General features: G+C 34.8%; 1 long non-coding RNA gene across 2 annotated transcripts; it reads right to left on the bottom strand.

The window, feature by feature from the left end:
- Positions 1-12,964: 12,964 nt before the first annotated feature.
- On the bottom strand, positions 12,965-50,043 carry LOC128237008 (uncharacterized). Of its 2 annotated transcripts, none has more exons than XR_008261474.1 (4): positions 49,979-50,043; positions 26,355-26,558; positions 17,647-17,696; positions 12,965-16,073 (listed from the first exon to the last, which is right to left on the bottom strand). It is a non-coding gene; the product is annotated as an uncharacterized LOC128237008 (long non-coding RNA). The 2 variants fall into 2 exon arrangements; XR_008261475.1 differs by lacking the exon at positions 49,979-50,043 and adding an exon at positions 49,789-49,954.
- Positions 50,044-72,089: the final 22,046 nt, after the last annotated feature.

Here is a 72,089-nt window from a genome sequence, read left to right as displayed (position 1 = left end):
AGGCTTAAATGTATAAGGTATTTGTACGACAATGCACTCGTCATCGGTAAGATACGAAGGAACAGTTTCTTGACGGATATAATTAAATACTCGAAGGTACCTCCTGACAGATATCTCGAAACGATAACACTAGTTTGACTTCCCACATTTAGCGATATTTCATTCATTCCAACTCAAAAAGAGGTGAATTATGAAATCGCCGAAACATGTAGAAAACGTTTTGACTGTATGACTGGGACATAATTTGTTCGACATTTAAAAACACGAAAAGATTCTCGAACAAAGATTATATGCTTTTATTTACGTTGAACGTTTTTCTTTCTTGATTTTTAGAATGACACAAAAAATTCTCATAAAGCCTCGTTACATGAAAGTTTCGAGCAGGATTAGAAAAACGTTGATCAAAGACCATTGCCAAATAATTTGTTTTCGAAGGTGAAACTTTTAGAAAAAATAAACACAGCACACAACAGTGCAGTAAGAATTAATGACATCATTTATTGGTAAAGCTATTTTGATGAATGTGAGGTCTTTTCTTGTGTCGGGTTCTGTATCTATGTTTTTTATGTTTGTGCCTCTAGTGAATTGTCGTTTGGACCCTTGCCTCGTGTTGAACTGTTGGAGACTCGTGTTGAACTGTTGGAGCCTTGTTTTGAACTGTTGGAGCCTCGTGTTGAACTGTTGGAGCCTCGTGTTGAACTGTTATTTTTCATTTTTCGACTACTATGCTTGTCCCTGTTTTGCATTGTATTATGTTAATTTGATCTAGGAAAATATTTTTAAAGGTATAGAAACACCCATTTATATGAGTGTTGTTTTCTTTAGATACATTGACAATTTAAAGAATATCGCTGAATGTCTTTCATTCCTTTATTGATAAAACAGCTTTATGACTTTTTCGATCAATTCAACTCATATTGTTATCACCGATGAAAGTCAACAAACATGGGACATATTGATAGTTTTTGTAATAAAGTAAACATATTGCTTTTTCTAAAGAATTGATAATTTTGGTTTAAAGCTTTGCAGAATCGATAACTCCTCTGCCTGCAACGGAGTTATTTAGAAGACAACACTTTTACTGAACAAAGCAAATCATGCTTGAGACAATTTTCCGAAAGCCACAATAAACAGCTTTATGACGCCAGCCGTCCATATAACATGATGTAGGCGGTCCATATTAATTTTTTGCGAGGTCGAGACCGACCGCTGACGTTATAAAACTGGATTTTCATTAAAATACAGTGGTATACAGACCGATCGACTTTATATTTACAAAGAAGGGACAATTTTATGTAAATTTTATGATTACTTTTGTCCTTTTCTAATAACTGAAACCGCAGACGAACAAGGCATAGGTTTAGTGAGTTTAAAATTTCGAACATCAATAAGAGAAAAAAAAACAATTAAATAATAACATGTTGGATTATTGCAATCAAACGCAGAGAATAATACTTTTCAAGCACATATTATTATAATGCAGTTTGATGATCGGTCTTTTTTAAGAAATGGTCTACACAGTTCATCTTGTCCCTCCGGGGTTTGTCCATGTAGCTAGATTGTGCATTCAATCTTATTCAGAACAAATCTTTCAAGCAACTCGTGTGATTTATTATGACTTTACTTAAAATATTTATTCACATGCCGTTATAATTGAGTTTTATCTGTTTCATAAGTACTTAAACTTTGTTTTCTAAAATGTGTTAGAGATTAACCTAAGGCATCAAAAATCGTTTTATCAGTATTGCATGAAAATTACAATGATACTAAATGCTATACAAGCGACATGTTTGGCAGAATCAATTTAATAAAGAACAGATATGTCAAAATTCACATTTATTAATCATTCAAATATAAAAATGTTAAAACATTCAAAATAATACACCAACACTTAATCAGAACATGATTGGAAATCATACAGGGAAACTTAATCAGAATATGTTCGGAATGGTATGTAATACGAATAATTGTCATTCAGCTTTCTACCAACACAACTCCAATTGCAATAGATATAATTACATTAAAAATTACAAACTGTAGGCAAGCGATATTGATGTCTCGAAACATTGATCATGCATGCAGTTAGTTATTATAATATTCAGGGTAAATACCACAAATATTCAACACTTGACGATCATACATTTCACTCTCAACCATCATACCTACCAAATATTAAGATCATTCATATAAGTGACAGTTAACCCTTTACCGATAAACATTAACCCTTATAACGATAAACATTAACCAATATAATGATAAACATTAACCAATATAATGATAAACATTAGCCACTATAATGATAAACATTAACCAATATAATGATAAACATTAACCACTATAATGATAAACATGAATGATCATACCTACAAGCTTGAACCCTCGTAAATGCAAAATTTACCAGCATACCTAAAAACCCAACCCTTTATACCGATAAACATTAACCACCATATTGATAAAGATAACTATCAAACCTACAAAATTTAACCATCATACCTACCAATCTCAAACATTATAAATGTAAACATTAACCCCTAGACTGATAAACAAAAACCATTATGCTTGCAAAGTTAACCCTCACAAATACGAACCATCATTCTTACAAACCCTTAATCCTACAAAACTGACAATTATTCCCCAAAACATGAAAAATGAAACAATACGAAATATCTACACAAGATAAGAAGACCTTTCACAAAATCGGAAAATATTACAAAAAATAATCACAGTTACGTTATACAATTAATTTTTTCATTTAGTATAAGCCAAAAACAGATATCGTCATCATTATGATATCAGGTTTATATGGGGAATCAACAAGTTGCACAATCTATATGAAATATCTTATATTATAGGAGCTAGAAAAGAAACAATTTACGATCACACAAAACACTAATTATATGCTGACTAATCTTCGACATTTAAAAGCGAATCAGCGCTGTAAAAGACTACTTAAACCTTCAAGTAAAAAACATCAGACCATTTCAGCTCAAATATTGAATCAATACAAAACACTTGTTATTGATACAAATATCAGTTATATATAACAAAAGGCATATGAAGATAAATTGATAAATTTTTGCTCTTTTGTGAAGTTGTGTATTTCTCGTACAGAGTCGTTGTGTCCAATCAGCATTGTGGCTCTTTAAATGTTTCGCCTTGTCTCTTACCATAGTATAATCGTGATTGACGTTTAAATGATCTTAATGCTAGATATAATTGGCTAAAATTCAACATAACTAATATCTGCCGAACTATGCACTGATATATTTAAGAACATCATAATGATTGTATCTAAATAAACTAAAGTCTAACAAGCATATCCAAATATTGAAAATATAAGTATGTGGTATTACTAAGGATCACCTACTTTCACATTTAGCGATTTCTCTGATATATAATTATGTGGCATTACTAAGGATCACCTACTTTCACATTTAGCGATTTCTCTGATAAAGTTGACAGGAGGAAACATTCATCACCTGATATAAGAGTATTTCAAAATTAAAACGCCTCTTTAAAGTCCGTCCATTTTTTAATGTACACGTGAACATTTTTATCCACGCTTATGAATGTCTTTGAAAGTATGTTTGTCCTCCACTAAAGCACTTCCAGACAATGCAACACAGCACCATGAACGAAAAACCAACCAACTCCAGCAAGTCCTATGAACATAGAGAATTGAAGAAAGGGCTGAAAGAAAAACAGTCTAATTAGAACTTTTAATAAGAATGTGCTTTGCTTTATAAAATAAGTAAAATAATATATGTAAAAATTGTCATATATATCACTTTGTTATCCTTTTCCTTTTGCTCCAAACAATACAATTAGTCGACATCTTATTCTATTTTCTCATTCGTTAAATTTGAGGAGCACGCAATTTTTTGCGAGATTGCAAGCATATTTTTTTGCCCTTTGTTCGTGACATACATAAATAAATTAAGACCATGAACACAGAACTTATGCAATACAATACCAACACACTTAAGGCTTGAGGGTGTCTATACAAAATATTAAACACCTGTGTGTGACTCCTTAAGCTATCCTATTATTTGGATTTTTCACATATCTTTGTTTGTATGGAATTGATTACCATAATGAACCTTAATAACGAACAAAGAGATTAAAACGGACTCAATAATTTATTTCTGCAACATTTACGACAATCGGGCTCTGTTTTTTCAGTTAAAGTCAGGATTCTATCAGTGAAAAACGCGGAAAAGGTCAGCGAATTTCAACTATAATTTAAAAAAAACGATGCATTTTTACCATGTCTTAATTAACAACATACATATAGGAGCAATTTTTAAGCCAATTTTTTCATTGGAACCTTAAATTATATTTACTAATAAAACTATTCGCCATAATATGTATGTTTTGTCAAATATCTATAATTGTGCTTATAATTGGACTATGATAACCAAGAGAAGATCTTAAGGACCAAGACACTGAGGAAGTTTTATCAAAGATATGATTAGATCAACATTTCTTTGTTAAGGTCACTTATACCATTATTATGTTATTTGCAAATACATGATGGCTGTGACTAACGTGACCAATACAACAATTTGTCTAAATTATACAATATTTTGCGAAGTTCTAAAAAAATCAACTTATGAAATGATTTTTCTTAAATTATCAAATCATCTGAAACTACAGGACGGTTCTATTGGTGTATACCTGTTCGAAGGTCTAGCTTCAAGGTACATATTACATTAAAAGGGACAACAGAAACAATCAAAACAACAACAAAGACTTTAACGAAAAATGATGAACTCAATATTAAAGTAACGGCTATTTTTTAAAGCCTAAAACAAGAACAATAAAAAACTAATAATGAAAATAAAAAATCAATATATTGAAGAAACATGTAATGAATAACCTGTACAAAATAACATTATAATTAAATTTGGTAAGCATTCATTGGTTTGACCCAAAAAAAGAAACATAGCAGTCTGATTTAATTGATTTAACACTAAAAAAGGTGACATGTGAATGCACCATCTATAATTAACGCATTACGTTATAAGCGAATTAGCGCCGTTTTTGCAAGTTAGATTCCCAGGTGTGAACCGTTTATTCTTTGACAACTCAATATCATTTTTTTTGTGTTTTGTGGCATTTTTTAGGCTACTCTGTCGGGAAGTTAAACATGACGCCAAACAAACAAAGGATTTGATATGGCACTGTATTTGAATTGCATTGAAAACATGCAATAACGCACTCAGTAGAAGATGATGTGATGCAGAACCAGGAATGTTATGAAGTAGTTTAATTGTAACGTAAACGCTTATAAACAGCGAAGTGCATTGTACACGAAACGGGGCATATGGAATTCTCTTCGGTGGCCTTATGCTAATATTTTATTTTTTTATGTTGATTACACTTCACAGCATGTTTCCAATGGTTTTAAGCTTAGACATATCCTGACAATCTAATCCGAGTAAATAGTCAACGCTGATTAATTTATGTCAATATTTGTGCTCGGGATTATAAAGTAGTCATTATATGTTGCATTTCTGACTAATCTTGGGACAATCAATTGGACTTTTTACTTTTCTTTTCCATTGGACATGTTGTTTGCATGTACACATCACCATGAATACTTTAAAACTTCAAAAAAAAATCTTTTAAATAATGGATTGTTATTTGTGTACACCAGATTTGCATCGGAGTTTAAAAAAACTTATAAGAAAACCAAGTATTCTGGGTTCAAGAATCATTTCTTTTTTCGTCAGAATATAGCCATAATGCTCATATTTCTCATAAAATAAACTGCCTTTGTCATTTATAATTCAGGATGTATCGTCGCCCTAGTCTCAGTTAGAAGAAGATATGATGCAGAATTTGGAATCTAATGAAAAAGGGATAAGGTTTAAAATAAAGTTGACACTAGTTAGCAGCGAAGTGCATAATAGACATAAACATGTCATATCGAAAAATCCTTTCAGTGGTCTTTTGCTGTTATTTTCATCATGTTTTATGTTGGGTACACTAAACATAATGTTTGGAATGGTTTCAAGCTAAGACATTTATGGCAATCTAATCCGAGCAAAGTGTCAACAATGATTTATTTCTGTCAAGATTTGTGATCAGGATTATTAAGTTGTCACTGTATCTGGAAAATTCTTTCACGGGGAGGTGCAAATTGGACATGCTGCTTTTCTGAGGACTTGCTTTTGGACATCTTGTTTGCATGTACACTTCACCCGAAATACTAAAAATTAAGCTTTATTTTCTAAAACATAATTTTTGAATAGTGGATTCTTATATTTGTATCAGACTTTATGAAAACTTCACGAGATAGCCAAGTTTTTCATATTTCTTATAAAACCATTTTTGTCATTTATAATTCAGGATGCAACGTCGCCTTTAAGTTAGTAATATCATCTGTGATAGTTCTAGCGTGTACGCCCATTGTTCCTGGAAAGGTTTTGCCTTACTTCTTTTATTTCACTCAGATTGTCTTATCAATATTTTATGTAGACGACGTCGTATCTGTTTTAGGTCCTGTTTTGTTGAGAATAACGTCGCAATTCTAGGTGTTTCACATAATGTTGAACCAAGGCTCAGAAGTTGATAAAATATTGTTTACAATCAAATTGGATAACATCTCGATTTTAATTATAAAATCGTTTTGGGTGTTTTATAATAGCTCGAAACTCTATATTGATTAAAAACTTACAAATGTAGGGCAGATTGCACCTAATCAGAAGTGTTTACTTAGTGTGAGATGTCTTTATCTCGTTTAAGACATGCAAATGAATCAAAGCATGGTTATACCTTCTGAAACCAAAGGGTACTTTCCGTAGTTATTGTTTTTGAAGCTGAATGGTTTATTTCTTAAAAAAATACTGAACATTCTTGATCTGCTTGTCATTTATTTCAAGTGCTAATGTTATATTCAAGAAGAGTTCAACAGTATCTAATCATTTTGTCAAACATTCACAGAAACCTACCTTATTAGTTATGGTAAGTTTATTGATCGTTATTTGTTTCATGTTCTATTACACCTTCTGAAATTATATGGATTTGCAACAATCCACACGGACAATATGAAACACATTTGTATTAGCGACGACCTGTTTATCTTATTTGTTATGAAACACTCCTCGATAAATATTGATTAAGGGCATTTTCTACTGATCTATTTCCGTATTTAATATGGGCTAAGTGCAAAAGTCTTTCTGCTTAAGAATATTTATGTTTCACGGTTCAACCCTGTTGAAACTATGTCCCTGTTTTCAGGCAACTCTGGTGCCTTTTGATAATATTAACGTTTGGTAAATACGTTTTGCCCGATGAAATAATATTAAATTATTCTTAATTTTGTATTTAAATAAATGCACATAGTAGAACATAAGTTTTTAATTAGAAAAGAAAACATTACACTGAGAGCTGGACAAAACATCCCATTGACAAAACCTTCTAGTATGTCATTTCCAACTATGTGGACGAAACCTCCAATATCATTTTGACAAGGTTGGCAAAATATTCAAGATCATTTGAACATGGTAGATAAACATTCATGGGAGGATTCTTTTTCATTCATTCCACTGCAACCAAGCATATTGGCCTACACAAAAATGCAAACGCCAAGGCCATGCTTCCCTTTATAAATGACACTAGTTGAACAAGTAAGCCTTGGTGGATAAATGGACTGGCTGCAATATACCCAATGAAACTCTTTTTGGTTTATTCGTCAGAAATGTTCTACGTAAACATTTCTGGACAGAAAATATGAGATATCCTCAATGTTGACATTGGTCCACAAGAAAAATGCAATCATCATGATTAAGTGATACTGTGCTGATACTGTGCATTGGTTTGATAATATCTTTGAAATTACTGGGGGAAAACTTACTGGCAGAACATCAGCAAATGGTCTTTTTAAAAGCAGAGATGAAATTATAATTGAAATGGTTTTTGCAGCAAGTGGTATTCCTGCTTTTCCTGAAATGTTTGTATATTGTTAAATGTGTAGAAGCGTTTTGGTAAAAGCTTCTTACTAACTTTATAATTCTGATTCCGTTGTTTGACATTATTTGGTCTAAGTTTGATTGTGATCGTGTTGATAACCAGTTCCATATGCACAGTAGTGGTTCAAACCAGTTCTACTTATGACGTTGGTGTAGCAAGTTGCTCAGAAGTTACAGTATGAATACAGACTATTAAAATGTATCTTCAGGTGTACTTTTATGGTTGTAGTTATAATTATAAGCTATTTTGTATTTCAAAGAATAGCTTCATTTAAAAAATATCAGATTACACTTACCTTTAGTGTCAAACTACATAACTGTATATGTACAACAAATTGTTTATTTGCTGTAATATATGATTGTTGTTGATTTTTTTAATATATACAGCTATAGCATAAGACTGTAACTTCTTTTATTAATATATAGTGCTGTAAAATGTTTTTATTAAAGTTTACAGCTGTAATTTGACTGTTGTTGATTTTTTTATTATGATCCACAGCTGTAATATATGACTGTTGTTTTTTGAGATAATATCAGCTGGGATATATGACTGTTGTTGCTTTTTATTAATATCTTCAGCTGTCATATATGACTCTTGTTAATTTCTTCAGCTGAAAATCATGGTTGTAGTTATTGATATAAAGCAGCAGCTATTCAGTGGTTGTTATGAATGTACAGCTGTAGACAAAATTTTGAAAATCATGTGCAGGACTTGGCTCTAAGATCCTAGGCGAAGCTACGCCACTGATTAGATGCGGAATATTTATATGTCGGATATAATCAGGGCATGCAAGAAGTGTCTGTTCGTTGTTGTAATGAATGACACGATGCGATATGCAGACACAATAATAATTTACGACTACGATGACATTTCAGTTGGCTACATTTATGTACCTTGATGGTAGGTCCTGATAAACGATTTGTACATACTAATGTCTTATTTCCTTGTGCAGCTTAAAAAAATGGTGTAAATTGATTATTTAAAACCATGCAATTCGAGACTGTTTATGGAAACAGAGTTTTCATATTACTACATTTCCGATTAATGAACCAATTTGAAATCAATATGAATTTTAGGTAAAGATTATTTTGTCTCTTTTACTTGTCAAACGGCTGATATATATATAATATTGAACATCAATTTTGTTAAGGGCCCGTATTCACTAACGTCCTCAAGCTGCGTTTGAGGGTCAGACTTATAAAAGCTTCATTCGAAATGTGCAATCAGGCAGTGAAGACAGTTAGAGCAAACCTATCGAGACTGCTTGTTGTTCGTGCTTAAGACGTATTTAGTTTTTACGCTCATATCTCTTTCATGGGATTGCCCAGCGGATTCTGATTTAAACATTCAAAACTCTTTTGGTGATAATCATCGTTAAAGTTCCATTGTTAATTATGTTGATTTATTATGTCGTTTAAGTGAGACACTGTGCCTCAACACTAAGAAAGTTTATTGTTTATTTTACTTTTACTAAACGATAAAATTGGCACGATCCAGGCTGTTGGTTCTGTAAAATAATCTAATGTGAATGTTTCAATAATGAAAATCTACAACATAACATAAAATGTCAATGTTCTGGACAGGTCCGGAAACCTGGAAGTTTCCTAACAAATGTAAGCCACTCCTGGATGAAAATATCTCTTACCAAATTGTTTTCATTGATGAATCAATCATTTAGTAATAATGTTACAGCTTAAATTTTCTGTAACAGTCCTTTTTGATCGACGTCTTGAACCAAATGCAAATATAATTCCTTTCCGTGACACATTCAATGGTGAAAAGAGTAGAAATAGGTCATTGCAGTGTTCACGACAAGGCGAGGTACGTATGTCGAAGGCGCTCATATTTGGAAACATTGGAAGCGCCTTGGCATAATCATGGTGTAAATTGTTTTGTTACTTGCAAGATTTAATGTAAAATGATGTTTTTAATCCTTTTTTAATGGCACTAATTAAACTACTGCATACTGTTTAGACGGCAAAACATTAGAACATGTTGCTATTTTAAATAAGCTTTAAAATCTTACGTTTTCAAAAAAAAGACTTCAAAACCGACTTTGTTATACTTGGAAAGGATGGACACATGTACAAAATAAAGATGGTAAGAGAAAAAAATATATAGGTTGATTTCAGCCTTCAATCTAAATAATAATTTTTTTTTTTTTCAAGTGTTAAACGTCAAATGCGCTAAAGGTTCACGATAATTGATATAATTTGCAAAGTTCATTGACAATACATGTAAAAGCAAATTTGAAATAGTGCAATAACAATAGTGATTTATTTTAGGGCTATCAATATTTAATATTGGCTATGCGGAAAGCCTGTCCTGCTTAATAATATTTATGTATTTTCCTCTTGACTTGTTGGCTCTGTTTCACGAATCAACCCTGTTTAATCACTTATTATCCTGTTTTTTTCGTTACTATTTTACAATGGTTAAATTTATATGTTGATGTTTTTTTATAACTGTTTCAAACTTAATTATTCTGAATTGTGTGTTTTTCATTACATGTTCGTAGTTTAGTTCTGATCGTGTTTATTACCGATTCTTTATGTACCCATAGCGGTTATAAACAGTTCTACCTATGACGTAAGCGTACCAAGATGCTCAAACGTTACAGTGTGACAACAGTGACAATTACATTTAGTTAAATATGAACATCTATAGCCATAGTTGTAATTTATAGCTTTTTTAAGTATAGAATACAGATGAATATTATTAATTAAAGGTTTTTTCTATGTTCATATATGATCTGTAGTGAAAATGTGAACTTCAAAACGATATTTAAGTATGACTTTACCTCATGGTACAGAACATACATGTTCCCTTTATCCGTTAAGTTGCTAAACTCATTTGAAGAATATTCGAATTAGTTTGACAAACATTCACATTAGCATACTTTATTAAGTCATGGTCAGCTAATTGTTCATTATTTGTTTCATGCTCTATTACACATCATGATTTGTATGTGTAACAACCCATATGTGTTTAAAGGACAATTTGCAACATGTTTGTATCAGAGACGACCTACCTGTTTATCTTATTTCTTATGAGAACTCATCATAAAATATTGATTGAAACGTCTAGCCTACGACTTGTTGGCTTTGTTACACTGCTCAAGACTCAGTCTGTTAAAACTATTTCCCTATTTACAGGCGTCTCGGGTGTCTATTAACTATCGTTTGATCTATGCGTTTCGCTCGGTGAAAGAAAGTGTAGGGATATCATTGTTTATTCCATTAAATGCACACGATGAGATGTCGTAGTGCATATGCAATCATTCTGTGTGCAAGTTCTCGAAATAAGTCAGATCTAGTCTGCCGTGTATCTTCCTTTGACCATTGACTCGGCTATTGCTTTTTGTTACGAGAATATGGGACAAAGGCTTAAATGTATGTGATTTCTGTACGTTAATGCTCTCTGGATTGGCTAGATAGGTTAGAACCAGGCACCCCTGACAAATTTAAAAAAAACAACAACACATTTTTGACTTCAAACACCATCTAGCGACACCTCATTCATTTCAACACAACAAGAGGTGAGTTATGAACTCGCCGAAACATTTAGCTAACGGTTTTACTGTGTGACAGTGACATAACTTGTTTGAGATTCAAATTGAAATCACGTTGAGCGTTTTCTTTCCTCCAGCATTTTAAAATGCACAAATATTCCCTTAAAACTATCACATTAAATGAGGTAGAAATTTATCAAAGAACATTGACAATAGCATTTAGTCTTTGAAGGTGACATTTGAGAAAAATGTAATAGGAAAAAACACACAACACACAAAAGTGCAGTCAGAATTATCATCATCATTTATTGGTATAGCTATATTGATGAATGTGTTTGGTGTTTGTTTTTGTATGTGGTGTTTATATGTTTTTGTCTCTAGTTCATTGTTGTTTGGACCCTTGCATCCTGCCTTTAAACAGGTTTTGTTGGACTACTGGGCTTGTCCCTGTATTTTGTTTATTGTATTATGGTAATTCGATCTAGGAATTCTTTTTGTAGAAATACTTTAGCATTGGGTGCTATACATTGAGCGATCCATTTTATTATGAGTGTTCATTTCTTTTATATATAAATTACAAATCTAAGAATATCGATGACTGCACTCCTTTATTGGTTAAAGGTTTTTTTACTTGTTCGATCAATTCCACCTCCCATTGATATCAACGACGAAAGTCAATAAACATGGGGCAGATAAAGTTTTTGTAATAAAGTAAACATATTGTTTTCTCTGAAGAATTGTTAATTTGGTTTAAGCTTTCAAGAATCGATAAATCATTTGCCTGCAACGGAGTTGTTTGAAAGTATGGACACTGTCTGTCTCACGATTGTGTAATACAACATACAGTTTTTAATTGTAGCATGTTTGTGAGTAATTATCATTGATCAAAATCAATGATTAATTTTGTCCTCTCCTCTTGACTGAAATCGCAGACGAACAAGGCAAAGGGTTGGTAAGTTTTAAATTTCGAACATCAATAGTAAAAAAACACACAATTAAACGAAAGAATGGTGATGTATTTTATTCATATACAGAGAATAAGTTTTTCAAACACGTATTATTACTTTGCTGTTTGCTGATTGGTCTTTTTATGAGAATATTTTTAGAAAGGAATGTTTTGCACATTTCATCGTGTCACTACGGGGTTTGACAATGAAGCTAGATTGTTAATTTAATCTTATTCAATCTTATTCAGATAAAATATTTCAAGTAACCCGTGTGATTTATTAACATTATACCTAGTTATTTTCAAAATATCTACTCACAGGCCATCATATTTGAATTTGATCTGATTCGTATTTTACTTAAACCGTTTCAGTAATTGATTCTGGACAACTAATATTTTCTTTCGTCCTTTACTAGTGCTACTCATGTATTAAAAACTGGTTTTATTAGAAATGCAATCAAATAACCCTGGTACTAACTGATATCCAGGTAACACGTTTGGCAGTATCACCTTGACAAAGAACAGATATGTCAAAATTCACATTTTTATTAATCAGTTAGATATATCAATATTTAAAACATTCAAAATAATACAAGAACACTTTATCAGAAAATGATTGGAAATAATACAGGAAAACTGTCAGAATATGTTTGGAATGGTACGTTATACTAATAATTGTCATTCAGCTTTCTACTAAAACAACTCAATTATCAAACATATACATGTTACATTAAAATCACAAACTGCAGGCAAGCGCAATTGATGTCTCGAAACATTGATCATGCATGCAGTTAGTTATTATAATATTCAGGGTAAATATCACAACTATTCAACACTTGACGATCATACAATTCACTCTCAACCATCATACCCATCAAATATTTAGATCATTCATCTAAGTTACAATTGACCCTTAACCGATAAACATTAACCCTAAAAATGATAAACATTCACCTTTATAATGATAAACATTAACCAATATAATGATAAACATTAACCAATATAAGGATAAACATTTACCAATATGATGACAAACATTAACCAATATAAGGATACACATTAACCGTAATACCTACAAACATAACCCCTTTTACCGATAAACATTGACCACCATACTGATTAACATTCACCATCAAACCTAGAAAATTAACCCTCATACACTCCAAACTCAAACATCAAAAATATAAACATTAACCCCTATACCGATAAACATTAACCATCATGCTTACAAACGTTAACTCTCAGAAATACGAAGTTAATCACCGTTCTAACAAATATTAACTCTTATACGACCTACAAAACATACATTTATTCAAAAAACATGAAAAATGAAACATGATTGAACAAAAAGCACCCGAAGAAATATGTACACAAGAGTAGAATACCTTTCACAAAATTGGATAATTAACAAAATACATAGTTACGTGATACTATTCATTAATTTAACATCTTATGTATAAGTCAATACAGAAATCTTCATCTCTATGATTTCAAGTTTGTATTGGGAATCAACAAATTGCACGATCTATATGAAATATTTTATATTTTGGGTGCTAGAAAAGAAACAATTTACGATCACACTAGAAACTGATTATATGCTGACTATTCTACGACATTTGAAAGCGAACCAGCGCTGTAAAAGACTACCTAAATCTTCGAATAAAAACATGGTAGGCAGATTTGTTTATAACATAATGTATAAAAAATGACCACTCAAAATACCTTTAGAGGAAATTTGATTTACAATTGCATACGTCTTAACATGACTGAAACAAAATCAAACCATCTTAGCTCAAATATTAAATCAAACCAAATATTAAGGATACCATTATCAGTTTTATAAAACAAAAGGAATAATATTATGAAGATGTGCAAATGTAGTGTCATGTGTCTTTGTTACCCTGTGATGCTGTGTATGTGTCGGTTAGTGTCTGATAAGCCTTGTAGCTTGATAAATATATGCCTGTCGCCGGTACTTAGCTTAAATAATCTTAAAGCTAGATCTTATTGGCTGTTATTCATTATAAATAATATGAATGTCTGCTATACTTTACACTGATATGTTAACGTATATCATAATTATTGTATATAAATAAAAACGTCTCTCATGCTATATTAATCATTTCAATTTTGTCGTCACCCCCTTGCTTTCGATCATTTAACACCGTTTTCATCGAGAAGTCATGTCCGTTGCACAGTTAAAACGACGATGTTAAAACGAGGTGCTGACCAAATTTGTAAATGTTGAAAATCTGTTGTTTTGAGAAAAAAAACACAAGAATGCACTTGTATTTATATCTTAGGACGGTATCTTTATGTTTTGTTTATAACTGTCAATGAATCGGTTTACGCATAATTTGTTTTTCCGTTGATTTGCGTGTTTTTGGTTTTATATAAGACAAGGTTTTGAAGTATTGAGTTAAAGCTGAAGCATGAAACCGTGTTGCTTCATTTTCATAATACGTAAACAAACTAGCATGTTCTTCCGCAACAAATTGTCCACCATTCAAAAATATAATTAATACTCTTATTCTGCCACCAAATTTGAAAAACAAAACAATACACCACTCATGATTTCCTTTTACATCACTATCCTACAAATTCCATCCGTGTTTCTTTCGATGAATTCCATTGACTCAATGAACTTCATATTGACATGATAAGAATTTTCCATGCGGACAAATTTCCCTTAAGAATATTACGTTTAGTAATTCAAACACATTAAAAAGGTTTTGTTTATACTTAATATATACATGGTTGTTCAAATAGAGCACGCCGATATATAATAGTTTACCTTCATTTTTTAAACCCGATCAAAATGTGCGTGCACTGTTCGAATGACTTTCCATGTCTAACTCCAAACTACCTCCATGAGAAACATTGACAAGAGTCTTCAGGGATTTTTACAATACAAGAGTGTATCCACATTTGTAAGATGTTTCTCAAATATCGTCTTTACACCACCAAAAGCACGTTCAAGCAAAAGCTACGCCGTCTGAAGCACAATCAAATGTAGACATCTTTCCACGTTCACAAATGTCTTATAAATTCCGCCTGGCGTCTGCAAAAAAAAGGGACGGCCTTTTGAGGTTATTATAAAATGGATTTTTCCGAGCTTATATACATATTTGGAATTCCTCCTGGCTTCTGCGTTTAATACATTTAAAATAATCCTTTCGAATATCCTTGTTATTCAAACTGGTGCCTGAAAAAAAGCATATCCAAATATCGAAAAAATACTACTCGGTGACAAAACTAAGGATCACTGAAATGTCTTTTAAATCATGTTTAGCGTCCAACAAATCACTTTTTAGGAAATTTCATCTTCGTATCCGCCAAAGAACTTCTTTGCCCCTATGGCATCCGTCAACATACGTTCACATCTAGCGATTTCTCGGGTAAAACTGACATATGGAAATATCTATCCCTTATATAAGGGTATTTGAAAGTAAAACATCCTCATCAAAGTCACTTCTAAAAATGTACAAGTGAAGTTTTTATCTACGCCTACGAATGTCTTTGAAAGTCTGTTTCTCCTCCACAAAAGCACTTCCAAACAATGCAACACAGCACCATGAAGGCGAGAAATCCACCAACTCCAGCAGCAAGTCCTATGAACATAGATGATTGAAGAAAGGGCTGAAAGAAAATTGTTTCGATTAGAAAATTCTAATTAGTATTTATTTTGCTTTAGATAAGTAATAACAAATATTATCGTAATCGGTAAAAGTCAAAATTAAGCTTTTTTTGGCTAGTAGCAGGAAATTTGACGGCAGTATTACCAGTAAGGGCAGAAATCACGGGAAAAGGGTTTGGTGTTACCGTGATTCCCGTCCTTAGGCCGCTTTCACTTATTGAATGAGGCGAGCGGGGATCTATGTCATTTTGACAGAAAATGTCTGGCTAGTGCCTGTGTTAATTCGCATTTTGAAGCATGTTCGTCGTTGACCGTTTCTCTCGACAGGGATACCGGTCTAAACGTGTACAGTTCAAGCATCTGCATTTATGAGCCATTCGTTTTGTATTTTTTTTTTCAACTTTGTTTCCAATTACGCCGTGCGAACATTCTTCACTTGGTTCGTATTACAGTATAGGGTATTTTTATTTTAGCCAAATTTATTATATGTTTAAGGCAATGTATTTTATTGATGAAATACATGTTCAAGAATGCGTAAAATAGTTCTTTGGCTAGAAAGCACTTTGCCAAGCATTGACAACGGCGCAAATATTGTAAGAGTACACGTAATGTGCAAACAATATGGTAAAGGTAAACAACTTAAGCAAATACAAAACTAAGATCAAATATAATTTCAAAATGTTCTATATAAGGAAATGTCGTATATGTTACTTCGTAAACATTTTTTCTTTCCTCCTGACAATCAAATTAATTTATTTCTTATTCTTATGTCTCGATTATTTTGAAGTGCACGCATCTTTCTGCAAAATCGCATACAGATTTATTGTTTTTCTCTTTGTTCTTGGTATACATAAATGATTCAAGGACATGAACACAGAACTTATGCGATACAATACCATCATACCTAAGCCTGGAGGGAGTCCATGTGAATTATTAAAATTCTGTTGGTGACTCCTCTAACGATCCTAGTGAATGGATTCTTTCAGATATGTTTGTTTGTATAGTAAAGGTAACCGTTGTCGCCTATATAAATAACAGAGATATTAAAGGACTCAATAATTTATTTCTGCTACGTCTCAAGCATTTGCGTTTGTTGACAGAATTTCAATTATAGGCTGAATCCTAGTCAAGACTGGGACAACACGACACATTGACAATACCGGAGGGAACAACCGTCATTATAAGAATCAAATTAAGATTGTCTTCATTCTGGTTGTCATTTGATGGATAATCAGGGAGTTTTTAAAAAAACAATCGGTTTGAAATGAAAATTAATAGGAGTAACTCATAATTATTTTGATATATTGCTTATTCAATAAATTAAATTTGTTTTAAGTTCAAAGTAATTTAATTTATTTAAGCCAACATCAGCAGATTATAAATATAGAAAATATCTTAGTACGTAGATGCTGGATATAATAACGAACATTGTTGCCATTTAAGTAGTACTAATAAAATGTCAAGCTATTAAGGCGGTGTTTTGTCAGTATGTTTTTATATTTTCATATTTTCCATGACTATGAAGTATAAACTATATAAACTTAAGTAAGTGAGTAAGTAATGAGCAAGCTGTACCTGATCCGTTTCAGTTTTAGGTTTTTGAGTTGTGGTACCGGAGCCATCAGCTGGAAAAGAAAGTACTTGTATTAAAAAATAGAATAGCCCTTACGAATTGGTTGTTTACAGAGACGACCCAACCAACATGCTAATACATTTTGCTTTATACCAATGGAATAGCCAATAATTAAAGTGAGTTGGTCTTTTGTTTTAAGGCCTTGTTTAGTTTATGTCTGACTTGTCCACGGCCCGAACAGTTCGATCCCCGGCCTCTGCTTCAATTAAAATAAACGCATTGGAAAGAGGGGTATTCAACACAGGTCCCGTGTGACGTTGCTGGTGAGGGCTCCTCTGGCTATTTAACATATAACGAGCATGTTAAATAACCAGAGTAGTTCTACATAGAGTTACAACCTGTCTGTGCACTATGACACACAACCTATTAAGACCTATTATTTATTTCTCCCTGTTTGGCTCGTGTATAGCCAGTTATGCAACACCTATTGATTGCACTGCTGACACAGAAGGGCCCTTATTGCCAATTGGAGTTGTGTTCAAAGAAAAAGGTCGCAGCGTCTGTTCTTTGATATAATATTAATGTTGTGTGTTATGCCATTTTGTTTGAAGCTCATCAGTCTGGAAGTGGAACATGACGCCAAACAAACAGAGGATTTGATTTTGCATTGTATTTGAATTGTATTGAATACAAAAGAAGGCACTCTTTAGAAAAGTGGTATAATGCAGAATTAGGAATGTCATGAAGTAGAGATAACGTTTTAAATGTAAAGTAAACGCTAGTAAACAGCGAAGTGCATTGTAGACCAACCAGATCATATCGAAACATTTTCTTCGGGGGCCTTTTGCTAATATTTGCATCCTGTTTTTATGTTGACTACACTTCACATCATGTTTCCAATGGTTTTAGGCTAAGACATTTCCTGACGATCTAATCCGAACAATGACTTATTTCTGTCAAGATTTGTGCTCGGGATTATTAAGTAGTCAATTGATCTAGAATATTCTGACATGTTACTTTTCTGAGGACTTGCCATAGGACATGTTGTTTGCATGTACTATTCATCAGGAACACTTTAAAATTAGGCTTCATTTTCTAAAACATAACTTTTAAATAATGGTTTCTCAGAAACGCATCGGAATATGATAACTTAAAATCTAAAATGAAAACGTACTGTTCCAGGTTCTAAAAACTATTCTTTCCTCTTGTGATATAGCTAAGTTTCTCATATTTCTCATAAATCTTTGGAAACTACCTTTGTCATTTATAATTCAGGATGTAACGTCGCCTTAGTCATATCAGTTGTGGTAGTTCTAGCCTGGAAGCAAATTTGCACTTTTCCTGGAAAAGTTTCACCTAATGACTTCTTTATGACCAGCTTTCAGTTACTCATTTCACTCTGATTTTCCCAGCAATATTTTATCTTGACGACGTCGTATCTGTTCAAAGGTCCTGGTCCGTCGAAAATCCCCTCGCAATTCTAGGTGATTCACATAGTATTGAACCAAGGTCCAGTAGTTGAAAAAATATTGTTTACATTCAAATTGACGTATATCTCGATTCATATGGTAAAATTGTTTTTGGTTAAATGTAAAGGTTTAAAGAAAAACTCGAAACAATATTATGATTGGAACTTTACAAACTTATGGCATATTACACCAACTCATAAGTGACTACTCAGTGTGAGACATCTTTTTCTTGTTTCGCACATGCAAATGAATCAAAGCTCAAACCGTAGGGTTATTTCCATATAAATACTTTTCAAGTTGAATTGTTTGTTATTTGAAAAAAATACTGAACATATTTGATCTGCTTGACCTACTTTTATTTACAATTGCAACACATTGTTTGTATTCCTACGCGGGATAAGGTCACTTAAAGGGATACATAGTGGTAACTTTCAACCAATTTTATTTTTCTGATAAGAAAGGTATTTTCTTTTATAACGTTGTTCAATGTTAGGAACACTAGTTGAACTTTCTTCCCATATATGGTGATAGGGGTCGTGTTATCAGGGTCATATCACCTGCAAATTGGTAAAAAAACCCATATAATATATAGGTATTTTATATAATGGTCTGTATCTTTAAGTGTCAAACCGGGGGGACCTGAAAGTACCAAATTATATGTAATGTACAATTTGGCATTCTTACATTACCATTGTGACATTTAAAACCGTTTAGAACGTTTGAATATAAACAAATCGTGGATTTTAAATTTTCGGTAAACAATCTTGAAACACTTCTGTAGTTAAGTAGTAAAATTATTTTAAGACATAAAAATAAAAATGATTTGAGTGAAAATATGTATAAAATAGAGATTTTTCACAATTCGCAAAACTTTTATTTTAACTATTTGGGGCTACTTTTTTCGCCTAAACACTAAGATTTTGTTTATTTTACTTTTAATAAACGATAACATTGGCATGATCCAGGCTCAATGTTCTCTGAACGGATTTATTTTTAATGTAAATGGTTTGAAAATGTTCTGGACAAGCCCGGAAACTTAAATGCCTCAACTCATGTAAGCCACTCCTTGATGAAAATACCTCTTACTAAGTAGTTTTCATTTAATAATCAACCATTCAGTAGTCAGGTTACAGTTTGAATTTCCTGTAACAGCCCTATTTGATCGACCTCTTGAACCAAATGCAAATATAATTCCTTTCTGTGACATATTCAATGATGGAAAGAGTAGGTCATTGCGTGTTCACTACAAGGTACGTCGAAGGGGTTCATGTTTTAAAAAATTGGAAGCGACTTGGGATAATCATTCAATAAAGTAATATTATTTAAACTCAAAAGAGTCCTTCAATCAATTTTACAAATTTCAATGTTTTGCTTTCCCTAAATGATGTGGGAAATTTTGTCAATGGAATGTTTTGTGCTTCGTTCTTTTAACTGCAACTATGTATATCGGCCCACATAGAAATGCAAACCCCAGGTTGTTGCTATTGTTTATTACTGACACTAGTTTACCAAGTAAGCCTTGGTTGAAAGACTGACTGAAATATAATTAACGTAGATCATTTCTGACGAATGTTTCAAAAGTACTATTAATAAATTAATAAAATTAATTACTATTAATAATATTAATGAAACAGAAAATATAAAAAAAATACTTGATTGTCATTGGCCAGCACAAAATTGCAAACAGCAATCAAAAGTAATAGTACTATTATCATAATAATGTTTTACTGTGTTGGAAGTGTACATTGATCTGATAGTATCATGAAAACAAATGGGCTTTTTAACAGCAGTGATGTAGTTTATAATAAAAATGATTCTCAATTTCTTCTTATTTTTAAGTTATAAAAAATATGTGTACATTGAGTCTTTACAAGGGAGGAATGTCCAAGTGCAGATCAGTCTTCCAAATTCCAGGTAGTTTTGAGGGCACCTTATTTTCATTTAGAGGCGGTTCCATACCTGGGTGGTCTCAAAGCGGAAAGAGTTATTCCCGTATATAGCTGTGCTTAAGGAACATCATATCAGAGATTGAAATTACATATCTGAAAAGCTACAAGGGTTTGAACATATTCTGGTGAGCTACTGTACAGACATTTGTAAGTTTCAATAGCGATGCATCTTATCCTGCTCTGATGTAATGTTGTCAATTGAATTCTATGAAGAAGATTTTCGAAAGTTGAGGTGTAATCTTTTAATTTTAAAAACTCTTGCTACAAAAATGCCAAACAAAAGGACAGTAGTTTAAATTGGATCTGATGAAAGATATTAAGATAATAAGCTTAGTATTGATTGTCAAAAATTGCTTAGGCTTTGAAGTATATTCAGTTGCTTAGCTGTTTTTTGCACATTTTAGAACAAAAACTATCTACCTCATCGCCTAAAATTTCAACTTACTCTCCACAAACAATATTGTGATTAGGTGTATTGAACTGTTTTGTTGCTTTAACAATCCTTGTGCCAACTGAAATTGCTTGAAATTTGACAGGGTAAGCCTGTTGTTTTATTGTCAGTAAAACTCTCAAATACAGTGGTAGCTATGAATGTACAGATGTAGCTACATTTTTGAAACTCATGTGCAGGACGTTCGGGCCCTATCGTACCTAGTTTAAGCTACGCCAGTAATTGAACGTGGAATATTTATATGTTTGATTTAATCAGGACATGCATGGAGTGTCTGTTCATTGTCGTAATGAATAACAAGAAGCGATATGCAGATACAGTGGTAATTTACGACCACGATGACATTTCAGTTGGTTACTTTTATGCTTCTCAGCGGTAGGTCCTGATAAACGACCTGGACAAACTAATGTCTTATTTTCTTGTGCAACTTAGGAAAGTGCTGTAAATTGATTATTGAAATACCGTGCAATTCGAGACGGTTTATGCAAATAGAGTTTTCACACAACTGCATTTCCGATTAATAGAACAATGTAAAATCAATATGAAGTTTAGATAAATATTACTTTGTATCTTTTACCTGTTAAACGGTTGATTAATAAATAATTGAATATTTATTTTATCCAGGGCTCGTATTCACTAATTTACTGAGTCTCAGTTTGAGGAAGTTTCTTCAAAGGGGTTCTCACATTGGTTACCATGGACCAATGTAAACAAACAAGAAAGTGACATTAATTTCTTAATAACTTTTTTGACAGTAAAGATATAAAAACATTCCTTAGCTTATAAGAGACTATGATATTTTCTACTTCTTAACGTGTGAAATATTTTAGATTTGCTTGTATTTAAATGATGCAGTCCTTGGAAATATTTTAATTTGACGAAATTTTGCCAACGATGCAACGCTTAAAGTTAAGCCAATGATTGCAAAATGTTTTGGACAAGCCCGGAGTTTTTTTTTAAATTTCTCTACTCTTGTAAGGCACTCCTGGATGAATATATACATCTTACCAAGTTGTTTTCATTGAATAATCAATCATTTAGTAATAATGTTACAGCAAGAATTTCCTGTAATCGATCCGTATTTAATTTCCGTTTTTTGATCGACGTCTTGGATCAAATTTCTGTGTCACATGCAATGATGGAGGCGAGGCACGTATGTCGAATAGATTCATGTAAGTAAAGTAAATATGTTTGTGACCATTCGTGATGTTCGCAACTGTGTTGCGAATTGTAGGGATAAGTGTTGAGCGTTGCTGGTACATGTAGGGATAAGTGTTGAGCGCTGTTGACACATGTAGGGATAAATGTTGAGCACTGTTGACACATGTAGAATTAAGTGTTGAGCATTGTTGACACATGTAGGGATAAATGTTGAGCACTGTTGAAGCATGTAGGGATAAGTGTTGAGCACTGTTCGCACAAGTAGGGATAAGTGTTGAGCGTTGTTCACTCAAATAGGGATATGTGTTGAGCTCGGTTGACACATTTAGGGATAAATGTTGAGAACTGTTGACACAAGTAGGGATAAGTTTTGAGCGTTGTTCACTCAAGTAAGGAAAAGTGTTGAGCGTTGTTGACACATTTAGGGATAAATGTTGAGCACTGTTGAAGCATGTAGGGATAAGTGTTGAGCACTGTCCGCACAAGTAGGGATAAGTGTTGAGCGTTGTACACTCAAGTAGGGATAAGTGTTGAGACCTGTTGACACAAGTAGGGATAAATGTTGAGCTCTGTTGACACAAGTAGGGATAAATGTTGAGCACTGTTGACACAAGTAGGGATAAGTGTTGAGCGTTGTACACACAAGTAGGGATAAGTGTTGAGCACTGTTGACACAAGTAGGGATAAATGTTGAGCTCTGTTGACACAAGTAGGGATAAATGTTGAGCACTGTTGACACAAGTAGGGATAAGTGTTGAGCGTTGTTCACTCAAGTAGGGATAAGTGTTGAGCGTTGTACACTCAAGTAGGGATAAATGTTGAGCTCTGTTGACACAAGTAGGGATAAGTGTTGAGCGTTGTTGACACATGTAGGGATAGGTTTTGAGCGTTTTTCACTTAAGTAAGGATAAGTTTTGGGCGTTGTTGACACATGTAGGGATAAGTGCTGAGCACCTTTGACACATGAAGGGATAAGTGTTTAACGCTGTTGACACATCTAGGGATAAGTCTTGAATGATGTTGACTCGTATAGGGATAAGTGTTGAGCGCTCTATTGACACGTGTTAGGATAGGTGTTGAGCACTATTGACTCATGTAGGGATAAGTGTTGAGTGCTATTTACTCATGTAGGGATAAGTGTTGAGCACTATTGACTCATGTAGGGATAAGTGTTGAGTGCTATTTACTCATGTAGGGATAGGTGTTGAGTGCTATTTACTCATGTAGGGATAAGTGTTGAGTGTTATTTACTCATGTAGGTATAAGTGTTGAGCGCTATTGATTCATGTAGGGATTAGTGTTGAGCGCTATTGACACATGTAGGGATAAGTGTTGAGCGCAGTTGACATATGCAGGGATAAGTGTTGAACGCTATTGACTCATGTAGGGATAAGTGTTGAGCGCAGTTGACTCATGTAGGGATACGTGTTGAGCACTATTGACACATGTAGGGATAAGTGTTGAGCGCAGTTGACACATACAGGGATAAGTGTTGAAGGCCGTTGACTATTATAGGGATAAGTGTTGAGCGCTGTTGACACATGTAGGGATAAGTGTCGAGTGATGTTGACATATATATCGATAAGTGTTGAGCACTGTTGACTCGTGTAGGGATAAGAGTTGGGCGCTGTTGACACTTGTAGGGATAAATGTCGAGTAATGTTCACATATATAGCGATAAGTGTTGAGCGCTGTTGACTCGTGTAGGGATAAGAGTTGGGCGCTGTTGACACTTGTAGGGATAAATGTCGAGTGATGTTCACATATATAGCGATAAGTGTTGAGCGCTGTTGACTCGTGTAGGGATAAGTGTTGAGCGTTATTGACACATGAAGGGATAAGTGTTGAGCGCTGTTGACACCTGTAAGGATAAGTGTCGAGCACTGTTGACACATGTAGGGATAAGTGTTGTGCGCTGTTGACACATGTAAGGATAAGTGTCGAGCACTGTTGACACATGTAGGGATAAGTGTTGAGCACTGTTTACACATGTAGGGATAAGTGTTGAGCGCTATTTACACATGTAGGGATAATTGTCGAGCGTTGTTGACACATGCAGGGATAAGTGTTGAGCGCTGTTGACTCGTGTAGGGATAAGTGTCGAGCGATGTTGACACATGTAGGGATAAATGTCGAGCGCTGTTGACACATGTAGAGATTAGTGTTGAGCGCTTTAGACACATGTAGGGATAAGTGTTGAGCGTTATTGGCACATTAAGGGATAAGTGTTGAGGGCTGTAGACACATGTAGGGATAAGTGTTGAGCGCTGTTGACACATGTAGGGATAAATGTTGAGTGCTGTAGACACATGTAGGGATAAGTGTTGAGCGCTATTGACACATGTAGGGATAGGTGTCGAGTGATGTTGTTACATGTAAGGATAAGTGTTGAGCGCTGTTGACTCGTGTTGGGATAAGTGTTGAGCGCTGTAGACACATGTAGGGATAAGTGTTGAGCGTTATTGGCACATTAAGGGATAAGTGTTGAGGGCTGTAGACACATGTAGGGATAAGTGTTGAGCGCTATTGACACATGTAAGGATAAGTGTTGAGCGCTGTTGACTCGTGTAGGGATAAGTGTTGAGCGTTGTTGACACATGTAAGGATATGTGCTGAGCGCTGTAGACACATGTAGGGATAAGTGTTGAATGCTGTAGACACATGTAGGTATAAGTGTTGAACGCTGTAGACACATGTAGGGATAGGTGTTGAGCGCTATTGACACATGTAGGGATAAGTGTTGAGCGCTGTTGACACATGTAGGGATAAGTGTTGAGCGCTGTTTGCACATGTAAGGATAAGTGTTGAGTGCTGTTGACTCGTGTAGGGATAAGTGTTGAGCGCAGTTGACTCACGTAGGAATAAGTGTTGGGCGCTGTTGACTCATGTAGGGATAAGTGTTAAGCGCTGTTGACTTATGTAGGGATACGTGTTGAGTGCTGTTGACTCGTGTTGGGATAAGTGTCTGTTTGGTTTGTACGTTGTTCAGCCCTCTTTTAGTGTCTGTTTTAGTCGTAGCATTGTTGGCTTCTGGGTAAGTCATTTTTTTTCCATTGTATTATTGTCCTCTTCGTCGAATACCACCTATACACACGTTTTGTACAATGGGCGATTTGGCTGGGAAAGTCTCGAAATCATAAATTATCAATGAGGTAGTTTCATTGGTACAAGCTCATTTTACGGTTTTGAACCAGTTTCCGCCGTTTCAGTACAAAAAAATATGCAGAAAACCTTTCAGCCATGGAGGCTTCTGACATGCCAGAGCTTTTGAAGAATATTTTATTGTAACATGTGAATTAATTGCAAAATGTTGTCTCCCCTGCCTCATGCATATTCATTTAAACGAGATTGTGTCAGTCAATTGTCCCATGGTATTTATGAAGAGTAACGGAATTAAGTACCGTGACTGCCGACGATGTATTGTCTTGTTTGATTCCCTCTGCTAGTTTGGCCATTTTCCTTTTTAACTGTGGCTTGTTTTTTCCATAGAACGTACTACTGAAACGAGCTGTTCGTAGATACGTTCCAACTGTTCCTTCCTACGCCCTGTTTCTCATGTACAAAACCATCTGTATCCGATCCGATTCATCTTAGATACAAAAATCATTCCATATAACGTAATTATAAATTTTTGATAATATATTCATTTTAATATATAGCATTAATTAAATCATAATTACCTGTGCATGGAATGGCTAGGCTTATCACAGATATGAACAATAACGTCATCGTTGACGTCAGCAGACAGCAGGACGGAAGTTTCATCATGACGCGTATGACGTCATTGACGAATAACGTCAAATTTGGAGACATTTTGTATCACTTTTAGATCGTTTTCCACACTTGGTAATATGGTATTTTGTTATGCATCTGCATTCTTCAGTCTGAAAAGAAACAAAAAACATTCTTTATTGCAAACAGGTGTAAAATTCGTTAATAGCAAACATGTTTGTTAAAGCTGCACTCTCACAGATTGAACGTTTTGACAACTTTTTTTTATTCTTTTTTGTCTTGAAACGAGCAAATTTTTGCGAAGACACATGGAAACCAGTTATACAATACTGCTGACAAAAAATTAAATCGCAGATTTAAATATTTAAGTTAAAAAATGATGTTTTATGCATTCTTCTTAAACCGTTGGTAACGGATTAAGCCATAAAATATAAATTTTCGAACGGAAATATAGAAATCTGCGATCTGATTTTTTTGTCAGCAATCTTTTATCATTGGTTTGCAGATATTTACGCAAAAATTTGGTCTTTCCAAGACAAAAAATACAATAGTTGTAAAAATGGTATATCTCGGAGAGAGAAGCTTTAATGTTTGTTAATAATTGATAAATATCTAGACCTATGTCAGCGACGGCACCACGGTACTTAATTCCGTTATACTTCATAACGTAGTCGTTTTACGTGGTATCCGACGATATGCCTATGTAGACAATTGTCTAAAGTCTAATTACAATACTCAACCTTTAATACATCTACTTCAGTGTGTGTATACCACGTGATAAATTGCGTCATAAATGCTACGTCGGAAGGCAATATTTTGATATGAAAAAAGACTTTAAACAAAGATAACTTCACTATATCTTCACCATTTTAAATGAAACATAGCGCAGTCTACGCCGCTTACGGAGCCCAACCTTCGGTCTTTTACCAAAATTTGATTGCGAGTTTAGTTTCTTAAAACACTTCGATAAACCTTTTCACGATACCGCCGTCTGACGGAGCACTGTCAAACATTATTTTGGAAACAGGTTTGTTGAAGTGTTTAGTGAAACTAATGACCTCATCAAATTTCGGAAATAAATCAAATGCGGGGCTCTTTAAGCGGCATAGACTGCCCTTTGTTTCATTTAAAATGGTGTTGTGTATGAAAAGTTATTTTTGATTTAAGTCTTCATTTTAAGCAAATTTTTGCCTTCCGACGTAGCATATATGACGTAATTTATCACGTGGTATACACACACTGTACTTTGCAAATGAAATTTTTCTGATAATGAACATTGAGTCATTATTAAGCTTTAAATATAAATGCAGAAAGTATATTATGTTTTGATTTAAGTTAGAAATATGTGTTCATGTTGGTTAAATTGATCAAATTATGACACATTTAATATAATTTGTGAGCGAACATACTGCTTCCCTCTTTTGTATGAAATGGCGTTTGTGCTAATTATGGACTGATTGTTCAGAAATTTGTTAAATTTATCAACGTTGTTACGTCACCATTGAGACTTTGACCTGTCAGAACATTGTTAAAGTGAGCATCGTTATAAACGTCATCGTTGTTAACTTTTAAATCTTTACAACTCTAGAAGAATACAAATTGAAACACAAGTATTTCTAACAAGATTTCAGGCAAGTGTTTATTTGTACTTGTTAAGATTTAGAGATTTTAGCACATTATCGAATATTTCACGTTTAAAATTTAACAACGATGTCATTTATCAAAGTTAAAAAAAATCTAAAAAAATCGGACCATTGTTTACTTTTAAAGCTTTACTGCTCTGGAAGTTAAATGGATGCACTGGGTTCTGCACTACTTCAAACACTATTTGGGTCACCCTTTTCTTTTTAAATATATGAGCACACCATAGATTACGTTTTTAAGTTAACAGCGACGCCGTTATCACCGTTGTAAACTTTAACAATGTTCTGAGCAATCGTCCCTGTAAGTGTTTGTTTATGAACACATAACAGTTTTTCGTGTTAAGATAAAACTCTGATACTGACTTGTTCGCTCGTCCGTATAATTGTTTACAGACATTACACCAGTCAGATTGAAATGAAAAGCTTTTAGTAGAGAACATCCACTTACATTAAAAGTTTTAACACAGATTCTCAATCAGATCCATATAATGATCCGTTTAAAAGACACACAATTATTGCGAGAGATTTCTTTCATAATGAGCTTTTAACGCTCTGGCAAATTGAATCAGCAGCTATAGTGCCACAAATGCACTATCAAACGGAACTCCTCTGCCATTTTCCATCGATAACAACCAGAGTTGCATTCGGAACTCCTCAGCCATTTTTTCATCGAAAACAACTTCGGATGTGTGCCGATGCGTAACTAAAAGTAGTTCGTAAAATTAATATTAATACGTTTTATTAATTGTATCGTTTCAAGGTGTTAATTGTATTACAAAGTTCAAATTAATTCCCAGTAAGGTGTTTTATTACAAAATAAATTAATATTTCTTAGAGTAATATCATTACGCTTAACAGTGGAAAATACGATCTACTTGCAGCGTAGGTAAATGTAAATAATTCTGACATTGTAAACCGTCCATATACCTGCAAGGTTATTTTCGAAAGTAAAGAGCCGAAGTGTTCCGATTGATGGACTATATTGTACTTCACTGGGAACAGCATTTCGCTTATTGCAAGATTCTGGTCAATACAGGTTTTCCGCTATGTAAATATCAATCATAGATTTTATTAGAAATTGGAATTCACACGGAAACCTCCCTCCCCCATGTGATTTTCAAGCACTAAGATCAATTAACTCTGTGTCATGCTTATAGCATTAGCTGTTGCAGAGGGATATTATACTCTTACCCGTTTGAATAAGATATTTTCAATACAAACTATAAGATAATTCACCAAAACACAATGAATCTAAACAAAGTAGAGGAAACCATAGGGACAGGCCTAGTAGCTAAACATTTAACAAGGCTCATGTTTGGGGGCAAAATTTTAATTTAAAGCTGCACTCTCACGGATTGACCGTTGTGACAACTTTTTTGTCTGGGAATGAGTCCATGTATGCGTTAAAGCTGCACTCTCACAGATATACCATTTTTACAACTATTTTATTTTTTGTCTTGGAAAGAGCAAAGTTTTGCGTAAATATCGCAAACCAATGATATATGATTGCTGAGAAAAATCAGATCGTAGATTTTCATATTTCCGTTTGAAAATTAATGTTTTATGGCTCAAACCGTTACTAACGGTGTAAGAAAAATGCATAAAACATCAACTTTTGAACTTTAAAATAAAAATCTGCGATCTCATTTTTAGTCAGCAGTCTTATATAACTGGTTCCATGGGTCTTCGCAAAAATTGGCTCGTTCCAAGACAAAAATAAAAAAGTTGTCAAGTCGCTCAATCTGTGAGAGTGCAGCTTTAATGTCTGGAAAAAGTGATATAATACAGCTGACAAGAGATCAGATTGCAGTTTTTTCCTATATACGTTCGAAAATTGATGTATTATGGAGAGACGAACGCTTTTAGAAAAAATGAGGTTTTTTCGGCATTTTTCCTTGTAGTTTTCACTTCAATTGAGATCTGGGGGAGTGATTGCGAACAGTCTCAAGTCTGAGTTCCGACTCAAGACTCAATAGGGCAAAACTCCATTTCATTGTGATTTTCCTTCTATTAAAGCATTAATGGTGAAATTTGCTGAAATATATTATTTTGTAATGTTTTACTGTTATTTACCAAAATAAATGGAATAAATATATAAAAAAAATTCTTGAATGAAAAAGCTTTTCTGAGTCTGAGTATAGACTTGGACTTGAGACTGTTCGTAATCATGGCGCCTGTTCTTTACTGAGTTATCTTACATGACTAAATTGATGGCATTGCTGATTCTTAGAAAGAAAAAAATAAGATAAGAGTCAAAACTGTCACTCAGTGAGAGTGCAGCTTAAACGAACGACAGATACAGTACAAGAGACACACAATGCCACAAATCAACAAAGACATAATATTACAAGTTACGGGGTTAGTAGGGGACCCTGTAACGTATATATCACGTCGACAACCTGTTTACATCTTTCATGTTTTCATAGAAATCGGAAAATAGACGCCATTTTGGTACGATATAAATTTGGTGACCCAATATGGAAAAATATGTTCCAGTTCTTGACCAATGACATTGCGCCATTCATGTTGGAGGCGTGATATATTATGTAACATAACATGTTGGCCTTACCCAATGGCACCGGATTTTCAAACTCATTTTTTTTTAATCTTATAGTTCCACACCAAAAAGTACGATGCCAAAAATGTGAAAAAAATAATTATTTTTTTCTTCATAAATACGCACTTTGCATAGTTGAAAAAAATGATACTTATTCACATTTTTTAATTAAAGCTGCACTCTCACAGATTGACCATTTTAACAACTTTTTTTTTTACTTTGTAAAGAGCAAATTTTTGCGTAAATATCTGCAAACCAATATTGGTGACAAAAATCCTATCGTGGATTTCCAAATTTCCGTTCAAAATTTATGTTTTATGGCTTAAACCGTTACTAACGTATTGTTTCTAACGATTTAAGAAAAATGCATAAAACATCATTTTTTTGAACGTAAATATAAAATCTGCGATCTGATTTTTTTGTCAGCAGTCTTATATAACTGGTTTCCATGGATTTTCGCTAAAATTGGCTTGTTCCAAAACATAAATAAAAAAAAGTTGTCAAAACGTTCAATCTGTGAGAGTGCAGCTTTAAAATTTAAACACAAATCTGTTATGCGTCAACCTACGTTGTGCGACTTTAACATGTTGGTTGCTGTGCGTGTTGCTGTGCGTGTTGTCGTCTCATTTCCAATTTAGTGGTCAATCAAACAAAGACTTGTCTAATCTCGATCATCTAGACGCTTGCATCTGATCCGGGTCCTTACCGTTCAATGCTCTGTATTGAGGTCAAAGACAACTAAATAAATTTCCTATATAGTCTATAGTCAATTGACCAATTTGCATGCAAGATTACACTGATTTCTAGTGCTTCGCGACCCACAACACCATATTATATATGGGGAGAAAGCTCCACTTGTGTACTAAACATTAAACAACAGTTAGAAAGAAGTTTCTCCTAAGAACAATCAAATTGGTTGAACGCATAAAGTGTGTGTAAGGTAAAATGACAATATCCGGTGTACGAGTACAAAAAATGCGGTGAAAATGTAGACAATAAAACGTAATCAAGTAGTTCCAGCATATTCAGCCTGCTTTTTTTTTTAAAAAACAACACAAACCTTTCAGCTTCAAACCCTATACAGACAGGTAACCAATGGTCTGAGATGGTTTAGCCATGCTTTGATTTATTGCCATGTGTCAACTTAAAGAAATAATAAATGCAACAATGAGTAGGCACTTCCGAATTGGGGTGCTTTGCCCTTGACATCATTGACATTGATCAATGCGCCTGAATGATTGAAACGAAGACCTTTTGGACGGATCGCTCTTCTAGAATGTATTTGATAAACTACGTCAATCGGAACACCTCGGCCATTTTCGGTCGAGAAAAACCTCGGATGTATATGGACGTTTTACCATGACAGGATTATTTAAATTTAATTACGGTGCGAGTAGATCGCGTAGTGATTTCAATATAGCAGTTAACGTAAGGACTCCACTCTTGGGAAGTTTACTTATTTATGCAATAATACACTTCACTGACGATCAATTTAAACTAAGTAAAACAAAATGTATGTTAAACATTAAAATATTTTCTTATCTAAAATTTTACGAACGACTTCTTGTGATGTACCGGCATACATACGAGGTTGTTTTCGATGGGAAATGACCGAGATGTTCCGAATGCTAGCATGTATTTGATATACTACGTAGATAACAAAAGAGGCCCAGTCTGCGGACTATCGTTTAAATAATTAAGCATTTCGTCTTGAATGACCTTACAGAATATACAGCATAATTATTGCATAGTAAATATGAAAATGTGAACAATCAGATCAACAAAGGCACCGACTTGAAATAGACGACATTTCAAAGCGGTTAATTTATTAAAAAGTGGGTTTACTTTTGTTCTCAAAGACAAATAGGTGACGTAATAACTTAGTTCGCCTGTTTGTTTATAAATTGATCAATGCTCAGTTCCAACGAACTCAATGCTACTATTAGTTTAAACATATTTATTTTACAACGATTGTGACACAAGTTATTACAACATTATATTAATCACTCTCGTTGGCACGATTTTACACGAGAGTGTGGTCTTGTGTTGTGGGGAAAACCGGAGAACCCGGAGAAACCCACTTGTCCGGCTTGGTGACCACAAACCAAACTCACATGCGCCCAAGCCGGGAATCGAACCCGGGTCGCCTAGGTGAGAAGCGAGTGCGCTAACCACTGCGCTAACCGGACAACCAATGCTACTATTGTATTTGCACACGATGCAGACCCATTTCTTTTCCATTTATTTCTGTATTTATGTATTGATGTGATTATTTAAATAAACTAAATATATTGTTGAATATTACAACTGACTCTTCATAAACCGGTCAAAGTGGCGTTTCAGTGTTTACATTTAATGAAACAGAGAAACCTTTTCATACTTTGGATGTAATGTGTGCTTTCGAGCAATCTTCTTTATAGTCCGATTCGATAATTGCTCACATTAATTAAATGAAAGAGCTTTTCAAAGTGATTCAATTAATTAGGGCAACCACTAGCGGATCCAGGGGGGGGGGGGCACACCCGGCGCACGCCCCCTAAAATTCCCGGAGCTTACATGTTCTTTGGTATGGAAACAATAAAATATACTATATTTTCCTATTTTTTCTTCGCTCGCTTCGCTCGCGTATCTTTATACAACATTGCCTTTTGAGATGTACTCGTACACAACACAGAGTGCACGCAATTTAAACGTTCCCGCCTTCCCTTACTGTAATAATTCGGCACTAATAGTAAAAGTATCTGAACATGGGTTCACAATTATACATGTATCTTCCCTCGTTTTTCCCGCTTAACGAAAATATACAAATTATATAAGCCACTTAGTCGTCCTAATAGAAACCTCGTTATGATATTAGAACTATAGGTATGCCCCTTGATCTGCTAGTGCAACCTTTAGAGTGATTAAAAGTTACGCCCCCCCCTAACCCAAAATCCTGGATTCGCCCCTGGCAACAATTAGTTTGCATAATACGATCGATCCGTAGCTCCAAATCCAAGAAATCTGCCACGAAATAGTTTTCTTCTTTATAAACTAGTCACTAACACCTCGAATCTGCAGTGCTTAAATGGTTAAAGCTGCACTCTCACAGAATGACAGTTTTGCCATCAATTAAGTATCTTTCTCCGAATCAGCTGATTTTGGTATCAGTGCCTTCATTTCAGTCATATAAGTTAACTCACAATAGTCTAAGACCATAACTCAATTCCTTTGAAAACTGCTGAAATTTTCCTCTTTTTTTCTTAAAGCGTTTGTTACGCTTCTAGCCATAAAACATTTTTGAACGTAAATATATAAACTGCGATTTGATCTTGTGTCAGCAGCCTTATATCACTGGTTTCCAGACATTTAAACAAAAAATGGGATAATTTCAAGTAAAAAAAAAAAGAAGTTGTCAAAAATGTCAAATTGTGAGAGTGCGGCTTTCAAGTGTGCAATTATTTGCATCAATAAATAAAATAAGTTTTTATTTTGGTAAATGCGTTCGAATTACCCTTTAACTTATTGTCGAGAGTTTCGTCTATTTACCCAGCCTGTGTTTAAATCTACCGATTCACCTCATAAATTAATTCGGTCTGACTGCTGATTTATAATAAAAAACTGTACAGCAGATTAAAAAAAAATTGCCATCCCTTTGGACAAAATATTATTTCAAACACTAAGCCTAAAATTACCCAACTAGCTTAAATAAAAAAAAATCTTAAAATATCGTGATTGAATTTCCCTCCGAACTTTAAAGAACAAGCTTTTTCGATACTCCAAAAAGCCAGCTTCATTCCAAATCCATTTAGAAGAAATATCAAGCAGTTCCAAACCAAAACTGGAAATGCCCATGATAAACCCTTTAATGACTAACTGTATAACAATCTAAAAGCACATACATGTAAAACGTTTTAGGAAATAACTCGTGTCATAACTCGTGTCCATAGGAAATAACTTATGTTCATAGGGAATAACTCGTGTTCATAGGTAAAAACTCGTGTTCATAGGGAATAAATCATGTAAATAGAGAAAAACACATGTTCATTGGGAATAAATCATGTCTATGGGAAATCACTCATGTTCATAGGGAATCACTCATGTGCATGGGGAATAACTCATGTTCATAGGGAATAACTCATGTGCATGGGGAATAACTCATGTTCATAGGGAATAACTCATGTGCACAGGGAATAACTCATGTTCATAGGAAATAAATCATGTATATAGGGAATTACTCATGATCATAGGGAATCACTCATGTGCATAGGGAATCACTCATGTGCATAGGGAATGACTCATGTTCATAGGGAATCACTCATGTTCATAGGGAATAACTCATGATCATAGGGAATCACTCATGTTCATAGGGAATCACTCATGTTCATAGGGAATAACTCATGTGCATAGGGAATAACTCATGTGCATAGGAAATCACTCATGTTCATAGGGAATCACTCATGTGCATAGGGAATTACTCATGTGCATAGGGAATGACTCATGTTCGTAGGGAATCACTCATGTTCATAGGGAATAACTCATGTTCATAGGGAATCACTCATGTTCATAGGGAATAACTCATGATCATAGGGAATCGCTCATGTTCATAGGGAATCACTCATGTTCATAGGGAATCACTCATGTGCATAGGGAATAACGCATGTGCATAGGGAATTACTCATGACCATAGGGAATCACTCATGTGCATAGGGAATTACTCATGTGCATAGGGAATGACTCATGTTCATAGGGAATCACTCATGTTCATAGGGAATAACTCATGATCATAGGGAATCACTCATGTTCATAGGGAATCACTCATGTGCATAGGGAATAACTCATGTGCATAGGGAATCACTCATGTTCATAGGGAATGACTCATGATCATAGGAAATAACTCATGTGCATAGGGAATGGCTCATGTTCATAGGGAATTACTCATGATCATAGGGAATCACTCATGTTCATAGGGAATCACTCATGTTCATAGGGAATAACTCATGTGCATAGGGAATCACTCATGTTCATAGGGAATGACTTATGATCATAGGAAATAACTCATGTGCATAGGGAATCAGTCATGATCATAGGGAATCACTCATGTTCATAGGGAATAACTCATGTTTATAGGGAATAACTCATGTTCATAGGAAATAACTCATGATCTCTATGATATCCGTATACTCTATTTACATTTCATGGATATTCGTTCACTTTTATTCTTGAACATGACCTTAGTGCACTAAGCTTCAACTTTTAGAACCGATAAAAAGTCATTTAGAATGTGACAACTTAAGGCGATAATCCGTAACAAATGTTTCACCTTTAAATAGAAAATCGAATTGAAGGACAAATCAGCACATAAGAAAGTATGCTCAACACTGACGTCAAGTTCTTAAATTGAATCATCGATCAAGCTCTCCGTTGGATTAGCCAAGAAAAGACCTCAAACCGCACGTAATTGTACTTTTTTGGACGCAGCATCGGCGCTTTTAATTTAAGTTACTTAAACGAGTAATATACAGCTCAATACGGTTTCCTCAACCTTATTATTAATCACAAACCTAATTAGAAAATATAGATTAGAGTTATATGAGAAGTTGAGTGAAAGCCGTTGGTGAACTTTAAGGGCGTCACAAGGTGTAACAAGAAAGACCATTGATGCAAAACATCAGAGGGCGCCTCGAATTAGTTTACAAAGTTAACAAATTCGTTGGAAATTAATGAAAAACGAATTAGGATAGGATGAAATATGATGCATTATGCACTATAGAAATTCATTAACTTCTGCTTAAAATCTAGCCTTTATCAATAACTCGGCCTCCAAGGTCAACCAGGAAAAAAGGCGTTTCATAAAGGTCGTTCCCTCCAGGGGGCTCCAATAAAAAACGTCATATGGTGTTGTTAAAAATACGTTCAAGCCGTGGCTACCTTATGGTGGAACGCAACTATGAACGAATTTTCGAGTTAGGGACTGTTTTCACTTTTTCAATATTCGGAACAGTTTTGGATCTACGAGTGTTCAAATTATGCAACTGCCGTCAATTTTGAGACGTCTGTCATATTTTTGCGTTCCAGCTACAATCACCGATATTTTCATCAATTCTTTGTTTACCGCTATGAAATTTCAACCTCAAGTGCGTTTTGTGAAAACGCTCACGCACATATATTTTTCTTTCTTTTTTTACGTTATTTATTTAAAATCCGTCTATAACGTCATTTTTCGCGGAAAAAAACGGCGTCGTGTTTCGGTGAAAAAGGTGCGCTTTTCTTTAATTCTTGAAAAAACTGCTCGTTTAATTTTTGATTTTTTAAAATACATGTATCCAATGTTTTATTACAAATCGCCTGATATCAAGAAAAGGGTATACCAATATTTAGACAGTAACTCGAAAATTCGTTCATAGTCGCGTTCCATCTTAAATAACGTTGCAGGGTGTTATGAAAAGTTATGTTCCAGGTTTGGTTTACAATATAGGGCTTCGCATGGTGTTTTGTTCTTGTGATCGTCTGCACTTGATACTATATGCAAGCTTCTAAACTTATGTCTAAAAATACTATTTGCAAGTTTCTAAACTTATAACGTACCAAAGGGGTTAACTGGTGCAAAATGACCACAGTGACCCATTAATTATAGCTACAGCTGTTTAATTATGTAAATAAAAAATCAATACTTGGAAATAACAGCTGTAGTTTAAAATAAATCACAAGAACAGCTATACAATACACCTGCCGCTTTACCTTCGATTCAAATACACCAAGTATCTACCACTTATTAAGCTACAGTATTACTGAACAGAACAGAACAGAACAGAACATAAATTTTATTCGACTTAAGCATAAACGCTCATCGTCACAACAATATGTATAGAAATAATGCATGGCATGTGTCAATTATAACATAAGTTCTATTAATAAATCAATCCTAAGTTTGATATAAATATTGTAAAAGTGTGTATAACAATAACAAGAATGTCATCGGTATTAAGGTATAATATGAAAAGGTAATGACAGTATTACTGTAGTTCACTTTTAAGACAATTAAATGTACAGAGACAGGCCCAAAAGCCAAACAATAAACGATGCAATCGGAACGCCTCGGTTATTTTCCGACGGAAAGGTCAGACACCACTTTATAAATTTCATTTTATATCATAAAGTCAATTGACCAATTTCATGCAATATAACACTGATTTATAGTGATAAACGACCCCCAACACGACCCACGTGTACTTAACATTAAACAACGTTAGAAAAAAGTTTCGTTTCTTATAAGAAAAAGAAAATTAGTTGAACATAACCACTGTATATTCGGTAAAATTACTATCAGGTGTACGTGGACAAACACTCCAGCATGTTCAGCCTGTTTTTGAAACCACAAATCCTTCAGCCATTCAACCTATCAATTTGGACGGTAGCCAATGGTCTGAGATAATAAAACGGTTAACAATGTCGGATCCCCAGTTACAGTGTGTGTATACTACGTGATAAATTACGTCATAAATGCTACGTCGGAAGGCAATATTTTGCCTCGAAAGAAGACTTAAAACAAGAATTACTTCACTATTTCTTCACCATTTGCGATGAAACATAGCGCAGTTTACGCCTCTTAAGGAGGTTCGCCTTCGTTCTTTTACCAGAGTTTGATTGAGAGTTTAGTTTCTTCAAACACTTCGACAAACCTTTTCACAATACGGCCGTCTGACGGAGCACTGTCAAAATATTATTTTGGAAACAGGTTTGTCGAAGTGTTTGATTAAACTATTTACCTTATCAAGCTTCGGTAATAAAACGAAGGCGGGGCTCTGTAAGCGGCATGGACTGCCCTTTATTTTATTTAAAATGGTGTAGTAAAAGAAAAGTTATCTTTGATTTAAGTCTTCATTTTAAGCAAAATATTGCCTTCTGACGTAGCGTATATGACGTCATTTATCACGTGGTATACACACACTGAGTTAGTCACCACCACAGCACAAGACCGATTTCTCCACAATTGTTGTTAAGTAAATAGTGTATGAACACTGAATAAAACTAGCAAAATTCATGCTTAGGAGATTGGTTTGTCACTCGATATTTATATGGAATTCTTAGCTTTATTACACCATGTCCATCATATGCCAGTAATAACACTGAAAACAATAAAAGAGCTTGCTTGCAGCATCAATATTTAAATAAATCCAGGCAATGCATTTGGCGTTGGCACTCTGTTCTTGCAGGAATGACAAAACAGCTGAATAACGCAAATAAAACCTATATCACACTGTTATGACAACATGTAATTATGCAAATGCTATATTGTAGGGAAAAGTATATTTGGTCATAAATGCTACCCAAATTGTAGAAATCGAAATCGATAAGGATAAGATCAATATTGAATACTGGCCCAGTAGCGTAAATTTTAAGGAAGTTCCCGTTGGTCATAAATGCTACCCATATTGTAGAAATCGAAATCGATAAGGATAAGATCAATATTGAATACTGGCCCAGTAGCGTAAATTTTAAGGAAGTTCCTGTTAAAAGGTAAAAGGTACAAGCCAGACTGACACACTGGTTTATGCATGTAAACATATAATACGAAACAATAAGGTAATAATTCATATCGAGGGTATCTAATTTTGAATGTTATATGCATTGTTAACAATAACCGTTGTTGTCGACACTTCCTGTATCAAGTAGAATCTCCGGCAAGCTTCGAGATATACCTTGTAAATAGGTTGCAAGATGGGTGATGAGGCCTTTTTTACTTTAATTTGACTAACTGAGGTTGGAAAAAGGCATCTATCATGGACGCTCATGTAAGATAGGTTCATCGCATCCCTCTTGCAGAGTGCCAGAAAGATTGTCTCCCAAAATACGCAATGCACTTAAAAGGGCTTGGCACAGAAATGAAAGTAAAAATGGGAGCAAAAACTAAATTATCATTAATTTTACATTGAATTGCATACAGATGGCTCTGTTATTGCTTGACTAATATTAAAAATAAAATTAAGGGACATGTTGATCAAAATTGTAATTATTTTTGTTTGCATTTTATGGAGTTGGACATTTAAGAGTCATTGTGTGAAGAGTGATCTAAAGGCTAATTATTCCAAATAGATTAAGTATTAATGAAAAAAGGTCTGGAAACATTGCTGAAAAGCTTAGTAACAAGGCTAAATATTTGTTCAAAAAAATCAACTGAGTATCTTATCAGTTACTGTTTTGGTGTTGTTGTTTTTAATAAAAAATGACAATTTACTCAAAGATATTGAGACATATAATTATTGATTAAGACAAATAGAATGTGTAAAGAAACTTTTAATGATTGGGTTTCTCCAAAGCCTAGGAGGTAAAATGAAGCATGACCTGCCGTGAACAAATACTATTTGAAGACAAGTTCTGTCAACTTAGTGCACCAGTCAGTTGTACCCCCCCCCCCGACCCCAGGTCAGGGGCTATACTGGGGTTAAACGAGGAAATGGGCCGTGTTTTTACCTATCAGATGGCCCTGCAGTGCTGGGTGAATGCGGTGGTTTTGCCTTCGCGCGCATGGCAGGGATTTTAGCCGGGGTTGGCTGTACTGAGAGTCAAAGTCCCCGCTATTCCCCGGACCGGGGAGGGGGGCGTGGTTACAATTGACTGGTGCATAGCCACATGACCGTTGTATGGTACTACCAATTGAGCTTACTGGGTGGCTAGTCACCGCCCCACCCCAACCCCACACTGGACACAGAACTGTTTGGACAAAAACATTCACTTTGCAGCCCAAACCCAATAATACTGAAGTAAAGGCATGTATAGCTATCAGCTGGTAAAACTGACTGGGTGCCAAGCTCACACCCACCCACAACCCACAAAACTCTGCACAATGCAATCAATGATTTTACAGAATAGTAATGTTGTTAGAATGGCAAAGCATGGTGTGAAAAATTACACAAGCAAAGTATTACTTAAAACTTACATTTCATAGGGTTATCGTATGGCTGTTGAGAAAATGCTGACATTTAGTCCATGCATGCATTTAATCCGATGTAATGATTCATGCATGCCATGAACCGTATGATCATTTCAATTACTGTCAAGTACATTTTCTGTGTGCTCATGATTTTTCTAGAGGAAACAGAGTGCTTCATGTATAAGGAAACATTTAAATATTCATAAAACGAACATTGTTTGAGGTTACAATAAATATTTTCTCTTAAACAAGCACATTTAATTTAACACAATCCATTTCCTTGTTGTTACAATGGGCCTTCTTTACGCGGATTGAAAACGGTGTTAATCGCCGGTAGCCGCATCGCACTTTCGTATATCCTTACTACTATTTACGAGGTCTATCTCGAAGCTTGCCGGAGATGGCCGTGTTGTTACGATTGCATGTATACCTGTGATAAAATCTCAGTACAATACAACGTATAATTAACCTGAAGTATCCGTCGTAATAGTCTTTACAACATTATCGGCACATTTCATTAGCATTGTATTTACAAATACTAGTACCATCGGACAATCTAATTAAAATTAACAGCCTCAATATACGCTCTTACATCAAGCAAGGAACATCATGTACATCAGTCAGATTGTACAATCGAGGGCCAACAGTAAATCCATATCTGACAGTAGTATTTCTGCGGCCCAAACTGTTACTTTACAACGCTGTGCTTAACTTTCCTGTATGGTTAAATTTGTAAATGTGTTAAAGAGTACGAAAAAGAATTATTACACTAAAAAGCAACTTATTTTATTAAGGAAAACAAATATAAATAATGTATAAAATATTGAAGACACTTCAAAGTTTACTATCTATTTCAACATCGGAGAAAAAAGGTATTAAATATGCTAAAAATGCACCATTTCGGACAAGAAATTTAAAAAAAAATCGCGGGGGAGTATACCCATACCCCCTGCCAACACGGCGAAATGTCAAAAGATTGTGCCCCATAAGTTACGCCCCCTCTTGCGTCAATTCCAGGATCCACACCGACTTTTCAATTGTAAATAAGCTGTACAGGACTGTATGCGAGATTAGATAAGGGTAGTGCCCTTCATTCTCGCTAATATCACGAAAATACTCAAGTCAAATCTCAAACTCAGTCTCAACTCATTTCACCATATAAAAGCATAATAATCTTTAAAATCTTGCATGTTTTACACTTTTTGAAAACGTATTTTCTCATAGAATGTGTTGATAAAAAATGTTGTCAATATTTAAAAAAAAAAACTAAATCTAGAGCAAAAAATATACTTGAGTATTTTATAAGGAATACATAATTGTACTCATTTTTGGCTGTATAATATATTTACCTTGGAATTCGACCAAAGGCTTTAATCAGCATATTCTATGATAGAATGCGCTTTTAAAACTGTAAAAAAACATATATGATTTTTAATAAATTTTAATGCTATGTGATAAAATGAGTTGAGCCTGAGTTTGAGATTCGACTTAAGTGTTTTCGTGATATTGAGGTCTGGTGTAGTTCGGGTGTCGGGGCGAGAACGTGATAGAGCGATGAATAGCCACGTTGTCGCGCGAAAACGCGAACAATTTCATTTTCTTTTGGTGTTGTTCGGGAGTCGGGGCGATGAGGCGAGAACGTGATAAAGGGGAAAAAATACGTAAGATGGCGCTCGAAAACGCGAACAACGACAAAGAGGCACTAGGTATGTATCGTCGCCTCCTTGAAGGTGTGATATGGTGAAACGCCTGCTTATTTATATTTCGTCGCGTTTGCACCTTTTCGCGTCGGGCGAATGATAGAAAACGCCACGAATGTCAATCCGCAAGCGCGAAAAGTCGATAAATTTATTCCTCAGCCTTTTGACTCGGCAAAACTTCTGGACAAACTTTGATTCCTTTTAAAGTAAGTCAAGTGCACCTTAAGGTTGAATGTTCTGATATCTGCCAACAAAACTCGTGTTTTTAAACCGATACAACAATACAAATTTCAGGGATAAAGCGCAAAAGCCTATACTTTAAAGCTGCACTCTCACTGATTGAACGTCAAACTTTTTTTTAGTCTTGGAAAGAGCCAATTTATGCGAAAGTGCATTGAAACCAGTGGTATAAGACAGCTGACAAAAAATCAGATCGCAGATTTTAGTATTTAAGTTCAAAAATTGATATTTTAAGCAATATACTTAAACCGTTAGTAACGCTTTTATCCACAAAACATTTATTAATTTTCGAACGGCAATATGAAATTCTGCGATCTGATCTTTTGTAAGCAGTCTTATATCACTGATTTGCAGATATTTACGTAAAATTTGGCTCATTCCAACATAAAAAAGTTGTCAAAACGGTAAATCTTAGAGAGTGCAGCTTTAAACAAGATCATGTTTAAAGGCGTAAGTATCAAGGTCATACAAAAAAGAAACAAGAAACACGACGGTAAAGGCAGAATAGGTTAAGAGCCCGTCAGACCTTGTCAATTTGGGTCGCCGGAGCTATACCGGAGCAGAATTTTTAGCGATTTTCGGGGATCGGTTCTAGAACGTAAGCGCAATGAAATCACATCGTTAAGAACGGAAGTACATTGTCAAGACATCGATTAGAACACAGCATCCCAAACCTTCCTTGCAACATTTTAACCATACATCTTTCGGTTTCTACAAAAAATGGACCCCTCTAGCCCCTAATTCTTGGGCAACACCCCTACTGGATAATGTGAATGACATTTGCGTATTTTCAATTGGTAAATATAGGTCAACATTTTTTTTATAGAAATGTGTAATATTAAATTTCAAATTAATCATTGTAGCATTTCGAAAGAGAAATTTGAGAGAAAATTGCAAAGACGTCCTCTGCTATTCATGGAATGGTTTTGTGAAAATATAATTGTCTTTAATCCATTATGCGTGTCCTTGAATGCATAAAAACGTAACTGAACAATGATTATAGATATCAAACAATTCCGAAATAACGTGCAAAATAAAAATGAAATTAACACGCTAATTAAACTGCAGTCAATGTTAAAAGTTGTATTAATTCAAAACAAGGTCACTGTCGTTGGCACGATGTTGCGCGAAAGTGTGGTGTTGTGTTGTGAGGGAAACTTGCCAACCAAACTAACATAAGTCAAGGTCGGGAATTGAAGTCGGAGAGCTTTTGTGAAAAACGAGTGCGCTCACCAATACGCTAAACGGACAATTGTATTTCATAGATCAAAATTTATTTCGTACACATATAGACACGACAGCAACCAAGAACTTTCTGACCAGAAGCATAACTCTAAAAAACTATACACAATTCATAGTCGAAGGAGAGTTTTTTTTACCAAAAGCGTCGAAAAGCATCTACCCAATTAACAGCCGGATGACAGTTTCTAACCGAAATCGTAACCCCCAAATACCTGTACGCATTGCAAAGTCGACCGACAGTTTCTGACCAAAAGCATAACCATCAAAAAAACTCTTTCCAAATAACGGTCGGATGACATTTTCGAACCAAAAGCGTTCCCCTCAAACTATCGATACCCAATTAAAGGCGAATGGCAGTATCTGCAACCTTCAGAATCACTGTACCTAAATAACAGTCGAATAACATTTTCTGAAAAAAGTGTAACCCTCCAAATAACTGTTACCAAATAACAGCCAAAGAAGAGTTTCTGACCAGAAGTGTAACACTCCAAATACCTTTACCCAAATAACAGCCAAAGAAGAGTTTCTGACCAGAAGTGTAACCCTTCAAATACCTTTACCCGAATAACAGCCAAAGAACAGTTTCTGACCAGAAGTGTAACCCTTCAAAAATCTTTACCCGAATAACAGCCAAAGAACAGTTTCGGGCCAGAAATGTAACCCTCCAAATACCTTTACCCAAATAACAGCCAAAGAACAGTTTCTGACCAGAATTGTAACTTCCAAATACCTTTACCCGAATAACAGCCAAAGAACAGTTTCTGACCAGAATTGTAACTTCCAAATACCTTTACCCAAATAACAGCCAAAGAACAGTTTCTGACCAGAATTGTAACTTCCAAATACCTTTACCCTAATAACAGCCAAAGAACAGTTTCTGACCAGAATTGTAACTTCCAAATACCTTTACCCAAATAACAGCCAAAGAACAGTTTCTGACCAGAATTGTAACTTCCAAATACCTTTACCCAAATAACAGCCAAAGAACAGTTTCTGACCAGAATTGTAACTTCCAAATACCTTTACCCAAATAACAGCCAAAGAACAGTTTCTGACCAGAATTGTAACTTCCAAATACCTTTACCCAAATAACAGCCAAAGAACAGTTTCTGACCAGAATTGTAACTTCCAAATACCTTTACCCGAATAACAGCCAAAGAACAGTTTCTGACCAGAATTGTAACTTCCAAATACCTTTACCCAAATAACAGCCAAAGAACAGTTTCTGACCAGAATTGTAACCCTCCAAATACCTTTACCCAAATAACAGCCAAAGAACAGTTTCTGACCAGAATTGTAACTTCCAAATACCTTTACCCAAATAACAGCCAAAGAACAGTTTCTGACCAGAATTGTAACTTCCAAATACCTTTACCCAAATAACAGCCAAAGAACAGTTTCTGACCAGAATTGTAACCCTCCAAATACCTTTACCCTAATAACAGCCAAAGAACAGTTTCTGACCAGAAGTGTAACCCTTCAAATACCTTTACCCAAATAACAGCCAAAGAACAGTTTCTGACCAGAATTTTAACTTCCAAATACCTTTACCCAAATAACAGCCAAAGAACAGTTTCTGACCAGATGATGTAACCCTCCAAATACCTTTACCCAAATAACAGCCAAAGAACAGTTTCTGACCAGAATTGTAACCATTCAAGTACCTTTACCCGAATAACAGCCAAAGAACAGTTTCTGACCAGAATTGTAACTTCCAAATACCTTTACCCAAATAACAGCCAAAGAACAGTTTCTGACCAGATGATGTAACCCTCCAAATACCTTTACCCAAATAACAGCCAAAGAACAGTTTCTGACCAGAATTGTAACCCTTCAAGTACCTTTACCCAAATAACAGCCAAAGAACAGTTTCTGACCAGAATTGTAACTTCCAAATACCTTTACCCTAATAACAGCCAAAGAACAGTTTCTGACCAGAAGTGTAACCCTCCAAATACCTTTACCCGAATAACAGCCAAAGAACAGTTTCGGGCCAGAATTGTAACTTCCAAATACCTTTACCCTAATAACAGCCAAAGAACAGTTTCTGACCAGAATTGTAACCCTCCAAATACCTTTACCCGAATAACAGCCAAAGAACAGTTTCGGGCCAGAAATGTAACCCTCCAAATACCTTTACCCAAATAACAGTCAAAGAACAGTTTCTGACCAGAATTGTAACTTCCAAATACCTTTACCCTAATAACAGCCAAAGAACAGTTTCTGACCAGAATTGTAACTTCCAAATACCTTTACCCAAATAACAGCCAAAGAACAGTTTCTGACCAGAATTGTAACTTCCAAATACCTTTACCCTAATAACAGCCAAAGAACAGTTTCTGACCAGAATTGTAACCCTCCAAATACCTTTACCCAAATAACAGCCAAAGAACACTTTCGGGCCAAAAGTGTAACCCTCCAAATACCTTTACCCAAATAACAGCCAAAGAACACTTTCGGGCCAGAAGTGGAACCCTCCAAATACCTTTATCCAAATAACAGCCAAAGAACACTTTCGGGCCAAAAGTGTAACCCTTCAAGTACCTTTACCCAAATAACAGCCAAAGAACAGTTTCGGGCCAGAAGTGTAACCCTCCAAATAACTGTTACCAAATAACAGCCAAAGAACAATTTCCAACCAAAAGTGTTATCCTTCATGTACGTGTTCCCTATTAAAATTCGACGGAAAGTTTCAGACCAAAAGCTAAACACGCAAAATGCCTCTACCCAATTATGATAATGGCATTTGACGTCTTTTAAATGGTGAAACAAAAACAACAACATTTTTAAACCAAATATAGATAGAAACTCAGTATATATAATTTGAAAATAATTATTCTAACTTTTCGAAACTTGGACCACTGAGACTTCACTACAATTCTTAACAGTTCTCTTTCGTGACATCGATTTAAAACCAATGATAAACCACTAGCTCTCACGCATTTGAAAAAGCAAAAATATTTTCATCGTAAACGGTATTTTAATTGAAGAGAAGCATGACCCCAGAGATGGTCTTGTAAAAAACCAGATGCACGAACATTTATACCATGATGAGCCGAATGATATCACAAAAGTGTACGATGATTATTTAGCAAATTTATTAGTCTGTTTCTTGATTAAAGGGACTTGCTCAGGGTTTGTAAAATGCACTTTTATATTACGAAATAAAGTTTGTCAAATCATTAATAGTGTTAAAACTAAGACTCTGACGACCGCGACTCTTTCAGCGGTTTCGCTGTTGCGTGTTTGGTTGATTGACATTATCACGTGATGTTATCAATGTATTGTTATAAGGTTAAAATATCCATTTCTGTTGTATAACTCGTTGTTGCCTTGAGGTTAAGACGTCGGTTTCCTAAAAAAATCTTGACTATACTGGCGTGTGAAACCAAATTTTTTTATATACTTAAATTGTATTTTTTATGCAATTTCAATGTCATAGAGTAAAATAATGATTAAGTAAGTGTTATATACACGGAAAAATAATTTTGGGTCCAAACAAGAACGAGTCCCTTCAAAGTGACACTCTTATTCAAAATCAAAACATACACATGCCTTTTACAACAAACATAAATTTTGACTGATAAACCTTTAACTACTTACTAAATAATGCATTTATTGAAAATATCTATTACTGATAACAAGATTGTAACCGTGTATTTAATAGCTGAAAACGCCAAAGTATTAAATGATTGGTGAATGCTAAAAAATTTACCTGTGATCTACTTTCGTTTCATAAGGTAGAAATACCGTCTTTTCTGCACCTTAATTTTTATTTAACTCGATATCCTTCATAAGAACCATTGTTTTCGACATGTGTTCATCCTTTTTGATATATTAAAACAATAGTATTAATTGTGGTAAATTTATTTGGGAGTAACATCATGATAATGTCAATATGCAAAAAAAAAAACTCAACGCAGCATTTTGTACTTCAAAATGAAACTTTACCAGTAGCGTTTTTTGTATTAATGACTTTAAAACAAAAAGCAGACCCACGGACCGTTTAACTTGTTTGTTTGTAATCCACCGAGTTACAAAATGCACATTGTCCGTTTAATTCACAAGGGAGGTTTAAAGAGCTGCTCTAATGTTTCCACGCTCCGAAACAATTGAACGAATACCTCTATTCTTTAAATTGTCATTACAACGAATGCAAATGGACACATTTGAACTTAAAGGCTTTAACGAATACATTTATTATATAATCACAGAATCAGAATACAAAACAAAGATAAGATAATGATTACAGCAACAAAAGTGTTTCTGTAGTCGTGGATGTTTAACTGTTATCATGATGAACCTTGCACATAAATAAAGATATCAGCTTTAAAAAGATGTAATTAGAAAGAGCAGCAATGGCTTCAACATTACTTATACTTCATTATCGGCGGGTTAAATATTTGAATATGTTTTGAAAATCTTAAGTAAAATTCCTGATTTTTAATGAATGTCGAAAGGTGAAACGCGTATTTGTAGTATTAACTGACGCCTTGAATAGATGCACAAATATATATATAGGGTTATGTCGAATGAAAATTATCAGGGTCATCAAGGAGATAGGTGAAACAATCCAAAGTGGAAATGGATGAAAATGTAAACCATATTGAGACTTGGAAAATAAAATAGGTTACACCCATGGCATGTCGCTAATTTTTGTATTTATAATTTTCTTCAACCTTCTTCATCTTAATATTACCAGTTTCTTTATCAAAACACTCAAAATAACGTCACAGTTGCTTGGAGGAAATAAACTCTCAGAAATTTGGTTTCATATGACCTGTAAATATCTTAGTGACAATCAACCATGCCGTATCATTGGTTATTCAGATTCATTAAAGGTGTCTGAAGACGCCTAACAAAGATGAAGAACTGTAGTTTAACAATGTCAGAAAATCTCAAAAGTCTACATAAAGCCTAAGTTCAAGCAACTGTGGTTATCGTCGTTGTTTCTGCCAACCTACGATATGTCCTTTGAGAAAACTATTATATATATATATGGGGTGTCTTTTCAATTGACCAGTCACCAAAGCAATCACTGCCACTTGTTCAGATAATCTGGTGAGGGTTTTCCATTAGTCCATTGGGTAATGTAAGCATGTACTTTTATTTATTTATAAAATATAATCTTGTTATTGGTCAAGTAATTGCTTAATTGACCACTGGCGATTGGTCAATTCAAGTGACAAGAATACGCCTTAATTACGAGGGTGATAGTGGTCTAGTGGTATAGGTGTTCGACTCACGGCAGGACTGGTCGTTAATTTTAAATTTTGTTCTGAGAAACAATAGTTGTCTTTTAAAGATGCACTCTTGGTCCCAAATAATCAATACCACGGCTGGTTCATCCGAAAAGGATGAATAAATATAGAAAACAATGGTTCATATGAAGGATACCACCCTGCCAACACTATAATAAATTTCGGTTCTGAGGAAAGAGCGCAAGTCTAAAGGCTAATTAGGCCCCCTCCTAAGTCGAATCCTTGACCGCCCAGTACCTTAATATGTAGCATCAAAACAATTGTGAACAATTCAGAGTTCTCATTCAGGTCAGGACTACCAGTTTATTTATATTTTTACCAAGAATTAATAGTGAAGGTGTCAGTTGAATAAATACTCTTAAATTACCACCAGATCTAACAAACCTTAAATTTTAAATACAAAGTGAGAATGCAAACGTGAAAAATACCTTAAAATGGTACATCAAATAATCACGGACAATTTTAGGGCACTGATTTGCGACACGACTATCCGTTAATTCTAATGTTCTAGCAATAAACTATATATAGTTACAGTGTCTGATGAATAAAACCCACATTGACACGTCCAATCCAACAAGTCTTAAACGTTAAGTAAAAAAGTTAGTATGAAATGCAAACAAGTAAATTACCTTAAAATGAAACATCAAATAATCACGGACAATTTAAGCACTTATTTAGCACCAGTTCTTATTCTACCAAGAAACTATATATAGTTACAGTGTCTGATGAATTAAACCCACATGGACACTTTCAAATGTCCACCAGATCAAGCAAACCTTAAACGTCACATATGAGAGTGAGAATTAAATACAAAGGAGTAAATTACCTTAAATTGTAACACCAAATAAGCACGAACAGTTTAGAGCACTTATTCACGAGGCAACTACACGTTTACTCATATCTTCTACCAGAAAACTTTTGTGTCAGTGTCTGTTGAATTAAGCTGGCATAAACACTCCCAAATTATCACCATATCTAATACACCTTAAACGTCAAAATATAAACGAGTGCATTACCTTAAAATGTACCATCAGAACAATCGCGAACAATTTAGAGCACTTATTCACGACGCAACTACCCGTTAATCCAAATTGCTTCTGCCAATCTTCTACCAAGAAGTACCTAGCAGCTTTATAACAAACTACAGCTTCTTATTGGAAACCAATAGTGTCGCGTCGGGCTCTACAGGTGCGTAATACAATCTCTGAATGAATACTGAATGTTTTATGCGTAATAAAACTGTGTTTTCCGATCACCCAATGAACAAGATTGTGGACCAAATTGCTTGGTGTTGCTTGGAAGAAACCGGAAATATCGGCTCAGTAGTTGTATATTTCTTTTTTCGTTTGGAAGAATATTACAAACGTTTTATGTTTGAGCAATGTTCCATTGACAACTGCCACAATTTGGCTTACCTATTTTGATTTTTTTAGTCAAAGAACATATATAAATTAAGTTTTTGTAAGATTAAACATATCATGCCTTAGTTCTTGCTTAAACAGCCATTCATTGTCAAACTATATTATTTCACATATTCAGAAATTCTTATGTATTATTTTGACATGTGGCGATGCATTGTGTCGGTTTAAACAGTATTTATTTAGATATTAAAAAAAGACAAAATAAATACTACAAACATTAAGCAAAATCAAGCTAGTACAAGTAAACACTCAAGCAACAATACATGGAAAACGCATAATTTTGGTCGCAATGTATTGACATAATTTTGAGGAACGCTTAAAGCGTATACAATGTCTCGTTTCTGTCGTTCTAACAAGTTGCTTTAAAATGTAAAATGGTTGGTGTAAACTACGTGTATTGAGGTGTATAGTAGTTATTACAATATTGGATAGTGTAAATTATTATCAATCGTATTGCAAATTGTAATGAGGTATGCATTTGAGTAAATAACAAAGAATACACAAGTAACAGGGTATGAATTAAAGTAAAAGTGTACGAGTAATTGTGAAAGTAAAAAAGGACATGTCAAGAAGCAGGTGATGCATTGTGTTGAATATATATCTATGTCGATTAGGTCAGTGACCAAGTGTTTTCTTGATATCTTTTTTTTAAACTGAATTATATTTTGCATAAAAACGTTTACTTTTGTGTTACCCCTTATTTTTATATGGCAAAAACGTTAGTGTTTTGCACAAGATCATACACTTTTCATTATTTCAGACAACCAAATTGTTCATAAGTTTTTTTTCTAAGATATCGTTATTGTTCTGGCTTAAAACTTATGTAAATCTGATTAAACCAATCGGAACTCTTCTTACACTTGTAAATGGAGTCAACTTTATACGAGAATTCGCTGAGATTACGAAATTGTTTCAGATATGTAGCTTATAATGTATGCAAACTTTTCCACACGCATTTGCATAAGCCGGAACAGCTAAATGGGTAAAGCGGACAACTTTAGAACACCTTTCAATGTATTTAAGATGTTTGTCATAAGTTTTCCATTTTAATTGATGTTGAATGTGAATGTGGTCTCAAATATAAGTCCTGCTTGTTCGTCCCTTTTGGGGGTGGGGGCGGTGTGTGTGTTTGTGTGTGTGTGTATATATATATACATCACCTGGAGAAAAACAAAATGCACAAATTATCATTTACAAATGGCATAGCAAGTGGAGCATGTGAGGAATTGTTAGCATAGTACGTGAAATGATAAAATATTGTTATTGTACCGTGATGTTCCCTGAAGCTGCTCGTGATTTACAAAGAAAATATATATAAATGGTTAGTTTTTACGTAAAGCGTGAACGAAAATATTTTCTTCCGCAATCGGAAACTAAGAATTTTATTTTAATTTTTACAATAGTGGTTGTCTGTTCAATTAAAGCATTATTTTAAGAGAATTGTTTGGTCATTATTTGAATGGATTTGAATAAATCAATTGTAATCTTTTGTTATGAGCACACAACATTACATTTGATTTATTCAAATCCATTCAAATAATAACATTTTCCGAGTCTTCGAAATTTGAAAATATTCATTTCGAAGCTGAAAACACTGCAAAAATACTAAGATGAACGGTTTTCTTTCGTGACATCGACTTTAAACCCAACGAAGATCACATTTCCTTTCGCGTGTTCGAATAAGGAAAACGTTATTATAATAATTGGAGGGACAAATTCAAATTGCAAAGAAATTTATGTTATTCATGGGATGGTCTTGTGAAAAAGGTCACTGTCAATCCATGTGTCATGCATGAAAACCGTGCTTTAAAGAAGGGGAATGTTCATTTTCATTCCAGCAAATTTGCACAAAATAATACAAAATGTTTTGGGCGCTCTAATTGTATATTATAATAGAATGTGAGCCTTGTATTATAGTAATATATTCACAATGTCTTTTATTTGAGCCGTATTTTTTAAAGATGCAATCTTACTCCCAAATAAGATTGACCACAATTAATAATATTGTTTTAATATTCCAAAATGGCTGAATAAATGTCAAAAGTAATGGTTCTTATGAAGGATATCAAAGTTAATTTGAAAGAAATCAGCATAAAACACAGTATTTCTATCTTTTGAGACTGTAGTAGACCACAGTAAATCTTTTAGCATTCACCAATCATTGAATATGTTTGCGCTCTCTGATTTTTAATTCACGGTTATAATCTGGTTACCAGTAGTTAATATTTTCCATAAATTCATTATTTAGTAAGGAGTTAAAGGTTTGTCACTCAAAATTAATGTATGTTATACGTGTGTATGAATTGGTCCTGAATAAGAGTGTCACTTTAAATACTGCAGATATCATGGATTGATGCACAAAGAAACGAATTCATTTTTTAAATAAAGGATCGTAGTTTTAACTTCACAAATCTTTAATCAGCAGGACGATCAGAGATGGCAAGACGTCAATTTCTTTCAGTTTACCACTTAGATACTGACTAAAGGTCCGTTCTTACAAATATTTAGCAAAATAACGAAAATATGACATTAACTCTAAAAATGCTTGGTAAGCATCATTTGTGATCGTCACTAAAATATCTTTCAGAAAGTATATGTCTTCCTTTGGAATCAGTCAATGTTCGATTTCCTATTTATCTTCACCATCCAAAAGTAATTTTCTGATCATAATGCAATATATGGTGTTCTTTCTAACCTTAATAACACCAATTTAATACATAAGAAAATTTCAAAATCAATAAAACAATCTTTCTCTGAAAGAAATATGAAACAGACAATTCCTTGACATGACCTAAACCAAATTGGTTGTTCGCGAATGTAAATTGTAATCGGTTTGGCGTAATGCGTAATGCTCCTCTCTGTATCTTTAAGTAGCTTTCCGTGTTTGCCATAATTTAACTTCGGTTTGTATTGATGTTATAAGAATGTGAATGAGTGTAATGTCGTGTATAGGTCGTATTCGTGCCACCCTCTCTTATGACTCGAGTAGTTTATAAGCTTGTCATGAATATATTTTCTTGTTTGAGCATTCCTTCTTATTCAACTCAACTCAGCTCAGTTTATTTCATAAAGCATATAACATGCTTATAGCAAATAGTTGTTTACAACGTATGCAAGGGCATGATTTAAAGCAATATCGAACAGTTTATTCAGAATAGCAAACAAATGTTATCATAGATAAAAGACAAAAATACTACTAGATCTTAAAGGGACTCGCCCATGTTTCATGTTTACATCCAAACACCAACCTTAAGCTTGAACCCAATAAACGTTTATAGATAGAGAGAATAACAAAAGAGAGCGTAAATTACAAAATAGAACATCTATAAAAAATAACTAAAACATATCGAAACAGGGCAATGATAAAGAGCATAACAAACAGAGCATATAAAAAGAGCACGACAAAAAGAGCAAAGATTAAGCGCAACACAAAAACAGAACAGACATTGTATTCAGATTTGCACAACGTATATGGTCTTTATTAAATTAATTCACATTTTTTCATACATTATGTCAACGTTTATGTACAAGTTAATGCAGTAACGCATACAAATGGTATACATGTACTAAAAGTGTTCATATAATCTCGAAACTACTTACATCTATATATCTACATCTCTACATCTTACATCTCGTACATAGGTAAATGGGTATTATTGGAGGTTGAAATACACATAATAAATCAAATGACAATAAAGCATTTCTTTAAAAGAGCTTAGTTTACAACTTTTAAGTTTCAAGCTTTATTTAGTATAAATTCTCTGCCATGAAACAAAAAAACTGCCGGCAATTACATAATAACACACACATAGTATAAACAAAGACCGATATTGGTCCCATGAGATTCCCGCTTATTGATGTCATTGCGAGCACTCAAAGTGTCTCCCTTGTTTACACTCGTTATTTGACCTCGTGAAATACATTTCAAGATGTTATTTCAATGTGTCATGTATCCACTCATGAATTAGATAGAAAGAAATATTGTCATGGAGAGTTTTTGAAAATATTTTCTTAATAATCAGACTTAACTTGAAAACCGATTATTTTCCGTGCAATTAGGACACTATCCCAAGAGAATACTTCGGTTACTATTGAATGTACTTCAAGGAATCAATTGCTTTGTTTGTTATGAGCGGAAATTTTTAAGCCAATGAATCAAGAACCATCGGGAAAGGTGTTTGCTTTTGATTATTAAAATCATATTATATATATTCATTCGGAACACCTCGCCCATCTCCACCATACGGATGAATACCGACGTAAAAGTAGTTCGTAAAGAATAATAATAATTAATATTAATTGTAGTGCCTTAACGGGTAATTACATAACAATTTATAACTGCGTTCGAATTGACGTTCAGTGAAGTGCATTAATTTTATTGCATAAATCATTGTGATTCATTCGAGTAAAATCTTTAGGCTTAGCTGCTATATTGAAATTACTACGCGATCTACTTTCAGTGTTGTTCAATGTAAAGAATTCTGACATTGTCAGCCGCCCATATACATCCAAGGCTGTTTTCGAAGGAAAATGTCCGCGTTGGCCCGATAGGAAAGGTGTGTGCTTTTGATTAGTAAAACCATATAACATATTCTTTCGAGTACATGACAGTTCACTTTGTATAATTGAGTTCAATGGCGTAATATGCTTAAGTACTAGGATTTTAGATAGACACTGTTGTTCCTGAAGCACCTTTTAATGAAGAGCAATTTTCAAACTTTTCAGTAGTCTCTGATATGGACATCTCAAAGATTATTCGCAATTCTCCTAACAAATCCTGTGAAATAGACCCCATTCCAACATGGCTGTTGAAAGATTGTTTAGGTGAACTATTACCATTGATCACCAAAATCATTAACACTTCACTTGAAAGGGCATATGTACCACCAGCTTTTAAAAGCTCAAGAGTAAGACCTTTAATCAAGAAGACAGGATTAGATCAAGAGGTACTGAAAAACTACCGGCCTGTATCGAATTTACCGTTTTTGTCAAAGGTTCTCGAGAAAGCTGTCGATTCCCAACTCGAAAGACACCTATCTGCACATAACCTTCATGAAGAACGCCAGTCTGCTTATAAGCAATTTCATTCAACAGAATCTGCTTTATTATGTGTACAAAATGACATCCTCCGCTCACTTGATCAGAATGAGGCTACGGTGCTAGTCATGTTGGACTTATCTGCTGCTTTTAATACGATTGACCACAGCACCCTGCTTTGCCGACTTGAACAACACTTTGGCATAGTAGGCAAACCTCTACAATGGATGAAATCGTATCTATCCGAGCGTCATCAAACAGTCTGTATCGATGGAGAACTGTCAAAACCTGTATGTTTGACATTTTCTGTGCCACAAGGGTCTGTTCTTGGCCCCAAGAATTACATCATGTACACCAAACCTGTGGGTGCGATTTGTCGGAAGCATGAACTTCAATATCATTTCTACGCTGACGATTCGCAATTGTACATGGCGTTTAAACCAAAGGAAGCTGTTTCACGCAATGAGACTCTGCAACGGATTGAATCGTGCCTAAATGACATCGTACTGTGGATGAACAATAACTTTCTAAAACTCAATGCTGACAAAACTGAAATGATTGTCTTTGTACCAAAACGTAGTAAAGTTGAAGACCTTACTATACGAGTAGGTGATTCTGTTATAAAACCATCGACAACAGTTCGAAACCTTGGTGCCGTACTAGACTCTCACTTAGACATGGAACAACATGTAAACTCTGTCTCTCGTTCATGCTTCATGCAAATTCGACAAATAGGTCAAATCCGGAAATACCTGACCGTTGACTCAACCAGAACCCTGATAAACACGTTAGTGACATCAAGGCTGGATTATTGTAATTCGCTGCTTTGTGGATCTCCAAAGTACGTTCTCAATAAACTCCAAAATGTTCAAAATACGGGTGCTCGGGTTATCACCAGGACACCACGTAACAGCTACATAACCCCTGTGTTAAAGGAACTACATTGGCTTCCGGTGCACATCCGAGTTGAGTACAAAATCCTCACTACTGTGTTTAAAGCGCTTCACGGACAGGCCCCTACTTACATACGCAACATGCTAGACATTTATATCCCATCCAGACAACTTAGGTCCCAAAATGATTGTTTAACACTGGTTGTACCGCGTAGTAGGACTGTGACTTATGGTGATCGTGCATTCATGACGGCAGCCCCTAAACTCTGGAATGCCCTACCTAGAACACTTAGAAGCTGTGAAACTCTGCCAGTGTTTAAAAGAGCACTTAAAACTCACTTTTTTAAGAAGTTTTATCTGGACTAATTACTTTGATAACCTGGTCGCTTTAGAGTCTTGAGACTTATCTGTATCTTATTTTTATGTGTGTCTTTTTAACTCTTATTTTACATTTGAATTAAATCTGTGACTTGAGTAATATTGATGTTTTAAATTTTTTAAATATTTTTATTTTTATCTTTTTAAATATTGTAACATTCTAGTAATTCTGTACAGTACTTTTGAACGTGTTAATGTACATGAAAAAAGTGCTTGAGAAGTCTGGTAAATAATAATAATAATAATAATAATTTAATGGAATCTGTTCAAGGCAATATGTATACTACTCGTATGTTGCTAAGTTTCTCCTGTAATAAGTTTAGTATCAAACAAGAAATATCGCGAATAAAGGGTACTCGGACATTGTAAACCAGGCGTTAACTAGTGTTCGAAGGTTGTTTGAATATAGGACCAAACTGGAGAATGCTGATCTGCAATGGTTATGAGCAGTGTAAAACAGTCCATGACAGAAAAAAAACGAAATAAATTTAAATACTTGCACACCTTTTCGGATACCGAAATAGTTGAATGTGGAGACGCTTTACTAAACTATGCCCAATACGGCGTAAGATGGCCTTGAGCTATGATTATCGGTCATCCAGATCCGAAATTGTATCATTGTTTACCATCTTCCCGTTGTGTTTGAGGGATCATCTGTCTTACATTTCTTGGTAAATCTTTCGCGAAAAGTAAATATCTTCAATTTTTAAACAACCAGACAGCTTAAAACATCGTATTCGATACTCCTTAATTTTGTTCGACCTTTCTTTATAATGGCAAGTAAGATTTCTAGTTTCACTTTACAATATTTACAATGGTCAATAGGATTACTAGTATCTTTTTACAACGGCAAATGAAAAACTTCATATTTAGTTCATCTCCGTTCATTCCACAGGGCGTCTGAGGGTCAAGAATGTGTAGTAGAAAAAAATCTCCAACATTCAAGTATGTGTGGTTGTGAAAAATCTCCAACATTCAAGTATGTGTTGTTGTGAAAAATCTCCAACTTTCAAGTATGTGTGGTTGTGAAAAATCTCCAACTTTCAAGTATGTGTGGTTGTGAAAAATCTCCAACATACAAGTATGTGTGGTTGTGAAAAATCTCCAACATTCAAGTATGTGTGGTTGTGAAAAATCTCCAACATTCAAGTATGTGTGGTTGTGAAAAATCTCCAACATTCAAGTATATGTTGTTGTGAAAAATCTCCAACATACAAGTATGTGTGGTTGTGAAAAATCTCCAACATTCAAGTATGTGTGGTTGTGAAAAATCACCAACATTCAAGTATGTGTGGTTGTGAAAAATCACCAACATTCAAGTATGTGTGATCGTGAAAAATCTCCAACATTCAAGTATGTGTGGTTGTGAAAAATCTCCAATATACAAATATGTGTGGTTGTGAAAAATCTCAAACAATCAAGTATGTGTGGTTGTGAAAAATGTGGTTGTGAAAAATCTCCAACATACAAGTATGTGTGGTTGTGAAAAATCTCCAACAATCAAGTATGTGTGGTTGTGAAAAATCTCCAACATACAAGTATGTGTGGTTGTGAAAAATCTCCAACATTCAAGTATGTGTGGTTGTGAAAAATCTCCAACATACAAGTATGTGTGATTGTGAAAGTTCTCCAACATACAAGTATGTGTGGTTGTGAAAATTCTCCAACATACAAGTTTGTGTGGTTGTGAAAATTCTCCAACATACAAGTTTGTGTGGTTGTGAAAAATCTCCAACATTCAAGTATGTGTGGTTGTAAAAGTTCTCCAACATACAAGTATGTGTGGTTGTGAAAAATCTCCAACATACAAGTATGTGTGGTTGTGAAAAATCTCCAACATACAAGTATGTGTGGTTGTGAAAAATCTCCAACATACAAGTATGTGTGGTTGTGAAAAATCTCCAACATACAAGTATGTGTGGTTGTGAAAGTTCTCCAACATACAAGTTTGTGTGGTTGTGAAAAATCTCCAACATACAAGTTTGTGTGGTTGTGAAAATTCTCCAACATTCAAGTATGTGTGGTTGTGAAAATCCTCCAACATACAAGTATGTGTGGTTGTGAAAAATCTCCAGCATACAAGTGTGTGTGGTTGTGAAAAATCTCCAGCATACAAGTGTGTGTGGTTGTGAAAAATCTCCAACATTCAAGTATGTGTGGTTGTGAAAATTCTCCAACGTACAAGTATGTGTGGTTGTGAAAGTTCTCCAACATACAAGTATGTGTGGTTGTGAAAAACCTCCAACATACAAGTATGTGTGGTTGTGAAAAATCTCCAACATACAAGTATGTGTGGTTGTGAAAAACCTCCAACATACAAGTATGTGTGGTTGTGAAAAATCTCCAACATACAAGTATGTGTGGTTGTGAAAAATCTCCAACATTCAAGTATGTGTGGTTGTGAAAAATCTCCAACATACAAGTATGTGTGGTTGTAAAAGTTCTCCAACATACAAGTATGTGTGGTTGTGAAAAATCTCCAACATACAAGTATGTGTGGTTGTGAAAAATCTCCAACATACAAGTATGTGTGGTTGTGAAAAATCTCCAACATACAAGTATGTGTGGTTGTGAAAAATCTCCAACATACAAGTATGTGTGGTTGTGAAAAATCTCCAACATTCAAGTATGTGTGGTTGTGAAAATCCTCCAACATACAAGTATGTGTGGTTGTGAAAAATCTCCAACATACAAGTCTGTGTGGTTGTGAAAAATCTCCAGCATACAAGTGTGTGTGGTTGTGAAAAATCTCCAACATTCAAGTATGTGTGGTTGTGAAAAATCTCCAACATTCAAGTATGTGTGGTTATGAAAAATCTCCAACATACAAGTATGTGTGGTTATGAAAAATCTCCAATATTAAAGTATGTGTGGTGGGGAGAAATATCCAGTATTTAAGAATGTGTGGTGGATGCAATACCCCCTGTATTCAACTATCTGTGGTTGAGAAAATACCTCCTGTATTCAAGTATGTGTGGTTAAGAAAATACCCCCTGTATTCAAGTATCTGTGGTTGGGAAAAACCTCCAGCATTCAAGTATGTGGGGTTGAGAAAATACCTCCTGTATTCAAGTATGTGTGGTTGAGAAAATATCCCCTGTATTCAAGTATCTGTGGTTGGGAAAAACCTCCTGCATTCAAGTATGTGTGGTTGAGAAAATATCTCCTGTATTCAAGTATGTGTGGTGGAGAAAATACACCCTGTATTCAAGTATGTGTGGTTGAGAAAATACCTCCTGTATTCAAGTATATGTGGTGGAGAAAATACACCCTGTATTCAAGTATGTGTGGTTGAGAAAATACCTCCTGTATATAAGTATGTGTGGTTGAGAAAATACCTCCTGTATTCAGGTATCTCTGGTTGAGAAAATACCTACTGTATTCAAGTATGTGTGGTTGAGAAGATACCCCCTGTATTAAAGTATGTGTGCTTGAGAAAAAAAACCTCCAGCATTGAAGTATTTGCGGTTGAGAAAATACCTCCTGTATTCAGGTATCTGTGGTTGATAAAATACCTACTGTATTCAAGTATATGTGGTTGAGAAGAAACCCCCTGTATATAAGTATCTGTGGTTGAGAAGAAACCCCCTGTATATAAGTATGTGTGGTTGAAAAAATACCTCCTGTATTCAAGCTTATCTTTTGTGTAGGTTTCAGCTGAACATGATAGGTTACAGTCGAACCCCGTTGGCTCGAACTCACAGGGGCAGCGAAAATACATCGAGTGTCGGAAAATTTGAGCCAAGCGGGAATGCTAACGTTCAGTTTAAAGAAATCGGTCCTTTACATAGCGTTCGAGACAACGAGGAATTCCAGCCATGATCTAAACCAAATTGGTTGTCCGAGAATGTAAATTGTAATTGGTTTGGTGTAATGTTTAATGCTCCTTTCTGTATCTTTAAGTAGCTATTGATGTTCCAAAAATGTGAACAAGTGTAATGTCGTGTATAGGTCGTGTTCGTGCCACCCTCTTTAATGACTAGAGTAGTTTATAAGCTTGTCATGAATATATTTTGCTGTTTGAGCATTCCTTCTTATTCAACTCAAATCAACTCAGTTTATTTCATAAAACATATAACATGCTTATAGCAAAAAGCTGTTTACAACGTATGCAAGGGCATGATTTAAAGTAATATAGAACAGTTTATTCAGAAAGGCAAACAATGTTATTATAGATAAAATACAAAAAAAAAGATCTTAAAGGGACTCGCCCATGTTTCATTTTGTTCATGTTTACATCCAAACATCCAGCCTTTAACTTGAACCGAATTAACTTTCATAGATAAAGAGCATAACAAAAGAGAGCATAGATAAAGAGAGAAATTAGATTAAGCGCATAACAAAAGAAATCATAGATAAAGAGCATAATATAGATTACGCGCATAACAAAACGGAGCAAAGATAAATCGCATAACAAAACAGAACGGAGATAAAGCGCATAACAAAACAGAGCATATATTAAGAGCATAACAAAACAAAACACAGATAAAGAACTTGACAAAACAGAGCAAAGACAAGAGCATAACAACAAACATTGATAAAGCGCATAACAAATTAGAGCATAGATTAAGCGCATAACACAACAGAACATAGATAAGAGCATAACACAACAGAACATAGATAAAGAGCATAACACAACAGAACATAAATAAGATCATAACAAAATAAATTAGATAAAGCGCATAACAAAATAGGGTATAGATTAAGCGCATAACAAAACAGAACATAGAAAAGAGCATAACAAAAACATAGATAAAGCGCATAACAAAATAGAGCATAGATGAAGCACTGAACACAACATAACATAGATAAGAGCATAATACATCAGAACATAGATAAAGAGCTTAACAAAAAACATAGATAAAGCGCATAACAAAATAAAGCCTAGATTAAGCGCATAAAAACAGAACATAGATAAAGCGCATAATAAAACAGAGCAAAGATTCAGCGCATGACCCAACATAACATAGATAATAGCATAACACAACAGAAAATAGATAAAGAGCATAACAAAACAGAACAAAGATAAAGCGCATAATAACACAACATAACATAGATAAAGCGCATAACAAAACAGAACATAGATAAAGCGCATAACAAAACAGATCATAAATAAGGCGCATAACAAAATATAATTTAGATAAAGGGCATAACAAAACAGAACGTAGATAAAGCGCATATCAAAACAGAGCATAGATTAAGCGCATTACATAACATAACATAGATAAGAACATAAAAAAAACAGAACATAGATAACGCGTATAACAAAAGAGCGCATAGATTAGACGCATAACACAATATAACACAGATAAAGCGCATTACAACAAAGGCGCATAGATAAAGAGCATAACAAAACAGAGCATAGAAAAAGAGCATAGCAATAAAGGACAGACATTTTATTCAGATTTGCACAAAGTATATCGTCTTAAATAATTTGTATGTACAATTTCTCATACAATTTGTCAACGTGCTTGCACAAGTAAATTTAATTACGGACATGTATACAAATTTTGAACTTTAAGCATTCAAATAATTACGAATCAACATTGTTATATAGGTAAATGGGTATTACTGCAGGTTGAAATCAACATACAAACGACAATCAGATATTTCTACAAGAGCTTAGATTACAACTTTCAAGTTTCAAGCTTTATTTAATATAGATTCTCTGACAAGAAGCCAATATGTGAAAAACTAGCATTAGGAGGAGGTGAAAAAGCTTGTCCAACAGTCAGCTAACAAGTCTTGTGAATTAGATCCTCTTCCAACATGGCTCTTGAAATCGTGCATAAACGAACTTCTACCAATTTTGCTTAAAATTGTTAACAGCTCTCTACAAAGTTCAATCGTGCCTAAATCATTTAAAGCATCACAAATAAGACCATTGTTAAAAAAGCCTAGTCTTGACAAAAACATACTCAAGAACTACAGACCAGTTTCAAATTTGCCATATCTCTCAAAAATCCTCGAAAACAGAAAACAGGAGAATTGAGGAACATTTGACAAACAATCAATTACATGAAATAAACCAGTCAGCATACAGGAAATTTCATTCAACTGAAACCGCATTGGTAAAAGTTCAGAACGACATTCTCGATTCCCTAGACACAGGTGATGTGACAGTACTCGTGATGATGGACCTGTCGGCTGTATTTGACACCATTGACCACTTTTGACATTTTATAACCAAAGAGTGATACGAATACCATGAGATCCCCTCTTGTTCGATATCATTGAAAGATCTCAAAGTGTCTCCTTTGTTTATACTAGGTAATTGAGCTTGTGAAATAACATTTCATGATGTTATTTCAATGTTTCGTGTCTCCATTCATGATTTATATACGAAATAAAGTATTGTCATGAAGATATTTTGAAAATATTTTCTTAATAATCAGACTTGAAAACCGATTATTTTCCGTTCAATTAGAACAATATCCTAAGAGAATAGTTTGGTTACTATTGAATGTACTTCAAGGAATCAATCGCTATATTTGTCATGAGCGGAACTGTTAAAGCCAATGAATCAAGAACCATCGGGCAAGGTGTTTGCTTTTGAATAGTAAAATTATATTACATATTCATTCGGAACACCTCGCCCATCTCCGAAATACGTATGTATGTCGGAGCAGCAAAAGTAGTTCGTAATATAAATACTAATAATTAATTTTATTTTAAGTGTCTTAATGTGTAACTTGTAACTTTACAATTTATAACTCAGTTTAAATTGAATTTAGTGAATTGCATGAATTCTACAGCATAAACAATTAAAATTCCTTAGAGTGAAGTCCTTAGGCTTAACTGCTAAACTGAAATTACTACGCGATCTACTTACAGCGTTGTTTAATGTAAAGAATTCTTTTATTGTAAAACGTCCTTATACATACAATGCTGTTTTCGAAGGAAAATGGCCGAGGTGGTCCGATTGGAAAGCTGTCTGTTTGTGATTCATGAAACCATATTTCATAGTCTGTCAATTGAGCACATGACAATGTACTTTGTACAAGTGAGTTCAATGGCGTGACATGTTGAAGTAAGGATTAATTGTAATCCGTTGAAGTCAATTTATATATATACTACTAAAATGTTGCAAAGTTTCTACTGTTATTAGGTTAGTTTCAGGCAAAAATATCATTAAAAAGATACTAGGACGTGGTAAACCAGGGGTTGACTAGTATTTCAAGGTGGCCTGAATATTGGACTACACTAGAGATTGTTGACCTGTAATTGTATATTGTACACTACTCAAATGTTGCTAAGGTTCTACTGTTATAGGGTTAGTTTCAGGCAAAAATATCATTAAAAAGATACTAGGACGTGGTAAACCAGGGGTTGACTAGTATTTAAAGGTGGCCTGAATATTGGACTACACTAGAGATTGTTGACCTGTAATTGTATATTGTACACTACTCAAATGTTGCTAAGGTTCTACTGTTATAGGGTTAGTTTCAGGCAAAAATATCATTAAAAAAATACTAGGACGTGGTAAACCAGGGGTTGACTAGTATTTCAAGGTGGCCTGAATATTGGACTACACTAGAGATTGTTGACCTGTAATTGTATATTGTACACTACTCAAATGTTGCAAAGTTTCTACTGTTATTAGGTTAGTTTCAGGCAAAAATATCATTAAAAAGATACTAGGACGTGGTAAACCAGGGGTTGACTAGTGTTTCAAGGTGGCCTGAATATTGGACTACACTAGAGATTGTTGACCTGCAATGGCTATTTATGCGATGATTACTCAGGGAATAAAAGAGCAGTGCAATACAGTCTTTGATAAATAACTTTAATAGCATGCACACGTTTTCGAATACCGAACTCGTTTCACGTGGAGACACTAAACTATGTCCAAACGGCGTAGGGTGACCTTGACCTATAATTATCGGTCAGCCAAGTCATTTCCGAAATTGTATCACAATTTAGCACTGTCCTCGTTGTGTTTAGATTAAAAAGATCATCTGTCTTACTGGGTAAATCTTTCGCGAGAGTAAATATCTTCAACTTTTAAACAAACAGAGAGCTAAAAGTATCGTATCCGATACTCCTTTATGTTATACAACCTTTCTTTACAATTGATAAATAAGATTTCTAGTTTCACTTTACAATCTTTAAAATGACCAATGGGATTTTAAGTTTCATTTTACAACAACCAATGAAACTTTTAATTGTATTTAGTTCCTCTCTGTTCATTTTAAAGGCAAGGGGAACTCCTCGGGCATTTTCTATTGAAACAACCTCGGACGGTTTTCAATGTCGAAAATCGGTAACTACGGTGCAACTTAATTCTGTCTGCAATAATACACTTCACTGGCAATCAATTTAAACTAAGATATTCAAATACAAGCTAAAACACTACAGTCAATTAATAATATACTTCAAAATTTTACGAACTACTTCTTCTGATGTACCGGCATACATTCGAGGTTGTGTTCGATTGAAAATGGCCGAGGTGTTCCGAATGTTTCACAGGCAGTCAGGGTGAATTCAGTCTGTCTACGGTCGACAAATATAGCTGTTATAGGAAATATATTTACGTTAAGATTAGTGATCATATAACATATTCCGTCAATCTAGCACATAACAGTTCACTTCATACAAATGTGGTCGTCTAGTACTAGTACTAGTCAATATATTTACTACTCAAATGTTGTTAAGGATCGCATGTAATTAGCTTTGTTTTAAAATATATAGCTATAATAGGACGGATGTTTGCGATTTTCATTACATTTTCAATCAATGGCATAGTAGATTTCCAAATTCCAACCATATTTTCTAATCCCCGAGCACACAACGGCTCACCTTACAACCGGAGCACTTTGAATGTAAATGCCAACATATTTTACAGGTCAAAGACTAATATATAAATTCCCTGTTGCATATATAAAGTTCCATGTTTAGAACGCAGAAACTACATGAAATGTTTGATCTAGAATCATATACGTAAAGAAAAAGATCATTTCGATCTCGGTCGGAAATTGAAAACAACAACATTTAATTACTTCTTATTTTGGTGGCCCATATCGAATTTGATGTTCATACATATCCTTCGCATACTAGGATGTACTTGGTTGTCTTTAAAGGTACTTGCTCATGTTTCTGTAAAATGCATCTTTTTATATGACGAAATAAAGTGTGACAAAACATTAGGAGTGTTAAAACTAAGATATCCAAAATTTGAACACTTCAGCAAATGTTGATATTTTCTCAAATATTGTTCTCGAAGACAACAACTTTCTTTAGCGTTAACAACGCTAATAATCATCGAAGAGTAAAGTAATGGCAAAATAAGTGTTTTCAGGTTTAATGACAATAGACAGTGTCACTATCACCTCCCCCCTCCTAAAATCCTGCAAGTTTACATTTTATTTCTTTAAAGGAAGACAAAGTAATAAAACACGTCTAAAATGTACCATTGCGGACTAAACATTGTTAAAATTTTCTTGGGGGTCCTTCTGCCAATCTTTTAAAACAAATAGATTGTGCTTCTGACGGAGGGTCGCAAGTAAAAAAAGGTAACACCCCTAATATGACCCCCTGTAAACCGCCCCTGATTGCCATCACAATATTCTAGATTACGGTCAAACTCGTTAGTGACCAATGGTCGACATTGGTCCGCGAAGGTCCACAGACAACTTTCTGGAGAATATTATTCAGCCAAAGATGAACATTGACATTTCCCATGCGTTAATGGTGATTGATTTCCTACCTTCAGAGCAGATTGTCTTATCGATTACCGGTGACCGCTCTGGTGGTTCAGCAATATGAGGAAGTGGTCCAAGCAATTAACTTGACTGGTGAGAAAATTCTTTGTGTACTTGTTCACATTATATATTACACTCCACGTCTCTTAAGTACGATTTCTGGAGCCGTTTTCATTAAACTTCTTGTTTTTTTATCAACTCAATGAACTTTTTCGATTTTTGAACACTGAATATTTTGAATGCCATTTATTTTTCATCGGAGTTTTATAATAAATTATATTCCTATTTATTTTGTAAATACTTGTTCCAATATTGTACCTTATTGAAACTATATGCTTTTATTTCCAGGTCATCTGAGCTCATTGTTATGTTTTGATAATTGTTATGTATGTTTGTTATTCATGTCGGAAAACAGCTCATTGAGGTTTAATATGTCTTGTTATCATGTACCCGACTTTAAATAATGATTATTGTCTATTGTATTATTTAGACATTTTCCTTGTTTCTTTTCAATAAGTTATTTTTTTTACTAGAATACGTTATGAATCAGGCCCCTGGTCACCACGGCTCAGACTGCAATGCGTCTTTTCCTGTATATGTACGTTTGGAAAACATTTTGCGAGCTACGTCATCCATGTTCGGATATATGTACGTTTGCAGTTTGGAATACTGCTTACATTAGCTACCTCATCCGTGTTCGCTTATTTAAGCGTTTCGAGTTCTTCTTGTGAGCTACGTCATCCATGTATGAATATGTGTTCGTTTGGGCTACTTCTTGCGAGCTATGTCATCCAGGTACGGGTATATGCACGTTAAGACTACTTGTTGCAAGGTATGTCATCCAGGTAGGGGTATATGCTCGTTTGGACTACTTCTTGCGAGCTACGCCATCCATGTACGACTATATGCACGTTTGGACTACTTCTTGCGAGCATGCCATCCATGTACGGGTAAATACACGTTTGACTACTTGTTGCGAGCTGCATCATCCATGAACGAGTATATGCACGTTTGGACTACTTCATGCGAGCTACGTCATCCATGTTCTGATGTATGTACGTTTGGGATATTTCTTGTGAGTTTCGTCATCCATGTACGAGTATATGCACGTTTGGACTACTTCTTGCGAGCAACATCATGCATGTTCTGATGTATGTACGTTTGGGATAATTCTTGCGAGTAGCGTCATCCATGTATGGGTATATGTACATTTAGACAATAAAGTAACATTACGGAACCACGAGAAAAGCGATTCTTGCTAGTATGTACCAGTTTTCACAAACAACTTTTAACTCCACTGTAACTTTTACATGTACACGTCGTGTTTTTATGTGCTCGTTTCCCTCGTTAAAATACAACCTTCTAGTGCAAGAAATAATTTATATAAATATTCTTGCTTGCACATTAATTCTTTCACATTTTGTACCGAAAATCACATTTCTCATATAACCTTTTGCATCGAAGGAAGCAAAAACATTTTCTCTTTCTACTATTATGTCGCTGACATTTCCCGGAAGACCGAACCAGATATACAAAATGAATTCTATGTTGGGTATTATATATCTAAGCTTAAAGATATACTTAGATAACGGACTGGAGCTATGATTAATCAAGATTATAAAACAAAACGATAAATTATTGGTGAAATCATTGTATTTTTTTGGAACCAATTATCAAGATGTATGGAAACGATGACGGAAAGCATGAATGCTTACAAAGAGAGGTGACCAAATGTAGTTTAATTCATATTTCGTCCGCTCTCGCTCCAATTGTTTCAGAGATAAATAAATACACAATCTCATTGAAAACGATAAACAAATAATTTACGTTACCTAAAATACTTGAAGATATTGATAATGTAGTTCTTTGGGAACTTGAGAGATGTCCTAATGAATTGAACAGGGGAATAAATCAGCTTACTAACCCTCTTGGTAATTGTGCGTATAATAAAATACTCTTTTGATACAAGTCTATAGCAGCAATTGATATAGAGTTTGCAAGAGGGACTCTAATTGTTTTCCCTTTCTGGGCACAATGGCAGTAATGTTAGGTGCGTCCAGGTTTCCTGGTACACTGTGTTGGGGTAAGAACGTCCTCGATTCGGTGAGTATAATCATTGTTTTCACTGTTTTGGGATAAGAACGTCCTCGATTCGGTGAGTATAATCATTGTTTTTCTTTATGTAAAAACGATATTTTTAGAAACGACCTTGTGCACCGAATGAAGAGTCATTGCTAATTTACGATGACGCTCGTTTTCAGATGAAAAGCATGTCCGTATTAAAAAATATCTCGTGGAAACAATGCACGTTCTTACTAGGCTTATCGACTCACTCAATGCACTTGCTTCTTCAAAACTACGATTTGTATACCGTTCTCTTTCGTGCAATACTCATCCGATACCGTGATTTGGTCAATCAAAGGAATTGGTTTTGTTTTCCGAGTGCAGATCGCCAGTTTTGGAGATAGATCAGCCAATTAAGAAAATGCTTACTGGTTCATTCTGGTTATTTTAAGAACCTAGGTTCATTCCAAATTTGGTAGATCTATAGCACACTTTAATCACGATAAAAAGGCGTCGATTGTTCTTCCTTATCCATGTATGTGTACTAAAACACGTGGAAGAGTACACTATGATTACGCGGGAGACGTGATTCACCAACGAGAACGCGGAAGCCGTGATTCACCTTCAATAACGCGGAAGCCGTGATTCACCTACAATAACGCGGAAGCCGTGATTCACCTACATAACGCGGAAGCCGTGATTCACCTACAATGACGCAGAAGCCGTGATTCACCTACAATAACGCGAAAGTCGTGATTCACCTACAATAACGCGGCTACAATAACGCGGAAGCCGTGATTCACCTACAATAACGCGTACACCGTGATTCACCTACAATAACGCGGAAGCCGTGATTCACCTACGATAATGCGGAGGTCGTGATTCACCTACAATAACGCGGAAGCCGTGATTCAGCTACGATAACGCAGAAGCCGTGATTCATCTACAATAACGCGGAAGCCGTGATTCACCTACACTAACGCAGAAGACGTGATTCACCTACAATAACGCGGAAGCCGTGATTCAGCTACGATAACGCAGAAGCCGTGATTCAACTAAGATATCGAGGAAGCCGTGATTTACCTAGTATAACGCGGAAGCCGTGATTCACCTAAGATATCGCAGAAGACGTGATTCACCTACGATAACGAGGAAGCCGTGATTCACCTACGATAACGCGGTAGCGGTGAATCGTCTAAGATAGCGCGAAACACGTGATTCACATACGGTAACGAGGAAGCCGAGGAAGCCGTGATTCACGAACGATAACGCAGAAGCCGAGATTCTCCACAGATAACGAAGAATCCGTGCTTCTCCAGGGTTGCCACCGAAGTCTTGCACGGCTAGATAATCACGAAAAGCCTCCGATTCAGGCTCAGCGACCCTGGTCACCTTTCACATGATAGGATTGTATACATGAATGGCCGTTGGAGTTTTACACAACTAGTTGATGTTATTAAGACTGCTAGATATAAAGTGAAATGAAATTCACAATTATGGCTTCCAATTTCGAATCATAATGGACTTAGAACATTTTTTTCATATATAATTTCCGTTTTTCTTTAATGGCGCTTTTTCTGCACTAGGCTAAGCAAATGAATTGTTTAGTTTCTCGGCCGCTATATTTTTATTTTATTTCCTTCATGTTTGTATCAATTCTTTACCTAAAACAGTCAATAATAAATAAACGAACATCTTTATTAGGTGTTTAAGTATTTCAAATGGTGCTTTATGCGGGGCACCGTTACGCGACCTAAATGCAGTAATTTTTATCTGCCGCATACTGTATATATGCAGTGGCGAGGTGCCTCCAAGTCGCACTGTATACGGCACTTTTCGGAACCCTCCATATTTCAAGAATTTATCATTTTCTGCCGGTATACAGCTTACATTCATATTTTTCGCACCTTTCATTGTGATGGCCAAAGGCGTTACTTTATATCATTGTTATTATAATAATACACTTATTAATAGAATATTTAATACTGATATAAATAGACTGAATAAGCAATACACGGAAGGCATAGAAATAATACTAAATCGCTAAAATAAGACAATTAACTCATTTTTTAAGAATTTTCATTCCAGAATCGAGATCTTAAAATATAATATTACAACATGAAGTTTTTCTCCGTACCTCTGCATGAATTTATACATATAACATTTCCACGGAAATGTAATATAAATCTGATATTTAAACTTTTAAGTTTTGTTTTATGATAAAATCCCAGGGTTTCAAATCTTGGATGAAATTTTACGGGAACTAGCGGTGCTGGTTCTCAAGCCTGGCTCTCAGAGCCACCGCTCGTACGTGTGGTCGTGCATGGTACGAGATCTGTCTCCTCTCTTCTGTCTTTCCGTCTGGCTTTTGAGCCACCATCGTACATGTGTATGTGGTCGCACATGTTTCGAGATCTATCAAATCTTGATTACTTTCTTATCTTTGCTTCCCATCCCCACACTTTCTCTTCTCTTGGCACACTCTCCCCTCTTTTCCTCTTAAAAACTTTCTTAAGTGCAGGCTCTCAACTTCCGCATGTCATCTCTTTCCTCGCTTTTCTCTCACCTCACACTTTCACCTGTATCTCTCCCATACCTCCAACTATATTTATGAACAACATTTTCCATCCCATTCTCTCTCTCTCTCTCTCTCTCTCTCTCTCTCTCTCTCTCTCTCTCTCTCTCTCTCTCTCTCTCATTTCCCTCCCAATTCAAATCTCTCACTTTTCTCCCTCCCCTTCTCTTTCTCCCCTCTTTCCTCCCCTCTTTATCCCCAATCTTTCTCCCCTTTCTCTTCTCTTCTCTCTTACCTTTCTTCTTTCTTCTCTCTCTTTCTCCCCCTCTTGATCCCCTATCTTTCTTCCCTCTTCTTTCTTTTCTCTCTCCCCCACCTCTTCTTTCTCCCATCTCTTTCTTCCCTTCTGTATCCATTATCTTCCTTCCCCTTTCTCTTCTCTCTTCCCCCCTCTTCTTTATCCCCTCTCTTTCTTCCCCTCTTTATTCCCCTTTCTCTTCTTTTTCCTCTCTCTTTATCCCCTATCTTTCTTCCCTCTCCTCTCTTTTCACCCTCTTCTTTTCCCCTCTCATTATCCCCTATCTTTCTTCCCTCACCCTTTTCTTCGCTCTATCCCCCTCTTCTTTTCCCCCCTCTCTTTACCCCTATATTTCTTCCCTCCCCTTTCTGTCCAATCTTTCTACCCCGCCTCTTTCTCCCTCCCCTTCTCTCTCCCCTCTCTCCTTTCCTTTTAATCCTTTCTCTATATAAATATTTATCTATAATCATATCGATTTAATAGTTTATAGGTAGAAGCGGGGAAAATCATTTAGTCCATATATTGTAATCTGCATAACTAATAAATTCCAGACGTGTAAAAAGACACTTTGAATATGGACAGAATCAAGCATGTCAGATGAAGAGTTTAGACAGTCAACAATTTAGCGTCTTAAATGCAGTTCGTCACAACTTCAGCAAACACTATCTAAATTAAAGATTACCTTACCGCCAAGATGTAATGACAATTCTTCTTATAGCAGGGAGTTTTGGGGTACTTATCAAAATGACTCTTCTTGTAGGTGTTATAGTACACATACATGAATTAGGATAAACAATCGACGCATTTTAATTGTTATTTT

Source organism: Mya arenaria, chromosome 6 (assembly GCF_026914265.1).
Source record: "Mya arenaria isolate MELC-2E11 chromosome 6, ASM2691426v1".
NCBI classification, from domain to species: Eukaryota; Metazoa; Mollusca; class Bivalvia; order Myida; family Myidae; genus Mya; species Mya arenaria.
The sequence above is the reverse complement of the archived record's forward strand: the minus strand, read 5'-3'. Positions and strand labels throughout refer to the sequence as shown.